Source organism: Anastrepha ludens, chromosome X (assembly GCF_028408465.1).
Source record: "Anastrepha ludens isolate Willacy chromosome X, idAnaLude1.1, whole genome shotgun sequence".
NCBI classification, from domain to species: Eukaryota; Metazoa; Arthropoda; class Insecta; order Diptera; family Tephritidae; genus Anastrepha; species Anastrepha ludens.
This window is the reverse complement of record NC_071503.1, coordinates 34,824,703-34,896,791: the sequence shown is the minus strand read 5'-3', so window position 1 is coordinate 34,896,791 and position 72,089 is coordinate 34,824,703. Positions and strand designations below refer to the sequence as shown.

Here is a 72,089-nt window from a genome sequence, read left to right as displayed (position 1 = left end):
AGAAATTCGAAAAGCGGTACTAATGAGCCACAACAGACACAAGCAACTCATAAGAAAACAAAAGCAAAAATTGAATAATCAAAATAATAACCAAAACTGAAATATTTTATTATGGTAAAATTACTTTAATGCATGTAAATAACTAAAACTAAAAAGTTAATTTTTGTAACACCAAAACCTAACTTTAGAATGTAAATATTATACTAATTTATGTACATAAAAACTGAAAAGTAAACTTTTCTTTTTCCTCATCATGTTGGTCTCCTTGTCGCGGGGATGAGGCTTAAGTGCTGGATTGACCCCCATATCATGGGGACCAACCCAACACGAACTAAGAGGGAAGCTCCATATGAGGATTGGCTAGCCATCCACCCGCTTCATGGCAAAATTGGTGGACATCCAATCACCATATGGAGATCACCGTACCGACGTACCTGTTAGTCCTTAACCCTCATCGACCCATCATCTCCTCTCCTCGCGCCCCCCCCTAACCCAAGGTGTCATGCGACCCGTGCCTATTGGGTGGTTTGCAGTCAGGGGGTTTTCTGTCCGACTGTATTTCTACGGAGCTACCTCGATACCGGATCACCTCGGGGTATAACCGTGACCTTGCCGTGGTATGGGGCGCTGCCACGGTCGACCATCATGTTTCCCCTTCCTTATTATAAGATCACCATGTCTGCCACGGTGGACGGTGATCGTAAGAAACAGATGGAGTCTTTCAATCAAAAAACCTCAATGGACAAGCAGTCCTTAAATGCAAAGGAAGCTATAGCTTCCACTCCCAAATCTGGATCAAACCAGATTTCTTTTAGTACGACGGAAGCTGGGATAAGTAAACCCAGTGGAAGTGTCAGTACATCCAAGCCCTTCACGGCTAGCCCATTTCGTACGGCGGAAGCTGGTGCTGAGGATAAACCTGGCAACAGCAGGAGCGGCGGTACTCACAATAAACCTACGGCCAAGAAGTCAATTTCCTCTACCACCAATACCGGGACTAGCCCTGGTAAAGGTGGTAAAGCTGAGTCTGAAACGACTGATTCCTCCGCAGTAGCAGAGCCTGCACGGCATGTCTACAAGGAGAGACGTGCTGCCTTCAGGCTACTGGAGCGCTTGAAAACGATTCCAGAGGGGGAGTGGTTTGTTAAACAGAAGCACTCATTTAGCTGGGCAACAAGGGTAACGGAGGAGTCCCCTCGGGGTTCTGAACCGAACCCAAAACGTCAGTTGTCGGACGACCCACCCAGCCACCCCAGCACGTTGAAGAAGCCCCGAAACAATAAGACTTCTTCAGCTACATACAGCGAAGCTGTCAAAGGCCAACAGCTATGAGCGTGGTTGATAAAAGCAACCCTGACGGCACTATTTCGCCTGACAATTGGAAGAAAGTGGAAGCCAGGCTCTCAAGCATTTTCTTCCAAATTCTAAAGGAGAATCCTGGTCCAGCTCCTTTCTGTCGCGATAGTGGATGGCATCAGAGCCACGTGAAGCTTATTGCCTGTGCCGATCAGAGATCCACTGATCTTTATAAAATAGCCATCTCAAGGATTGGCGAAGTATGGCCTGGGTCTAAACTCGAGGTAATTTCAAGGGATGACATCCCCAGTTTACCAAGAGCTAGGTCCTGGTTACCAGCGGAGCCATCAGACCCTCAACGGATCCTTGAAATGTTTCGGGTATGCAATCCGGAGCTTCCTACATCGTCTTGGAAGGTCACAAAGCTGGACGATCCCAAGGGCGAGTACCGAAGCGTTACTTTCGTAGTCTGCAAGAACTCGGTGGACGCACTGGCGTGATCTGACGGTGTAGTAAGCTACGGGTTTTCGTCCATAACTCTGAGGGTCTACAATAAGGACAAGGCGCCTAATTTAAAGGACCCGGTTGGAGCTGAGATAGGCCCCACGGCGGAATCTGGCTCCGGTCCTAACACTGCTACAGCGCTACGGAAGGCATCTGCTGACGGCAGTATCTCTTCCTTGTTAGATAGAGTACTTGATACTACTCTCACTGATGAGGAAAAGTTACTGGCGTCAGATTCAGATGAGCCCAACAAAACGGTGGTGGAGAGGAAGCCCAGTAACCATGATGTTACGAGTTCTTCAAATTAACCTTCACCACTCAAAGGTTGCGTCCGCCAACCTCATAATCCACCTCGCCAAAGGTGGACATCATATTGTCCTGATTCAAGAACCATGGGTATCACATGGACTTGTGTGCGGACTAAGGACTCAAAAATATAAACTGATGTATGCTCGCAGCAAAGGTAAGCCTAGACCGTGCGTACTAATAAGAAAAGGGATAAATGCTTTCATGCTCTCTAATTAAATTGACCATTAGCCTGGAGTCGGGAAATGAACGGATGTGGCTATCTTCCTGTTACCTCGCACATGACCATGAGGAGCTACCGAGATTAATATTCAAAGATCTGGTAGCGCAGGCGCAGAAGCTTTGCGCAAAGCTAATTATTGGTGCGGATGTAAATGCGCATCACGAGATATGGGGCAGTACTGATACTAACGCTAGAGGTGAGTGTCTCTTTGATTATCTGATTGGAACTAAACTACAGATTTGCAATAAAGGTAATAAACCTACTTTTGTCATTAGTAATAGACAGGAAGTGTTAGACGCTACTTTTGCTTTTGACTCCGTTATTAACAGAATCAGGAACTGGAAAGTTTTAGAAGAACATTCCTTCTCTGATCATAGATATATCTCGTTTGAGGTTAGTAAAAATCTACCGAAACCTAAGCCTGGTAGAAATATCAGGAAAACAGACTGGGAAAGGTATATAGATTGTATGTAAATAGTAAACTAAAATAAATAGCTGTACATAAATAGAACAAACTAAAACTTTGAAAAAATTAATAACTTTTTTAATACTTGAAATATATGTTATTAACTTAAAAACCTTCCTATTAAATTAGATGTTATATTGGGCAAAGAAATAACATTTAAATACTAATGCTCTCTTGAATTAACTTTCGATTTTAAATTAATGCAAAAACAAAAATGCATTTCTCATTAAATTATTATATATTACATTAATTTTCTTTAGAAACTAAAAATTAACTGAATAAATATTAAAATTATTTATTAAATAAATAATATGCAATCAAAAATCATTTGTATTAGTAATTTTGAAGGAGTATTGTATATAGGATCCGTAAGTATTACCTACAAAATTACCCAGTTGAAGAGATTCTGTTAACTATGTGTTAACAACGAAATTCACTTATTCATGAGATTCCGTTAGCTACATGTTAACAACGAAATTCACTAGTTCATGAAATTCTGTTCACTACATGTTAACCCTTTCGGTACATCTTTTTATTGCGCCATCCAAAAAATCAAAATTTTTGCCTGAGTATTTATTTTAGGACCAATAACAATACAAATAATTTTTTTTTTTTTTATTTGTTAAGTGATTTTTTTTTAATGTTGCCATATGGCAACAAATGTTGTGTATTCGTTTCAATCGCAAATAAACTTCTTCTGCAATCTAATGCAAGTTAACACCTTACGAAAAATTTGTTGCCATATGGCAACAAGCTTAGTTTTAAAAATTAGTACAGCTTTTAAAGCTGCTAGCAAAAAAATATTTATATGCCAATTGACAGATTGAACATTTTTCTATATACTTTATTCAAAAATTGTTGAAAACATTTGCCCAAAATGCCTCAAAAATCTAAAAATGCAAAATACAAATTTCAGAGTGAAGTGCTATATGCCAGAAGGCTTTCTTTAAAAATGTTGTATTACCGATATATAATGGGCGGTTATTATTTATTTTATTTCTGTTTAACCATTAAACTTCAATTTTAGAAAATATGTAACAAAAAAGTTTATATTTTTTACAAGAGAGTGTTGACGGCCTTTTAAAGTTTACTGTTGCCATATGGCAACAATATCGCGAAAGGGTTAACAACGAAATTCACTAGTTCATGAAATTCTGTTAACTACATGTTAACAACAACATTCATGAGTTCAGAAGGTTTTGTTCACTACATGTTACCTACATCATTCACAACTTGAATGTCAATTAGAGCAGCACAGCATTATATGAGAAATTTCAGTTAGTGCAAGCGAATAAAAGCATCACACGTATAGACTGGAAGTAGGTGGCAAGTGCACGGCGTAGAACATAAAATTACTATAAGGCTCACAACTTTACAAGTGAACGATACTCACAATTTAGCAGTGTAAGTAGCAGATAGTTGATTTGCAGGGTACATACGAAAGTTATAACGACGAGTGACTTTGTATACGTACACAACAAAAGGAAAACGCAAACGAATCAACGATCGAAGTAACGAAAGTAAAAACACAAGCAGAAGTTTCGTTTGTGTGTTTTCAACGTCTTCGATACAAATAACACGACGAGAACGCAAAAACAAAAAAATGCAAGAGTAGATTTTTTTTTGTTTTGTGTTTTTGGAACGGCTTAAGAGCAACGTACAACGTGCAATGGTGTTTATAGCTGCAATATTGAAGAACGTTCTGGAATTCTATTGAGAGGAATTATTGTGGGCATACGGGCTGAACAACGAGTAGACGTTGAAGAAAAACCAACGTGATTACAAGTGAATTTCTGCAGAACTTAAAGCAAGCCAGTTTTTCTTTTTTTTTTATGACAATTGCATGCAGAAAAGTTAATTACGTTATAATATGGGAAAAATTAAAAATTAAACACTTTAAGGGTTGATCAAATCAACAAATTGCTACAAAACCAAGGTGCGACGGTAATGGGCAATAAAGCAGCAAAAATTCTTAAATTGACAGAAATTTACGGATCTGATGAAGTTGATGCTGAAGAGTAGGAGGTAAGCAGCGTAGTTACAGCTATGCAGAAGCAAATGGAAGAAATGCGTGGTATTATTGCGGGGCTAGCTAAGTCTGTTAAAGATTTGGTGACAGAACAGATAAGGCAAACGTTAACACCGTCGAATGCCACAACGCTTCCAGCAGAAGTTAGTTGCCACGATAACCATTCAAGTGCCACAACAAAGGGTCACGCTGAAATACCAAGGAGTTCATCAGAACATGATATTAGTAGTACACCAATAGCAAGAGCGTTTTGAAGCATTTGTTGCATCGCATTCGTCGAATTCGCCCTGAATACCGCGAAGGAGGAAGCTGGCGCTTATTGCATGATAATGCACCACCTCATCGATCCACTCATGTGACTTATTTTTTGGTGAATGACTACAAAAAATGATTTAGAATCGTTCTGATAGCTGTTTGTGATGCCAAGTATACCTTCACTGCAGTAAGCATCGGTGACGGTCAGAGTGACGGAGGTAGTAAAATTTAAATAACATAAGTTATTTCACCTTATACATGTATTCTACAGGCACTTTTCAACTTTCACTATGCACAGAACTTGAAGCAAAATACTTTGCCATTACCACCCCCACGCCATTATGTACGGAATCATCAGAACCATTACCACATTATTTCGTTGGCGATGCTGCATTCCCATAGAGAACAAACTTAATGAGGCCATATTCCGGTTCTAAATTACCAACATACAGTCGAAAACATTTACAAATGCTGTCACTTATCAGTTAGTTCATTTATTATTACATAATTCAGGTACAAAATATACATATATCAAAAATCACAAAGGTCAGGTTACATAAGTATGTATACTTACATGTGTCACCGACAGTTTGCTTGTGAGAGGGCATTCGCTGGTTGACGTTAAAAAGGAGGAGAGTAGTCGTCGGTTCGTTGAATGTGCAGATTGGATATTCCTGACAGTCGTATGCTCATTTTAATTAATTATAAGTTTCGGTCTGAGTTTGTAAAAATTTATAATATATAAATTTTTAAACAGAATAAAGATAAATTGGCTATTCTTGGCATCTCAGAAGTGGGATGAACATATTTTACATCCATTCCTACATACGAATTGAATTTTCAATCAACGACAAGTTCACCAGTTTTTCCAATTTTACCACCACATTCACTCAATTTTTCCAATAATACCCACACAATCACATTTAATTCTGTTGTCATTTTTGATGGGTTATACATATATTTATCTCATAATTTTCGTGAATACTTATTAAACTTAACTATAGTGAGTGCGAAAGTGACAGGAAAAAACAAGTTGCAAATGTCATAATGACATCCTCGAAAATAGAAATAAAAAAAAGAATCGCGTTTAATTCGGTGAAAATCTGCAAGCGAAAAGGTAAGTTGAACAATTTTTATAAAATTTTCCAATTATCTACATATATATTTAAACTAATAAAACGTGTTTCACACCGCAATAAATAAAAAGCAAGAAAAGAAGAAAACAATAAGGCAAAAAGCGGGCATCTTTCTTTTGGTAAGTTTGCTCAACGTGAAAAAATTCTTTTTCGCTAATAAAATGTGCAAAAGCAGGACCAGTGCCGGTGGTCATAGCTTTTGCATCCATACGTACACTGCGGAGTGTGTTTTTGTCAGAAATATGGGTTGAAAAGCAGTTTGTTGCCCATACAGGATCAGTGCGGGGATCCTAACCTCAAATACATATGTGTTCTCATAGCTATGGGCAACGAATCTTTTCAATATGTCTAAAGAAAATTATTTAACTCCCTATTTTATTATTCCCTTAGTCCGCTGCGTAGTGTATATGAATTAAATTTGCAATATATGTATGTACATATATACTGCGAAGTAAAATTCTTATGCAAGTACATACATACTTTGCATTCCATACATTGTATGTAAATATGCACGGTTGGTGCATGAAATATGTATAAAACCTCTAATTTAATCTTTTCCATTTTGTATTAATAACATCTCTTTTATACTATATACAACAATATAAACGCCGAAAGTTGTACAATCAAAAAGGAGATTTACAAAAGGAGCTGAGAGAAATACGGAGCGATATCCGTGAATCATTGGGGGAAATAAAGACCACCTTAAGGGACCTAGAAAGTAAGGTGGAAAGGAATTTCAAGGACTTCGAAAAAAAGGTTATACAAGTATCTTATTGAAGTAATGAATTATAACTTTATAAGCTCTTTATTATTTAGATGCCAGAAAGAGCGGAATTTCAGCTAATGAGGGAGGTGAAAGTGGTGATGACAAGAGTTCACCAGAGTATTGCGCGCATCACGAGAGATGCTCTGAGTCCTGAGTATATCAGGATTCAGAGTATGCTCCCAATAACATCACAGGATGCGATTAATACTCAGGAGGAGCTCTTGAATACCAAGCCATACTCCGAAGCAATGGTAACTATTATTTCTACTATACAATATACACATGTGATCATGATTGCTTGAGTTAAATTGTAAAATTAAAATTGTAACATCTAAGAATTCTCCATATAGCGTTTTTAAAATTTGCCGAAATAAGAGATTTCACAAATTTTGAGATACCTATTTCCACTCAAACAACTATGATTTACATAAAATTACGTACAATAGGGTGTTCAAAAGTATGGCTATTTCTAAAAATTGGAAAATTTATTTTAACATAGAATATTTATTTCAGAAGAATACATATGGATGTATACAATATCAAATAAGCTGAAAAAATTTTGAATACAATAAATAACTTAATTTTATCTTTTGTAGCTAAATATTTTGCTGAAGCTGAGAGGTGCAAAAGGATGCATCAAAGGAGTAATGAAGCGCGTGTACTCAGATGCCTTGATGTTCCACTATAATTTTGAGGGGAAAGCCAATAAATCGGCGCTTTTGGGACTCAAAAGTCTGGAACTTATTTTCGGTATTTACATTTTTTCGTTTACACTTTTTTTTATATATATAACATGTTCTTTATGTATATCCAACAGATACATTTAATGGTACCCCGAAAAGCAAAGTCATCGCAGAAATTCGAAAAGCGGTACTAATGAGCCACAACAGACACAAGCAACTCATAAGAAAACAAAAGCAAAAATTGAATAATCAAAATAATAACCAAAACTGAAATATTTTATTATGGTAAAATTACTTTAATGCATGTAAATAACTAAAACTAAAAAGTTAATTTTTGTAACACCAAAACCTAATTTTAGAATGGAAATATTATACTTATTTATGTACATAAAAACTAAAAAGTAAACTTTTCTAATAACTAAACTAATTCATGTATATTAATAACTAAAACTAAAAAGTTAATTTTTGTAACACCAAAACCTAATTTTGGAATGTAAATATTATACTAATTTATGCACATAAAAACTAAAAAGTAAACTTTTCTAATAACTAAACTAATTCATGTATATTAATAACTAAAACTAAAAAGTTAATTTTTGTAACACCAAAACCTAATTTTGGAATGTAAATATTATACTAATTTATGTACATAAAAACTGAAAAGTAAACTTTTCTAATAACTAAACTAATTCATGTATATAAATAACTAAAACTAAAAAGTTAATTTTTGTAACACCAAAACCTAATTTTAGAATGTAAATATTATACTAATTTATGTACATAAAAACTAAAAAGTAAACTTTTCTAATAACTAAACTAATTCATGTATATAAATAACTAAAAGTAAAAAGTAAACTTTTCTAACACCAAACCTAATTTTGCAATGTAAATATTAAAATGAATAACTAAAACTTAACGTAATTGTATAATGTAAATAGTAAACTAAAATAAATAGCTGTACATCAGGCCCGTGCGCAGGGGGTTCAAACCCCTCCCCCTTTTAGGGAGATTTCAGCAAACATTTATATTTCAAATGGCCAAATTCCATTCCATCTGATACTCTTTACAGCCTTAGATGCGGATCGAATTTATTGGTGGGTGTATGTACTCAAATTGTCATTTACGTTCGGGCACTCACTTGTAAGTGCAAAACGGTTTAAATTTGCCTTATTACTTATAACTGAACCGCAATGCGGCATTTTTTCTCACTTTTGTAATGACTACATAGTAGATATACTTATTTAATACATATGTAAATACTCCTTTCTGTTTGTTGTTGTTCCCGCAATGCGTATTTAACCGATTCGTCGTGATACTGTGTCTACATAGACGACAGCGAGCGACAGTCAGCATCTGTCAAATTTTATTTACACGCGTTCTTATGGAACCGATTTTTTTGACGACAGCACAACTTCAAGCGGCAAAACTTTAAATTGACGTTGTCGCCGAATTAAATCTATTTCTAATTTTGCCGACGACAACTCACAAAGCAAGTGTTGCTACTTAAGTAGAACCTGGAAAGACCAAACGACTTCGTCTGGAGCTTTTCAACTTCTTTCAGCTATAAAAACCGCAAATTTCCAGATATCCATGCATATTTTGAGCTCGGTGCATTCTCTCACATTGTCCCTGAGTCGAGTACTTCAAGGAGAAAATCAAGATCTGGGAGAGGCTATCAAATTGGCTGATGCAGCGAAACAAATTATGATGGAAAGAAGAGAAAACGCTGAGAATGAGTTTAGACAAATTTTCAAAAGCGTGAGCGAAATTAGCGAACAATATGAAATTGAATTGCGAAAGCCAAGGATTGCGTCGAGACAGACCCAACGTTCCAACGTACAAACTGATTCAGCTGAAGATTATTTCCGCATAACAATCTACATACCGTATATTGATTCGTTTCTGGTACAATTGCAATCTCGATTCTTAAATCAACGCAATATTTTATCAAATTTCGCTTGCCTTTTTCCCAACAAAATGCAAATTTTCGAGGAAGAGTCCTGCGCTCAACTATTCCAACCATACTGTTAAATTTTGCACGACGATTCCCGTGAAATCTGAGTGAACGAAGTACAACTTTGGCGGAAGCTCATTGCCGTAAAAAAATAAAAAACTCACTTGAAGCACTCGATATTTGTAATGAAGATGCGTTTCCAAATGTTAACCAGATGCTTCGCATGATGGCAGTTTTTCCAGTGACAACAGCGACGAATGAACGATCCTTCTCAACTTTGCGACGACTGAAAACGTATTTGAGATCAACAATGTCTGAAGATCGCCTGAACGGCTTAGCCTCACTCAATTTACGTCGCGATGTCAAAATCGATCCGGAAATAATTTTGAAAGAGTTTTTTTCAGTACCTCGAAGAGTAGATTTATTACATACCTAAATGTAGCTAATTATTACTTTTGACAATAAAATTTCTGTACTCAAAAAAATTTTTTTTTCTTTTTTCATTGATTACGTAACTTGATACTGGAACGTATAGACTGGAAGTAGGCGGCAAGTGCCCGGCGTAGAACATAAAATTACTATAAAGCTCACAACTTTACAAGTGAACGATACTCACAATTTAGCAGTGTAAATAGCAGATAGTTGGTTTGCAGGGTACATACGAAAGTTATAACGACGAGTGACTTTGTATACGTACACAACAAAAGGAAAACGCAAACGAATCAACGATCGAGGTAACGAAAGTAAAAACACAAGCAGAAGTTTCGTTTGTGTGTTTTCAACGTCTTCGATACAAATAAAACGACAAAAAAATGCAAGAGTAGATTTTTTTTTGTTTTGTGTTTTTGCAACGGCTTGAGAGCAATGTACAACGTACAGTGGTGTTTATAGCTGCAATATTGAAGAACGTTCTGGAATTCTATTGAGAGGAATTATTGTGGGCATACGGGCTGAACAACGAGTAGACGTTCAAGAAAAACCAACGTGATTACAAGTGAATTTCTGCAGAACTTAAAGCAAGCCAGTTTTTCATTTTTTTTATGACAATTGCATGCAGAAAACTTAATTACGTTATAATATGGGAAAAATTAAAAATTAAACACTTTAAGGGTTGATCAAATCAACAAATTGCTACAAAACCAAGGTGCGACGATAATGGGCAATAAAGCAGCAAAAATTCTTAAATTGACAGAAATTTACGGATCTGATGAAGTTGATGCTGAAGAGTAGGAGGTAAGCAGCGTAGTTACAGCTATGCAGAAGCAAATGGAAGAAATGCGTGGTATTATTGCGGGGCTAGCTAAGTCTGTTAACGATTTGGTGACAGAACAGATAAGGCAAACGTTAACACCGTCGAACGCCACAACGATTCCAGCAGAAGTTAGTTGCCACGATAACCATTCAAGTGCCACAACAGAGGGTCACGCTGAAATACCAAGGAGTTCATCAGAACTTGATATTAATAGTACACCAATAGCAAGAGATCGTCCATTGTTAATCCCAATGACGCAACGTGAATGGAAAAGAAGCGCTATACACGACATTATCGCATTCTTACCTGATTTTGATCCATTAAAAGGGAGTTTAACATCGAAACAGTTTGTTGATAAAGGTATACAGCTACGAGAAGCATACGGATGGTCTGAGCAAGAAATTTTGTTAGCCGCTCAATCAAAGTTGAAAGGGGTGGCTAAAGAATGGCTCGATGCACAAAACGTATTTCAACGATGGTCAGCTTTTGTATCAGCATTTCAAACAGATTTTCCTTTCACAATATGTACGGCAGAAGTGCACATGGAATTATCACGAAGAAAGAGGCGAACAAGTGAAACTTTTAGTCAATATTATTACGCTATGTTAAATATTGGTAGGCGAGGTAAGGTTGATGAAGAATCAACAATATATATATTATTCGGGGGTTAAATGACAGTAATTTAACACGCACCCTTATGGCAATGAAATTATCAACGTGTAACGATTTATTGCGATCTCTTGATTGTTTAGCAGATGTATATTGTGCGTTCATAGGTACAGATAGTGGTAATAAAAATGTAAACGAGGTAACACGAAATGTTACTACAGAGAAGAAATCTACAAAATGTTTTAATTGCAACGAGTATGGACACATTGCAGCAAAATGTCCAAAGCCTCCAAGAAAGGAAAGATGCGCAAAATGTAACAAGGTGGGACACGATTCTAAGTCTTGCCGCAATGAAAAATCAACGGTTGCGAAGGTAATTAGTGAAAATTTATATCCACCGTTAATGTCAAGTGTTTTGCTGAATGGTGTCCAGTATTCGGCGTTTATCGATACTGGCAGCGACACATCTCAATACCAATACCAACCAATGCGGAAAAGAAAGCATGTGTTAGAAAGTTAGACGGATTTGGGGGTGCAAGCGTTGAAAGCAAAGAAGAAATTGAAGTAAATTCAGTTATAGAGGCAGCGCACTGAATACGAAATTGCAGATAGTACCCGATGAGTTTATGCCATACGATCTGTTGATTGTTTTGCAGAAGATTTAGGAAAGCTTGGACGTTGTAAAACAACAACTATGGAAATCCTTGTCAGCACCGAGAAACCAATTTCAGGTAGGCAGTACCAGGTGCCTTTTAGCCAAAGACCTCTACTTTCCACGATAATTGACGTCTTGCTTAAGCACAATATAATTCGTCAGAGCTCATCGCCTTACGCAGCTCCAGTTGTAATAGTGAAGAAGTCAAACGGGGAAGATAGAATGTGCGTTGACTTTAGGGCACTTAATGCGGTTACGATAAAAAAATAATTTCCAATGCCAATAGTAGAAGAGCAGTTGTCAAAGCTTGGGGGTAATACGTTTTTCACCACCCTTGATATGACTGCAGCATAATATCAAATTCCATTACATTAGGAGAGCAAGAAGTTCACAGCGTTTTTGACTCTTGAGGGGTTATACGAGTATAATGTAATGCCATTTGGACTTCGAAATGCGCCAATGGTATTTCAGGAGATGATTATTCAACTTGTACGGGGTTTGAGAAACCGAGACAAAATTATAAGCTACGTTGACGAGGTTATAATTGCAAAGAATGTTAGTGAAGGTATTGATGTCCTAGCCGAGTTTTTGGAGGCAGTACGAAATGCTGGTCTCACGCTAAAACCAAGTAAATGTACTTTTATATCAAGAAATGTTAAACTCTTAGGCCATGTCGTAAGCCAAGATGGTATTAAGCCTGGTGAGGAGAAAACAAAATCAATTAAAGCTTTTCCTCAACCCACTAATGTAAGTGAAGTCCGTCGGTTCCTTGGCTTAACAGGTTTTTCAGGAAGTTTATACCAGATTATGGTAGTACCGCTACGCCACCAACAACGTTACTAAAGAAGGCACAAACATTCCTGTGGCTAGACGAACATGCCACAGCTTTTGAAAAATTAAAACATGCACTTTGCACTCAGCCGGTGTTAGTTTTGTTTGACGTAACAAAGAGCCACGAAGTACACACCAACGCTAGTTCCGTAGGGATATCTGGAGTGTTGTTACAGCTAGAAGGCGAGAATTGGAAGCCGGTCCACTATTACAGCAAACAATGTAATGCAGCTGAGTATACGTATCCATCACATGAATTAGAAGTATTGGCGATCGTAGAGACACTTGAACGATTACCAGTTTATTTAGTCGGCACACCATTTGTTGTACGAACGGACTGCAATGCAATTGCAACAACTAAGTCCACTACAGCATTGAAGCCGCGCATTGCCAGGTGGTGGCTAAGACTACAAGAATTTGATTTTACATGTAAATATCGACCTGGGTCTAAGATGCAGCACGCAGACTCACTTAGTCGAGCGCCTGTTGAAATATCGAAAAGTACAAACACTGTTGCAGAAAAGGTATTGAAACTTAACCGAGGCACCACAACTGATGATTGGATCTACTCAATGCAACTCCAACATGAAAATTTAAAACGAATAAGCGATATAATTACAGGGAAAGAAACGGCAGATGAAGCAACCATTAAGCAAATGAAAACCGATTATACGATGCATAACAGTCGATTATTTAGAAAGGCTAAAGACGAAATGAAATTAGCAGTACCAAAGGCAGTAAGATGGCGAGTTGTTAAGTCATGTCCCGATGACTCTGAACATTTGTCTTTAGAAAAAACATTACAGTGACTATGCAAGCATTTTTGTTTTCCACGCATGAGGAGGTATGTCAAATCATACACTGCAGCTTGTGAAGAGTGTTGCTTAAATAAAATGAAGGGAGGTAAACCTCAAAGCCAGTTGCACGTAAGCGATGTGTTGCCGATCCCATTTAGGTACATCTTTATTGATCATGTGGGTCCATTCCAACGCAGCAAATCAGGGTTTTCGTAAATATTAGTAGTTGTATACGGATTCAGTTAGTACGTAATACTAAAGGCAGTCAGAACTACGAAAACTAAACCAGTCATAAAAGCATTAGAAGAAATCATGGCCATTTTTGGCCAACCATTTAAAATAACATCAGATCGAGGTACGGCGTTCACTTCAAAGCAATTCGAAGAATTCATTTCCAAGCATGGTATTCAACACAACAAAACTGCAGTACGAACACGGAGGGCTAACGGACAGGACGAACACAGTTATCAACGCTTTGAAATGTATGAGCGAAATGGCCAAAACATGGGATAAAAAGCTTCCAAACATCCAATGGACGATTAATTCCCAACGTAATGGGGTAACAAAATACACGCCTAATGAACTTGTGTTTTATTTCAATCCTAGAGATGTAACATACAACCGAATGATACAAGCTATAAACGATGATGATAAAGGTAATCCAGATATCGAGGTGAAACGTGATGAAGCAGCAAACAATATCATGGCAGCGAGAAATAAGTGGAAAGAGCGTTATAACAAAAGACATCAGACTCCAAAGAAATATGATGCTGGCGACTTAGTGGTCATTGATCATGTTCCAAATGCAACAGGTCTCCCCCATAAGGTGGATCCCGCATTTAAAGGACCATATATTGTTACAAAAGTACTTAACTACGACAGATACATTATCGAAGATCTACCAGACTCAACGCATACACAAAGACGTTATTGCAACATATGTAGTGTGGATCACATAGAACCGTGGTGTTCCTGACAGCCGTATACTCATTTTAATTAATTATAAGTTTCGATCTGGGTTTGTAAAAATTTATGAAATATAAATTTTAAAACAGAATAAAGACAAATTGGCTATTATTGACACATGCATATGTACAAAATATACATATTTCAAAATTAAGTCTTTCCTTACTACCTAGCAATACTTGTATAACAAACATATATGCACTTCAAAAATACTAAACTTTAAATCGTACAATCAATAAGGATACAAAAAAAAATATTTCAAACAAATTTAAAAGTAAACTTAATTCAGATTTGAAAAAAATAAAATTGTTCAACTACGAAAATGAGTCGTCCTTCTTGCTCCTGCTGCATCTCTAATACCACCTCCATCATTCGCTAGATTGTTTCTTAACTGCACTCATTTTGAAAATCATAGGTACAAGCATTTTACCAAATAGTTCACTGTTGGCTTGCTGGATTGATTCTCCTTTTTCAGACATCTTTTTTTTAAAGAATTTTATAGCTTCCAACATGCTTTTCTCAACCTCCTGTCGCGTTTTTTTCACTTGATCGCTGTGACTGGGGTGGAGCAAAAGACAGAGAATCAACCCCAGTTGGAGAATCAATCAATACTCGTCGGTGTGGATGAGAATGGATGAATAACGTTAAGTTTAAGTTCCCAGTGATTGAAGGCCATGGCGTTGGCAGAGTAGCATACATATATTAGCGGCGACGGTGAGGGCAGGGAATTCACAATCTCAGACCTTGACAAAGTCACTTCTGGACATATGTTTTGGGAACACCAAATTCTTTTAATTAATCATATCAGGTCAGGCCATAAGTTCGTGCGTATTTTACCCATAATTTCACTTTTGTGCGATTTTTGCATACAAAAAATTATTCGCGGAATATAAGAGAACTATTTATATTTTCTTTGATATATTGTGCATTCAACAAGTGATTTTAATCACGGACAGAAGCACGTGTTGTTAAAAAATAAAATGGAATCTTCGAACGCGTATAAGAGGCATATTTTGTATTTTTTTATAAAAGTGGTAAAAATGCAACAACTCCTGCTGCAGAAAGAAACACTGTTCACGGAGAGGATACCGTGAGTGTATGGACTGCGCAAAAGTGGTTTTCAAAATTCCGAAGTGGTAACTGCGACGTGGAGGATGCCCCGCGCGCTGGTCGTCCTGACGCCTTTAACTCCGATGCCTTGCTCGAACTCATGGAAGCTGAGCCGAATTTGACAGTCAATGTGATAGCTCAGAGGTTAAACTAATCGTATGGAACAGTTCACAGGCACCTGGGTCAGTTGGGAAAGGTTTCAAAGCTGCATTGACTTTCCGTCGCCAACCTTCAGCAGAGAGTGAATGTGTGTTCTCAGCTGCTGTAAAGGCTTGAAAATGAAAGAAATGAAAGATGAAACACCAGAACCGACCCCTAGAGATGGCCTTCAGCACAAGAAGATTCTCCTGTCTATTTGGTGGGATATGGCCGGTATTGTTTATTATGAACTTCTGGAACCAAACCATACGATAACAGCTGATTATTATTCATAACAGCTATCAAACCTGAATGAGGCACTTAAAAAAAATCGACCGTCTTTAGTGAATAGACGTAAAGTGTTGTTTCACCACGACAACGCAAGACCTCATACCGCAAACATTAAGCAAGCTGAACGAGCTCGGATGGGAGCTAATACCGCATCCACCATACTCTCCGGATATTGCACCTTGTGATTATCACCTTTTCCGTGGACTTCAATCCCATATGAGCAACAAGAACTACTCCTTAAAAGAAGCTAATATATAAAAAGGGATATCGAAGCGTATTTTGGCTCCAAGGACAACCAATTCTTTGAGCAGGGAATTAAAAATTTGCCTAAACGTTGGGAAGACATTGTAAATAATGAAGGAAAATATATTATTGATTAATAAATAATTTATATTAAATATCTTTTTTATTAATTTTAAAACCCCCTTTCAAAAACGCACGAACTTATGGACTGACCTGATATTGGTAATCATCACTTTATAAACATATTCCAGCTATAATTACGGCCATGGAATCACGTGCGGCTTTAAAAAATGCATGTTCTCAAGCGGACACCACGGCTTACGATATTCTGGTCGACTAACTGATGGGCTTCCGCCGTAGCCGAATGGGTTCGTGCGTGACTACCATTCGCAATTCACAGAGAGAACGTCGGTTCGAATCTCGGTGAAACACCAAAATTAAGAAAAACATTTTTCTAATAGCGGTCGCCCCTCGGCAGGCAATGGCAAACCTCCGAGTGTATTTCTGCCATGAAAAAGCTCCTCATAAAAATATCTGCCGTTCGGAGTCGGCTTAAAACTGTTTGTGGAACAACATCAAGATGCACACCACAAATAGGAGGAGGAGCTCGGCCAAACACCCAAAAAGGGTGTACGCGCCAATTATATATATATATATATACCTGATGGGCTTCTCTGCCATACTGGTCGCGGAGAGGATCGCATACATAGCTCACCTTTCAAATAATTGTAATACAGAACTAAAAATACTAATAAATATAGCTCCCACACACCACTTGTGCGCAGCTCCTTGCCAATTTGCTCCCATGGAACTTTTAATAGGGATTAACCTTATCATAGAGTTGCATGTTTGCTCCACCTAAGATACTAGCTTTTCGTCACTCATTTTACTTTCGTGTTTTAATAAAATATAGGTAAACGAATTTGCGAAAATAAAATTGTGTCTGTTTGTACCGACAAAATGTTGCCATTCATATTTTGTATACCATTTATAGATTTTTGCTTATTAGCATAATAAATCCGTTGTCAAGAACTCTCTGTCTGCAGTTATTTCTGCAATTAAATGGTTTGTGGCTTTTTTATTTCTTAAGCTATTGCAGGAAATTTGAGATCACGATGGATTTCAGCATTCGTGATGTAATATGGTGCGTTTGTAATCACTCTTAGGGTGTTTGATTGGAATCCTTGGAGTATTTCGATACAAGAATTGGCTGCAGTGCCCCAGAGCTGTATGACATAGGTCCATAATGGTTTAAGATGGTTGAGTAAAGAAAGAGCTTGCTTTTGAGAGAAACATGAGAATTACGATTAAGTAACCAGTATAGATTTCGGAGGTTGATTCCAAGTGCCTTACGTTTAGTGAAAATATGTGTTTTTCATGTAAGCATGCTCTCAAGGTGCATACCAATATATTTCGTAACATTATTTTGGGGTATGATTACATTACTAATGCTTCATCGCTAAATGATTCGATTAAGTGTAAAAGTTACATGAACTGATTTTGTCTCATTGGATTTTATTCTCCGATCTTTTAAAATTGAGTTAAAATATCAAGCCCTTTTGGGGCTTAAGCCTTCTGGGGGCTTGGATCAATTGCGAGAACAGCGGTGTCATCTGCAAAAGTTCCGACGATAGTTCCTCAGTAACTGGTAAATCGCGGGTGTAGAACAAGTATAGGATTAGGATAAAGTACACCAGCTAAACTTTCACAGAGCTCAGACTGCTCTTCGTTTTGCTTAACAAAGAAATGTCCGTCTTTGAGGTAGGTCTTTATAAAAGTATAATAATTAATGGGTAGAGTGAGTTTTATTTTGCAGAGTAAGCCGTCATGCCAAACGCGGTCGAAGGCTTGGGATATATCGAGAAAATACTTCTTCTGCTTCAAAGCTTTGTGGAAACTATTTACGAGTCTGTGTACCTTTTCGATGGTAGCGTGAGCCTTTCGGAAGCCGAATCAGTGATTTTGAATTTATTTTCGGTCTTGAGAAAAAGGGATTCCATAACTTTAGAGCCAGTGGACAATAAGCAGATGGGGCGATAAGATTCCACTTTCTCGGCACTTTTTCCGGGTTAAGGAATCATTTTTATTTGTGCAAGTTTCCATTGTGAATATGTATGATAGCATTGTATTTGTACGTGTCTTGCATTTGGTAGGTGGTGGAGTAGTATTTATTCCGAAACCAGGAAAATATGACTATTCCCTAGCAAAAAGTTTTAGACCAATCAGTTTGACATCGTTCATGTTGAAAAGTCTGGATAGAGTGGTGGAGAAACATATTCGAGTGGGGGTATTGCCGAGAAGTCCACTTAGTAGAAATCAACACGCTTACCAGAGTGGAAAATCATGTGAATCAGCCTTACACGATCTTGTTAGCAAAATTGAAGCTGGGCTGGAAGCTGATGAATACACAATGGGCGTGTTCGTGGACATTGAGGGGGCTTTTGATAATGCCACTTTCGGCTCGATATGGTATAATAATAAGGTAAATAAACTACTGCTACTACAAACAAATTTAAATACTGTTTAATAATTGCTTATAAAACATGTAAGCTAAGAGTCTCAAAATTACAAAAATACGTGCAAACTAAAAATCTCATAGAAAAAATTCCGCCTTAAATGTAATTGCTAAATTTCAACGGAGTGAAATGAACAAAAAGCCAATAAGGATATTACATTTGCAAACCTTAAAGTTAAAGCGAATGATGATAAAACTAAAAACACCTAATAAAATATCAGATAAACTAATCGAAATGAAAATAATAATGCTTGAGAATAATACGCAAAATCACATCCTACGTCAAAAATTTAATTAAATCAAATACATGTGTTTAACGAAATATTAAACATACTCCTTGTTGCAAAGTTTTATCTACGACAAACAAGTGAACGTACAACATTAAAAATGTTAATACAAGCAACAAAAAAATTAAAATTTAAAAGTATGTATATGCGTACATACTACAAGGTGGGCTAAATAAGGCCTACTAATGTTAAGCACAAATAACTTTTTCATTTTTGACATATTTAGTTTTCTCTTTTTGTAGGTTATAATTTAAATGTTGGAAATTGGAGCCCTACAGTACAACACAGCGCGTTAAAATTATCGAGTTTTTCTTTTCTTGTCAACAATCAATTGTTTTAACGCAGCGTAAATATCGGCAACATTTTAATTTGATGTCAGATGAAGCGCATTTCCATTTAAATGGTTATGTCAACAAACAAAATTGTAGATTGTGGGGCTCTGAAAATCCAAGGGCAACACACCAACATCAGTTGCACCCATCTAAATGTACTGTTTGGTGCAGTGTTATGGCCACTAGAGTTATCGGTCCATATTTCTTCGAAAATACGGCCAATGGCGGAACAGTATCCTAATTTGTGGTTTCAACAAGATAAGGCAACTACTCATACTGCTAGGCAAACTATGGAGTTGCTGCGTGAAATTTTTGGCGAACGTCTGATTTCCAAAAATTCAGATTGCTCTTGGCCACCTCGTTCGCCAGATTTGACTGCGCCCGATTTCTTTTTATGGAGATATTTAAAAGACAAAATGTATCTTAATAAACCAGAGACTATTAGACAGCTGAAGCAAAACATTCGAGACGAAATACTGAGCCTTCAACCAGAAACTCTATGTGGTGTAATGGAAAATGCGTTGAAAAGGGCCAATCTTCGTATCGAGAAAAATGGTGGACATTTGCCTGATGTAATATTTCATACATAATTTCCGTAAAATATATTCAATGTATAAAAACAATTAACCAAAATAAATGATTATTGCAAAAGTTATTTGTGTTTAACACTAGTAGGTCTTATTTGGCCCACCCTGTATATAAAAGATTAAAAAATATATATAATATATACATATGTATATACATATGTAAGTTAGCGCCCGCCACAGTTATTTTAACATATCGCACCCTAAATACAAAAGGGCCGCAACTCAAAATGTACTTCTGCTCAAATATGAACGAGACGTTATCAATAAAACGGTCCGCGGATGACATATGGCAAAAATAATTTTTTTGTTTTTTGGTAGGACTGTTACATGGCAAATTTCAGCGTGATATGTCACATGGTTTGTTTTCTGTGCTACTGTAAACAAGTCAAGCTCGAGTGTGGAAAATTTTGAGTTGTGCCCCTTTTGTATATAGGGTGCGATATGTAATGCTAGGACACTGTAAAACGCTGACGATATGTTTACTGCGAGCGAGCGTGTGAACGTCCAAGCTGCATTTCTTGGAAGCGGTATCCATTATCGTTGCATTGTGCTCAACATTAGCTCAATTTTATATTCAATAAAGTAAAACGGAGTTCGCTCCACAGTTTTTTTTAAATAAAAATATAAAAATTTAGTTTTAATTTTTTTATTTGGTATATATGTAGATATGTATATATATTTAACATTGCGCTCTAGTACTTCAAGTAAACTAACTAACAAAACAACAATTTTAATAAGCAAAAACAAACACAAAAATAAAAATACCGCTACCAATAATTTCCACCTGCAGAAGAAGTGGCACGATAGTTATGTGTACATATGTATGTACAATATATACATACACCCGCCTAGTAAATATGTATGTACATATATATTCATACATTATGATGTGTACAACATACAAGTAGACAAAACCTTGTGAAACGCTATGAAAAAGCTACATACAAAGTTGCACTTATATGCACCGGTAGTGAAGGAGTAGCGGTGATTTTACGTTTCCCGCAGAAAAACCAGCTAGATTAATCAACAAACATACCAGTGAATACTCAGAACATCTAGAATACATAAACAATGAAATAAAATATACACACATGCAAACTCTTGTGAAATGGGATTATTACTTTTTGAGTTATTGATTAAATTAAGTAAAATGAATAATGTATTCAAGTATAAATGGTATTAAACAAGCACACATACATACATACATATATGTGTGTTCAAAAAAAATACCAGTCTAACGGTTAGACGCGATAAAAGTGAAACCTTCCGTAAAACAAACTGAGAGAGAATGAGACGAAAGCAGCATTAGGAGCGGGATAATTATAGGTTCATTATAATATTGCTATATTTCATATTTTATTTTCTTCATTTTATTATTATTCATCCTCAATGTTTTCAATTTCAACAAATGATACGAGTGGCTTATGATTGCTAAAATATGATACAAATGCTTTGGTTTCGATGTTGTCAACATATCTTTGAAATACCGCGACAATTGTTGTTTTTGATCATGTTGTTGATTCAGTGCGATTGTTACACATTTTTAAATTGAATGTTGTATTGAGAAAGTCAATTAAAGGAACCGCTGTGTCCAATGCAAAACTTACGTTAAAATCGCCACTTAAAATCATTGGAACTTTATCGTAATCTTTTCTAAGTATCCGCGATACTTCTGGTGTATACTTTATTAAATTTTCGTGAATGAATTCCGTGATGCTATTTATTGATTGATTCGGTGAAATATAAATTGCCACAATTAAAACTGTTTTTCCATTGCTCAATCTGGTTTCGCATGCACATATTTCTCCCATTTTAGAGAGCTGAACAGACAGTGATTCTAGTTGCTGTGCATTCAGATCTATCTGTGGAGTTACAATACGAGCTCCGTCATTTTGATTGTGGTATATTGCAACACCGCCTGCAATTGCGGTAAATATTTAAAAATGAAAATATTTACGAATATAAAAATACGGACGCAATACAGTACACGCGGTTGCTATTATGAGCGTCGTAACGCGAATATTACACAGACGTACTAACATACACACAAACATTCGTAGGACGCTTGGTCTAAGCAAGTATTAGGTAGTGTAGTATAGGTATACATAATGCCTTCTCGCTCACCGTGGCTCCGTAATACGCAGTCGCGCACACATACGTACTAGCATACATACAAACATACATACGAATGACGCTTGAATTAAACACCAAAGCAAGTAATAGGCAGTGTAGTATACATACTACAATACTCACTATACTAGCGTGGCTCAGCAGTACGCAGCCACACACATATACGTATATCAACATATAACGCTTCGTAGTGTCGCTTTTTCGTTTCAGTGAGTCTCAAATCACTCCCAACGATTCTAAAGAAGCTTTCACTTCAAAAATTCAAACAAATACATACATATATGCCCATGTAGAGATGTAAGCTTTAACGAAAAAATTATGGAATTTCGTTATTTCTTTTTTTTAATTTCGATGTTAAAATAAGGTTCACATTGAAAACAAAAAAAGCTTGTTCAATCGCATAAGCAAATGGAAAGTATTATTCAAAAAAAATAAACGCTTTCTAGAAACACATTAACTTATTCCTTCCTTAAATCATAAGCAATCAAACAAAAAGCGGTCGAACATTCATAAACTCATTCTAAACTCAGAACTAAGGTCAAAGTTGAAAGTTCGAAACTCCCAATATTCAGAACACAAAATTCTAAAATGATGAACTAAGCTCAAAGCTGAAAAATCGAAACCCCAAAATTCAGAACCCAAAGTTTTAAACTCAGAACTTAAGAACTTACATCTCTAAGCCGAAAGTTCGAAAACCCCGAAATTCAAAACTCGATACTGAACATTCAAAAACTAAACTAAAACAAAATTTCGTTTTATTTATATTTCAAATCACACCCTATTGCAACGTAGATCGCCGCAGGCCCGCCGGCATATTGAGGACATGAGTCGAAACTTGGTGTAAACGTTGACTAAGTATGCACCATCCTAACTACAACCCTACCTGGCAGCCAAAAGCAGAGAACGTAAATTCATAGAAAAGGTTCAGTCCAGGCTCGTTTTTCATTTTGGGCTCTAAAAAAACACGGGTAAGAAATTCAAGAAATTACTTCACCACAAGTTAACAGTAAGAAATTAATTAATATAGCTGTCGGAGAAAAATGAGAGGGAGAGAGTGATAATCAAGTCTGAAAAAATGTAGTTTACATTTGCTTGCGTACAGAATAGATTTGTTCATTTGATATGTCCATATAATTTGTATGCATGTTTACAAATAAGATTTGTTCTTTTTGGTTTTTTGAAGTGAAACTTCTTAGGCGTCGATGGACGAGCGAGAATAGAGGGTAAAATTTCAAGGCCATGCAACGTTTTGGGCATTTTCGTTCCGCATCGAACAAAAGGAGGGAGAGAGCTGTCCTTACATTTATATTACTAACGGACCCTCACCCGCTTCGCTGGGTGAAAGAAAAATATAAATGAAAAGTGTTCTTTGTTTTTCTCTGGTTTCATCATTTAATTCATGCTCGGCCATTATTTTGTGACTTATTCTAATAACAATGTATGTTTTATTTATTTTAGTGACTTACCCTAATGATTGTAAACTAACAACTTATTCTAAAGCCTTCTCATACACGCTCGCTAGAACCTTATAGGCGATATTTAGAAGACTAATCCCGCGGTAATTGGCACAACTTGCAGGATCGCCCTTCTTATGGATTGGGCACAGCACACTTAAATTCCAATCGGCAGGCATGCTTTCATCCGACCATATTTTGCATAGAAGCTGATGCATGCACCTTACCAGCTCCTCGCCGCCATGTTTGAATAGCTCACCCGGCAGTCCGTCGGCGCCCGCGGCTTTGTTGTTCTTTAGCCGTGATATTGCTATTCTCACCTCGTCATGGTCGGGTAACGGAACTACAATTCCGTCGTCATCGATTGGGGTATCGGGATCTTCACATTCTCTATGACATGCGCACCTGTCACTGTTTAACAGGTTCGAGAAGTGTTCCCTCCATAATTTAAGATTGCTCTGTACGTCAGTCACCAGATCGCCGTCTTTGTTCTTACAGGAAAACGCCCCGGTTTTAAAACCTTCTGTAAGCCGCCGAACTTTCTGGTAGAATTTTCGGGCGTTGTTCCTATTGGCCAGCATCTCAAGCTCCTCGCACTCACGTATTTCGGCCTCTCGTTTCTTCTGTCGGATAATACGTCTCTCTTCCTTTTTCAGCTCTCTGTAGCGATCCCACATGGCTCGCGTTGCGCCCGATCGCATCGTGGCTCTATAGGCGGCATCTTTTCTTTTTGCGGCAGCATGACATTCCTCGTCGTACCAATTGTTTTTTCGGGCTCGCCGGAATCCGATTTCTTCTTCGGCGGCGGTACGTAGGGAACGAGAAATGTTGCTCCATTGCTCGCGCATGCCGGTGTGTTGGGTTGTGCTTTCGGAGAGCAGGAGTGAGAGTCGAGTGGCGAATCTTCTGGCTGTCTGTTGTGATTGCAGCTTTTCGATGTCGAACATTCTTTGCGTAGGTAGATGTACGTTTTTTGCTGCACAGAGGTGGGTGCGCAGTTTGGATGCAACAAGGTAATGATCCGAGTCGATGTTGGGCCCTCGGATCGTACGTACATCTAATACACTAGAAGCGTGTCTTCCATCTATCACAACATGATCGATCTGGTTTCGCGTTTTTCGATCAGGAGACAGCTTGGTGTATCTTTTTATGCTGGAATCTGGTGCTGCAGACTACCATGTTTCGGGCCCCGGCGAAGTCGATCAGCCTCTGTCCGTTACCGGATGTTTCGTTGTGCAGGCTGAATTTTCCGACTGTGGGACCAAAAATTCCCTCCTTGCCCACCCTGGCGTTGAAGTCGCCAAGCACGATTTTTATGTCGTGGCGGGGGCAGCGCTCATAGGAACGTTCCAAGCGCTCATAGAAGGAATCTTTGGTCGCATCGTCCTTCTCTTCCGTCGGGGCGTGGGCGCAAATTAGCGATATGTTAAAAAAACGGGCTTTGATGCGGATTATTGCGAGACGCTCGTCCACCGGAGTGAACGACAGTACTTGGCGACGAAGTCTCTCTCCCACAACAAATCCGACACCGAATTTGCGCTCCTTTACATGGCAGCTGTGGTAGACGTCACAAGGTCCTATGTTTTTCTTACCTTGCCCCGTCCATAGCATCTCTGGATGGCAGTGATGTCAGCCTTTACTCTCACGAGGACATCAACCAGCCGGGCAGAGGCACCTTCCACATTGAGGGACCGGACATTCCAGGTGCATGCCCTCAAATCATATTCCTTATTTCGTTTGCAGGGGTCGACATCAGTAAAGGCAGTTCTCATCCGAGGCTTTTTTAATATTTTCATTGGGGGTTGATTTTTAAGTGGCGGGTCCCAAACCCAGCGCACAACCAGCTATCCTGGAATGCTTCGCCTTCTCACGTTAGCTCACTCCCGAACGGGTGTTCTTCATCTACTTTCACATTTAATGGTAACTTTAATGCAGAATGTGCAGTGCGACCGCCGTCCAATAAAGTTGCCGCTATTCCACATGATGCCAAAGCCAATGCAATATTATTCTGTGATCGAATGGTGGCCAAAATTAACGACAACAAAAACGTTTTCCCAGTCCCACCTGGTGCATCTAAGAAGAATATTCCTCCTCTTTCATTTGCAACATTGTCTATAATTGTGTCATATGCCTGCCTTTGTTCTGTGTTTAATTTTGGTAGGTTTATTGTTACAAATGTGCTCAGATCATTTCGATCATATTCTTTTTCACGTCTTAATTCTGCATTGTATGCATCATGCATCGAACGATTTGGTGCGATCATACCTTACTCACTCAAAGTTTTATTTGCAATCATCAGGCAAAAGTCTTCGATTTTAATTAATGCCTCATTATATAATTCATCTGTATAATTCAAATTTGGATTTGCAGTAATGCGACGTACTTGATGTAGGATATCTTCTGTCATGTATTCTTGGTAAGTACTCCACAATCCTTTTGGGTTTGCTGGGAAACATGTAGCAATAATGATGGCAAATAGTGTTCTTATTTGGTGTGGAGAGCTTGTTGCACATGCATCCATAAGTGTTGCAGACCACTGATTATCATTTTCAAGCAAATTCAATTATTTGCATGCTTGCTGATAAGTACAACAAAGATGACCATTAACTCGTTTCAAACTTTCGAATGATCTTGGGCCGGGAATATCAACTAAGAGTAAACGTAAATAGAAACATTCCACTTTACTTGGATGCACAGTGTAAAGTCGTGCGATTGCATCACCCAAATGAACACCTGGATATCCATCTACAGGTATTCCTCGTTGCCTTCGTACCCAGGTCCTTGATGACGCATTCCAAGTATTATATTTAGGAACATTTGAACAAAGCAATGTTCTTGCAAATGAATCTGTTTCACATAAGTTGAAAAATGCAGTTAGTGTTGTTGCTGGAGGTCGCTCGGCCATTTGTTGAGCAGTATTTTCAGTGAAATAAACACTTTGTTCATTTTCTAAATGGACTGACAAATGAATAACAGCTGGATGGCGATCATGCATCGGAAATGATACAATAATATTCTCCAAACTGCTTCGTTGCTACTAATGTATCTTCTCATTTGGTAATTAGTAATTTCATCAATTCGATTTACAACTCCAAATACTGCCATGTCAATTCCTTTATTGATATATTTGCATATGTATTTGATGGATTTTACGGAGTTACAATATTCAACATTTATATGTGCGTTAAATGTTTTCGATAGTAATTTGGAATACGGAACTATCCAACGGTTATCGATCTCCACATCTTGATTATTTATTTTCACAGTGACTGTTTTTCCATTATCTTCTGGGGATCTTCTACGGTACAATGGATATCCATCATTTCCAGTCATTGTTTCAGCAATTAATTGCCTTGGGTAGTTTTTTGAACATTTACCATCAACCATACATGGAGAATTTTGATTTAACGTACCACACGGCCCATGGATCTTGTTTTTGGTTACAGTAGTATGTAATTCTAGATCTTCATTTATATCTGGAATTTCAGCACATATAATATGATATTTTATATGCGGTTAGTTTTTGTTTTAACCAAATCAAAATATGCGCATGAGGCAAGCCTCTTTTTTGCCATTCCACAGAATACATGAAACATTGTACATCTCCGTAAACTTTATGTTTTACAATGAAATCCATTAGAGACTGTAGCTTTCGTCTAAACACTCTTGCAGTAATGTCATGCCTATCAGTAGCTGATTGCCCAGTATATAAATGATTCTTAATATCATCCCATTTCGGATTGCATGTGAAAGTTATGATTAAGTCGGGTCGACCATAATTTCTGACATAACACATTGCATCTTGGGCGTATTCATGCATATGCCTTGGACTGCCAGTATACGATGAAGGTAATATTACCATTTGACCAATGTTATTAACGTTGGTATCGTTGTTAATTGCATCTCGTAAATGTATGTATTTGTCACAGCGTAATTTTCTTTGGTTGAATCTAATGTAATTCAATCGTTCTGTTTCTATTTTCGCATACATGTCAACAATATGCTGATGAAATAATTTACGACATTTTAAAATGTGATTCTCTTGATTTTCTCTTATCATGATTCTGTTTGTATAATAATTCATTGCGCTTACAGTTTTCTTTGTTTCTTGACCATTTGCTGGATTTATTTGTTTTATATCAATCGAATAACCATCTTCACCACGACAGAACATAAGAGGATATTGTAATGCATCATATTTTCGATGCGTTTCATTAACACATTGCAGTGTATCCTTTCTTCTTTGCAAAACAATATCTCTTGGTTGAAATTCATCTCCAGATATAACAATTGCAACCTCGTTGCTTGAAGTTGGTTGATTGTATCTTCCACGATGTTCACCGGCAGGCGTTTTATTGCATTAATTTTAATTTTATGATTATCAGATGACAATCTTTCGATTGTTGTTTTAAAACTTTGCAGCAAAACATTGTGTGTGTGTAATAAATATTGTAACTCTCTTATAATGACTCTGTTTATATTTCTGGAAAACGCACACCGTGCTTCAAGTTCATCATCGTTATCATTAATGAAAAAATTTGCAAAAATTTTGACTCTTGATGGGGTAGTGGTAGTAATGAACCTATTAAGCGATATCCTTGCCCTTGAATCTGAAAAAAGCCATAATTTGTGTCCATAAAATCTAATGATTCATTAGATGTGTCAGCCAATGTTGTTGAACGTTGAAGTTTATGTATTACCTTGAACGTTGGCATGAAGTTATCGGTTATAATCGGGTGATGTTCCCGATAATAATGTAGCTAATGGTTCGGGCGGATATTGTATGTCTGGTAAACGAACTTTTCCTGCAGCGCAACATATGCGTGGTGTTTCAGTTTTGAGTTTCAATGCTTGACAAAATCCGCAAATTTTATCCATACTTCCAATGACAACGTATTTGTGAGATGAATAATCAAGTTGTGGATTATATGGAAATGCTGCATCATTCAAATTTACAGAATGCATATTTATTGGCCGATTTTGAGAACGTGACCTAGTACGATCTCTTTCTTGGCTTAATCTATCAGCATGATTTTCCTCACTTTCATTTTGTCTGTGATTTTGCACATTTCTATTGTGACGTGTATTACGTCCGATGTTAGCATGTCTTCTACCTCTTGGCATTTCTTTTACCGAATCAAAGTGGTCTTCTTTATGTCACTCTGAGCTCTTGATTGCTACTTTTCTTGTTTTTAAACTGGAATTCAAATTAACATACTGTTAGCGCCATCTTTTAAAAATATAATGGAATTGTGAGCACGCGTTGAAATGAAAATTAAACAGAACAGAAATGGGAAATGATCAGCAAAAATAATATATATTTTTGAAATTTTTCTTGAAAATATCTACGGAAAGTGTGAAAACAATCTCTTTTCTTAAATATCTTAAGTAAAAACTTCTAAAATATTAATTATTTTTGCCGATTTCACTTGTTATCAATCATTTGCAAAATTAATATATATTTTGAAAATTTCTCGTGAAAATATCTTTGGAAAATGTGAAAACAATCTCTTCTCTTAAACATTTCTGACGCACTTTTTTTATCTCTTTGGTTGATGCCTGGAAGCTGCTTCACTTGAACACTTACCAACACACTTACCACTTGAACCAAATAAAACACTTTCTTGTTAGTTTTAACACTTACTTTCACTATGCACTATTTCTGATAACCTTTGGTAATCGTCTAAGAAAACGGCCTTGCTTAAGTATTTTTATAGCGACGACCTGTTCAAGTTCGTTGAGCTAATGGTTTTGCTTCGGTTATCCCGAAGTGTGGGTGTAAAGAAGAAGTATTTAAGCAAAGTGTTAAGTTAGTCACAGGAGCATTGTATTACGATTAATTATTGCAGGCGGTCAGCTACAGCTGTGCCTGCTAATTTGTATGTTTCTATTCTATGCGAATGCAGGCGTGCAGCCACTGCTGTATGAATATATGTATATGCATGTATGTTTGCATTCCATTAAAATGTATGTAATGAAATGAAAATTTAGGCATAAATACTGCTGCGTTAACTTGTACATATGTGAGTAAAATGTACGCTCCATGCAACCATTTACAACAACAACTACAAAAGGAGATTTTAACCAAACATAGTTACAAACCTTTTCCACATGTGTCTCTTCAATGTGGCAAAGTTTGGTTAAAATCGGTTGAGCCATTCTCCGTAAAGTTCATCACAACGCGGAAAACGGCTGAATTTTTATGTATATAGATGGCAATATAGTTAAACGTCCGATGTCATTAATATAATCATCATTCGCTATCGCATCTTGCAAATGAACATATTGTTCAGATCTTAATATTGCTTGGTTGAAACGAATAAAATAAAGACGTTCTGTTTCTATTTTGGCATACATATCAACGATGTACTGATGGTATAGTTTCCGACATCTCAAGATATAATTTTGTTCTTGTTTACGAACCATCTGTTACGCCAAATGGCGTTTATTTAAATAATTTTCGTCAATTATCAATTCAATTTAATAATAATTTAATTTTAATATAATTTAAGAACAAGTATTATCATCAAATTTGAATTCTATAACTGTTTCATTTAGCTTCAACCGTATATTTTAAGTTTGCTGTTTATTTTAGTGCATATAATGACACTATATATGTATAAGTACAGTAATAACATAACATAGCGTGAAATACATACATAATACATATTTACTTTAATTATATATATAGCCCGTTAGTTAAGTTTAGGCTAAGAAATCCTATAAAAACATGAATTCAAAAATAAAGAGGTCACTTGTAAAGTATCACCGAACGCGCTCGCAGTCTATTTTACTTCCGCGTGATAGAAAGTAGTCTACAGGCGATTGTTATGTTCGCGCATTTCCCAAGTAACATAATTTTCATTTTAAAAACGCTTAAGATTTTTCATGGCGCCCGAGCAGGAACTAAGTGCGTGAAAACATAATTATAAAATTAAACATAAATAATACGTTTGTGCAAAAAAATTAATTGGGGAACATAACCAATACGGAAATTATTTCCAAATACAAAACAATAAACATATAAAAAACAAAAAGTGCTAATTAATAGTGCAACAACAATTGCCTGCGCGTTATATATTTTTGCAAGTCCGTTTTCGCGTCGAGTGACAAAAGCAAACAAACAAACTAACAAACATAAAAACCACGCTCACTAAAAGGTTCAGTGACTAAATCAAAAATAACAAAACAAGTACATAGTGTACATACATACATAAACATATAAGGAGAGAAGCGGTATCAGCGGCAATACAGTGTCGTGTTTATGGAATGGGACATAGTGAAAAAAATTCTTAAATTATAATAATATTAAACCAATATACAACGCATAAAATTAAAAACAACAAATACATTAACATAAAACAATTAATTAATAAATGGTAACGGTGAAAAGGCGTGCCAAATTATCATTTGTGCTTAAGTAAAAAAACAAAAAATAAAAAAAAAACAAGAATAAACCAAAATACATAGTGCATAGTTGAAACAGTGCGGTATATACATATATGTATATATAAACGGTCACAGTGGTACATAAATGGTAAATGGCTAAAAATAAGGCAATTTTAAAACTCTAAAAAAAACAAAAACAAAAAACCGTTGAAAAAAAAGTAGCTGTGAGCCCTGAAAATTCAGTTCTGTTCTTAAAACAAAAAAAAAGGGGAATTTACGGCTGCTTATTTGCAGTTCGTCGCCCTCATCGCTATCACTGTCCGCTGCCACAGTTCTCGCAGTTACTGCCATACTCGCCGCTGCTCTCATCGCTGTAACCGTCGCTGCTACTCTAGTCACTGCTGCTGCCGTCATCGCTCGCTGTCGCTGTAATTCCTACCGCTGGTTCTGTCGCCGCCAGGAATGACCTGCACCTGCATTCTTTGCAAAAGGAAAGTCAAGGCTTGCAATAAGCCTATACAGGTAACAAGTGCAATAAATTGAAAGTTGTGGTTGTTGATGATAAACACTCTCAATTTTTTGCATCACCCTTTCACTTTCTTGCATGTACATATACATACATATATATGTACACACTCCCATATGTGTACATGTACGATATATACAATCATTTATACAAATATGCGTATATAAAACTCCGCGAAAGTGAAACAAGGGTACGTTGGGATTTGATAATAAAGGGTGTGACCTTAAACGCGAAATCGTCAATAAATTTAAAAAACAAAATTAAATAAATTTAATACTTTTTTTCGAACAATAAGTTCAATTAAATTAAAATTATTATAAAGTTAAATAAATTTATCGTAAATACGGATTATTTACAAGGAAACAATTCAAACAAAAATCGATTTTTCGCAAATTTGTAGAACAATTCTCGTAGTGTTGTGCTACTGCGCTTGCTCATCCATTCGTGGCCTGACCACAGGCTTGTCCAACAGCTATTTTTCGTTTTTCTGATTGAGATTTGTGCATTCTATTCAGCCATCTTTTCGTTTTCGTTTTTTCAGCCACAAACTCTCACAGATATTTTTTCATTTCTGTGGACATTGAGCAAATTTTTCGGGAGTTTAAATAATTTAGCTCAAAATGAGCAAGCCAAAGACAGCAGTAAGCAGCATCTCCAAGTAAGGAGATGATGGAATTGAAATCACTAAAGCGCCAGCGAACTGTTGCGAAAAATAGTAAAGTGCGCATAAAAACGGGTCTCCTCGATAAAACAATGTCGTTAGATCCAATTGAATTGGAGTGGCGACTGGACATTTTGAACTCTCATAGCGATAAGCTTATGAAGTGTCAGTCGAAAATTGAAGAAATCAACGAGGAAGACATAGCCCGTGGGGAGTTAGAGGACCTAATTGTGGAAACTAAGTCCGTTATAAAATCTATTCTGGCGAGAAATAAATCGTCAACAGCCGAAACATCTTTTGTTGCACCTCACAGCTCGCGACTACCGAAAATGTCGCTACCTAAATTTAAAGGGGAATATTCAGAATTTAAAAATTTTATGAGTCTGTTCGAGAGTTAAGTGCACAACGATCATACAATCCCAGACATTGAGAAATTTAATCACTTGGTTAACTGTCTGTCTAGTGAAGCTTTGGGAACGGTAAAGGCCTTCCAAATGTCGGACGAAAATTATTCGAAGGCGTTGGCTAGTCTCAAAAAAGTTTATGACAATAAATGCTTAATACACAATTTCCAAACTTTTTGAACTGCCAACTATCCCAAAGCCATCTGCGCTTTCATTGCGCACAATGATTGATACAGTGTCGGCTGTTTACGACTCGTTGCTGTCGTTAGGTGACGAGAAAAACATCACAAACGCTTTCATAATTCATTTGGTAATGTCAAAAGTTGACCCCGTTACTCGGTCAAAGTGGTAGGAACAGTTGGATTATGATAATCTGCCATTATGGCGTGAGTGTGAGGCAGCATTAAATAAACGCTACCAACATTTATCTGTCGATGAAGCCTCAACGTCGATGCTAAAGCCGTCAATCAGTCACAGCATACAGAAACCCCACCCTCATGCGGAAAGGACAAAAGCTGCCTTAGTGACTTCAAATATAAACCAGCCGGTGTGTCCACACTGTAAATCAAAGGATCATAGTATACCCGAGTGTTCTACTTTTAAAACTCTCTCTGCTCAGCAACGATTTGAGTTTGCTAAATCAGTCCCCTTATGCATAAATTTTTTGCGAAAGGGGCACTCAGTTCCAAAGTGCAAAGCGGATCGGTGTCATGTTTACAACCGTTCGCATCACACGTTGCTGCACCAGTACCCTGTATCCTTTGCAACTGCGCCACAACTTTCGACCTCGCATGCCATGCACACGACGAGTACGCCATATCGGGTTATGTTGGCCACAGCCGTAGTCAACGTAAAAGGTAGCTCCGGAGAGTACCTTCCTGCGCGAGCCTTGCTGGATTCTGGATCCCAGGTGAATTTCATGGCATAGGATTTGGCGCAGAAATTACGAATTCGTCGCGAAAGCACGACCTTAAATATTATCGGCATCGGAAACGCAACCAAAAAAGTAAGGACGAAATTAAATACGTTTGTAAAATCGCGGGTCAATAGTTATGAGTTTTCGGCACAGTTTTGGATAATGCGATCCATTTCAGCCAGCTATCCAGATCGTAACGTAAATATTAATGGCTGGAAAAATCCTAAAAACATTAGCTTAGCGGACCCAGAATTTCATAAGGCTCAAAAGGTAGATCTTTTGTTGGGTGCTGTAGGCCAGATCAAGGCCAACAAATAGAGTGTGAAAAATTTTTCGTAAAAACTACTAAAGTTTTGCCGTCAGGAAGGCTTCAAGTAAGACTGCCTTTCAAAGATGACCGTAAGTTACTCGGTAATTCCTATGAAACCGCGACTCGGCGGTTTCAGGCCCTAGAGGGAAAGACCTTGAAAGATCCAGAACTTCGTCAAATGTATCTGGACTTCATGAATGAATACATCGAGTTGGGTCACATGAGCCCAACAAATAATAAGATCCCGAGTGAGCCACACTACTTTATTCCGCATCAATGCGTACTTCGGCCTGAAAGTACGACGACTAAATTACGTGTTGTTTTCGACGCATCAAGTCGTACCTCTTCTCAAATTGCATTGAATGAAATCTTGATGGTTGGGCCGACCATTCAAGAAGAGCTGTATTCAACACTTCTTCGTTTTCGTTTGCACAAATATGCATTTACGGCGGACACTACTAAAATTTACCGCCAAATTCTCATGCACGAAGAAGACAAAAACTTTCAGCTTGTAGTGTGGAGACGGTATCCCTCTGAGCCACTTCAAATCTTTCGACTTAACACCGTAACATACGGCACTGCGCCTGCTCCATTTCTCGCTACACGGTGTTTACAAATGCTCAGCGATGCCAATACAAATATGTATCACACGGCTCAAAGGCCATAAAAAAAGATTTTTATGCAGACGACCCGCTTACAGGATCCGATAATTTCGAATCTCTAGATCTTATTAGAAGTGAGGTAGTTAAAATATTAAACTCGGGAGGATTCAATTTATCTAAGTGGTTTTCAAATCACCCATCATTTTTCGATTGTGAGAGTTCTGAGAAGGCCTTAAACTTCAATTACACAGACTCCACAAAAACACTTGGAATCCATTGGTTGCCGAAGAAAGATTTGTTTCGGTTTGTCTTAAATGACAACTTTTCCAGTTTACGAAGCGAAACATATTATCAGATTCGGCTCGTCTTTTCGATCCTCTTGGTTTACTTGCCCCACTAGTTACCAAAGCAAAAATCTTATTGCAAGAGCTTTGGCTGCAAAAACTAGATTGGGATGAGTCGATTCCATTGCGCCTCGACACCAGCTGGGAAAATTTCAAAGCCAATCTACTGCAGCTACCATCAATAGGCATTCCTCGGTTTGTACATACCGAGTCGAGTGCAAGCTGTCAAATTCATGGCTTTGCCGACGCCTCAATACGAGCGTATGGCTGCTGTATATACATACGTAGCCAATCGGCTGGTGGAACGAAATGTACGCTGCTTACTGCGCCAATGTTGAGTCGGCCAATTGAAAATATAAACTTCTGGACAGACTCCGAAATTGTTTTGCATTGGATCAAAACGCATCCATCCGTATTACAGACCTTTGTTGCAACACTCTATAAATCCATGATAAAGCTACTTGGCGTCATGTGCCAACTAAGCAAAATCCCGCGGATCAAGTGTCTCGGGGTTGTAACGTGGACGAATTGAATAATTCTATCTGGTTTAGCGGTCCACAGTTCCTCCTAGAAGACCCTGCGTTATGGCCAACAAACACCCACTTCCAGCTCTCTCCAGAAGACGAAGCATTAGAGAAGAAACGGAACGCAACAGTTTTAGTTGCTCAAGCAAATGAGTCGCATCCAATTATGGAACTCACCAAAAGAGTATATACTCATCAAAAACGGCTTCGTATTGTCGCTTACATATTAAGATGGATAAAACGCATTAGAAACCCATCTGCGGCATTCACACAAATACTGACGGCTGAGGATATTAAATTAAGTTTCCTCAAAGTCATTCAGGTGGTTCAACATGTTAAATATGGTGAAGAAATTATGAAACTGACCAAAGATACCACCCTACCCCCAAGGTTGCAAAAACTTAATCCGTTTTTGCACAACTACTCGGAATTGTCGCTGTCGTTTAATTTACTCCGAGTAGGAGGCCGCCTATTAAATGCGCCTCTCCCATATGATGCCAAGTTCCCACTGCCACTTACTTACGGTACCTATATTTTCGAATTCACCATGCTGGATCAAAGGCATTGGTAGCGCTTCTCCGAGGCCGCATTTGGCTGGTCAATGCTCGAGAAGCTTGTAGTCGTACCGTTCGAAACTGCACACACTGCTTTCATTATAAGCCGAAGCTGCAAACCCAAATAATGGGAAATTTGCCTGCCGATAGGCTTCGTGCACTACGATCCTTTCTAATATGTGGAGTAGATTTTTGTGGTCCCGTATATACTACATTAAAAATACGAGGTAGACCCCCAGTAAAAACATATATCGCAGTGTTCGTTTGTTTCACTTCAAAGGCAGTACATTTAGAACTAGTAACAGACTTGTCTTCAAATTGTTTTATTTTCGCCCTAAAAAGGTTCATTGGACGCCGAGGAATGCCGCGGAAAATACACAGCGACAACGCCACCAACTTCGTCGGCGCCGATCACAAGCTTCGCGAGCTGAGGGATGCTTTCGAGGCCCATCAAACAGAAGTGCAGAAATACGCAACGGGCGAAGGATTCACCTTCGCCTTTATACCACCCAGGGTTATGGGAGGCGGCAGTGAAGTCCGCCAAACACCTTCTCGTGCGCGCAATCGGCAACGCGCTGCTCACCGCCGAAGAACTGCAGACGCTGCTCGTTGAGGTCGAGGCCGTACTCAACTCGCGACCGCTGGTACCACTGAGTCAGCACCCGAACGATGGAGAGGCCCTAACACCAGCGCACCTACTAGTTGGGTGCCCCCTTCGAGCGCTGCCACCAGCCCAAGTATCGATGGACCCGATGCGTTGCTGCGACAGATCGCAACTTGTCTGTTGTCTCAAGCAACAGTTTTGGCGACTGTGGTCCAGGAACTACCTGTTGGGTCTTCAACAGAGGAGCAAGTGGTTGCATCCGAAGCGGAACCGCGAGCTGAACGACCTCGTCCTGGTTCAGGAAGACAACACACCACCGCAGCAATGGGTGCTCGGCCGCGTCGCCGCAATCGTAACAGGGCAAGAGGGCAAGGTCCGCGTAGCAGACGTGGCAACCAAAGCGGGCGTAATTAAACGCCCCGTTCACAAGCTCGCCGTACTGCCATCAGACGTTGAAGGACCATGAGCCTGTCAAGGTGGACGGTGTTACGCCAAATGGCGTTTATTTAGATAATTTTCGTCAATTATCAATTCAATTTATTAATAATTTAATTTTAATATAATTTAAGAACAAGTATTATCATCAAATATGAATTCTATAACTGTTTCATTTAGCTGCAACCGTAAATTTTAAGTTTGCTGTTTATTTTAGTGCATATAATGACACTATATATGTATAAGTACAGTAATAACATAACATAGCGTGAAATACATACATAATACATATTTACTTTAATTATATATATAGCCCGTTAGTTAAGTTTAGGCTAAGAAATCCTATAAAAACATGAATTCAAAAATAAAGAGGTCACTTGTAAAGTATCACCGAACGCGCTCGCAGTCTATTTTACTTCCGCGTGATAGAAAGTAGTCTACAGGCAATTGTTGTGTTCGCACATTTCCCAAGTAACATAATTTTCATCTTCAAAAATAAGGGGAAAATGTGACTTAAGAAATTTTTACAAATGATGAAATGTCAACACACTGAAAATATTATTTACCTGTTCGTGGACCATTTTAACTGGTTGTAGTAAATAAGAATGCAATCTCTTAACCTGAAGGCGAGTTCCCAATTGGTCTTTATCTGGAGTCCTTAGTTACCCAGCGAAAAGAAAAGTCCTCTTTTCATTAGCATTTATCAACAACTTACAATGGATACTCATGTAGTTCAAACACATCCTAGGGTTATCCAGGTCCACGTTTTGGTCTATATCTCGAAACCCTAGTTACGGAGGGGCATTAAAAATACTCTATACTATAGCAATCATCAACAGCTCTCATTTGCTACCCATGTTGTACAAACACATCCTTAAGTTATCGGGGTCCACATTTTGGCCTATATCTCGAGACCCTAGTCACGGAGTGGCATAAAAAATACTCTATACTATAGCAATCATCAGCAGCTTCCATTTGCACAAACACATCCTAGGGTTACCCGGATCCACATTTTGGCCTATATCTCGAGACTCTAGTCATGGAACGGTATGAAAAATACTCTATACTATAGCAATCATCAGCAGCTTCCATTTGCTACCCATATTGTACAAACACATCCTAGGGTTACCCGGGTCAAACCTTTTCCACATGTGTCTCTTCAATGTGGCAAAGTTTGGTTAAAATCGGTTCAGCCATTCTCCGTAAAGTTCATCGCAACGCGAAAAACGGCTGGATTTTTATATATAATACATAGATAGAAAAGAAGATATGAGGAGTATTTGTTGTACAGTACAATAGTTGTAGTAGTTCGGCGCCGCCGCGACTATTTCAGACTGTTCAGCACTAGGCAACTAAATGGCTTTATAACTTTAGAATGATGACCGCAACGGCTGCGCCTATTAATGCATTTCATTCTTATAGTCGCTAGGCATAAAATTTTAGCTTTGTACGACATACGTATTTAGAGAAATAAAGTGTGTCCGGTTATATGTACGTGCATATGTGTATGTTAATAAGCATTGTTTTGCTGGAAGTTCAGAGTACAAATATATACGCACATAGGCTAGGCCATCAAGTGTGCATACGCACATACAAACATGTACTATACATGCATATCCAAAAGATAATTGTTTTAGCATTTGTTAGACAGGAATTTGATTATTAGGATATTTACTCCTTAATTATTGCATGAAATATGATAAGCCGATGCTCGGGAGCTAAGTCATGGTTGCTTCAGTGCATACATATGAGTGCAACACTACATTTATTAAAGATGTAATTGAACTTAGTCGGCCGGCGTAGCTGAATGGGTTGGTGCGTGATTACCATTAGGAATTCACAGACAGAACGTTGGTTCGAGTCTCGGGGAAACATCAAAATTAAGAAAAAGATTTTTCTAATAGCGGTCCCCCTCGGCAGGCAATGGCAAACCTCCGAGTGTATTTCTGCCATGAAAAAGCTCCTCATAAAAATATCTGCTGTTCGGAGTCGGCTTGAAACTGTAGGTCCCTCCATTTGTGGAACAACATCAAGACGCACACCACAAATAGGAGGAGGAGCTCGGCCAAAAAGGGTGTACGCGCCAATTACATATGTATATGTAATTGAACTTAGTTGTCCCATATATGCAAATACGTTTCTTTGAAGTTTTCTTTTATTTATTTGAAATTTCAAAGTTTTATACTATCTAGAAAATGCATGCATTTATTATTGCCTGTAGTAAAATGCAAATTGAAAAAAATTTAGGTCATGGTTGCTACAGTGCGTATGCACATACTATGTAACACTATAAGAATTGAAGATGCAATTGAACTTTTGCACAAACACAACTAACTATGTATGCATGTATATATTGAGCAACACTTACTTGTATGCTCTATGAATTCTCGCCTAAAATTATTTTTGTAAATTTAGTCTATTTGTATTCTCTGCAAATGTTGTGAATTTATTTAGATATATATTCTTTCTCTCTCTCTCTCTCTCATTCTCTCTCGGGTCTCTCCCTCTTTCTTTGTCTGCCTTGAAAGTTTCACTTCTGTTATGGTTACTACGCTATCCGCACTTTTTTTATGGCAATTGCGCGAAATTGTAGGTATACATGTTTATATATGGGGCATTCTTTCTCAACGGGAGACCCCTATCCATCCAAAAATGTTTTTGACCTAGAGAGTTCTAGTAGGGCTTAAAATTTAGCTCTTTTTATTTACTTTTCAATGCAGAGTGGCCAAAAACGAAATTCAATATGGCTCATTAACTGTCTGGACCTTAGCTATCCATATTGGATCCGCCTTCTTAAATTTTTTGAAACTAACAAAAGATTCGTAATCATCGACTAAAAAACCCTTGAGTAACGAGTTTCATGCGAATTCTGAATTTTTTCAAAAATCCGTCCTCCATATTGGATCCGCCATTTTGAATTTTTAAATTTTTCATTTTGTATTTTAAAGTAGACTTTATTAGCTAAATTTTGAGACCTCGTACAACTCTTTCCGTGGAAATGAATTTTTTTGGCATAGGTTATTAGAATGAATTTAATGAATTTTGATTACATTTTTAGCCATATTAAATGAGCCATCTTGAATTTCGTTTTTGGCCACTCTGCATTGAAAAGTAGATAAAAAGTGCTAAATTTTAAGCCCTATTAGAACTCTCTAGGTCAAAAACATTTTTGGATGGATAGGGGTCTCCCGTTGAGAAAGAATGCCCCATATATATATATTAGGGTGTCCCAGGCTACAAGGGGGAATTTTTTTTTTCGGAATTTCAATACGCATACCCTTTATTTTTTTCCATTTGACTCTTAAAACTTATATATAAAATACAATATTATTGAGATCGGATGTCTTTAACCCGTGCCGACTTGATGTCAAACTTTAAGTTTAAAAGTTAGTATGAAAGCTATAGGCTCACAATAGAGAAAAGTTTAATTGAATTTTTAAATTAATTAAATAAATAAAAATAAAGAACATATTTCGTATTTATTTTCTTTTTATTATAAAAGGGACATCAATCATCAAATTTTCTTTTCAAAGTTTGCTTTTTACAGTCGGGATATACCTGTCTGTGTTCTTGTACGGAACGTAATAAAAATTGGTTTTGCTCCTCTTGAACAGTGATCAAACCATGGAAGTCTTGCATTAACTTAACCGCTCTTTCTGCCGTATCATTAACTGATTTCAGTCCTAGCAGCTTATTTTTAGCCTGTAGAAAGGAATCATCATTTGACCACGAAGAGGGGCACTTGTTCAGAAAACTGTCGTCAATCTGGAATCGATTAAACAGGAACTTGCTTTTGACAGAGACGAAGTCATCAATGTTTTTCTCTGAAATTAAAACAGATAGATCAGTTATCAATTATACCTATTAGCAAACTTAGTAAAAGAACAAAATCAGGGCTTAATTAACGTACCAAAAAGTGGGCCACAGAGTTCTTCTTTGGATGCAATGTAACGTTTATTGTGAGCTGTTGGGTTTTCTCTAGTTAAGTTAGCAATCATTCTTACTTTAGTTTCTAGTTTGACATCATCATCAAATAAAGCCAGAATAGATACTTCATCTGTCAAATACCACAAATGCTGCCAAAACTTCTGCAAAGCTGCTTTTGAAATGCTTTTGTCTATTGTTTCGTAATTTTTCATGGCCTTCAAAAAACACAAATCCTGATACCGTGTCTTTACTGCTAAAATACATTGGAGCCAGGGTTTTACGTAGGATGTCACGATGAACAGATATACGTCCAACAGAGCTGCCTTATCCTTGTTTGAAATTCTGAATTGAGAGCTACGTAACGATATTTTTAATGAATAAATGGCTCTCGCCATCCATCGAGCCTGGTGCATAGCACCTGGTGCCGAATCATAAATTTCTTCTCTGAATCTCCGCCAAGAAATATAATTGAAAGTTCAATTAATTCGCGATAGTCATCTCTAACGATTTCTTTGGTTAATTCAGTTTTGTAGAATTCTAGCAGTTTGTCAATTTTCGAAACATTAAAACAAGATAGCATTTCTGTACAGCTTTGTTTTTTCTCGAGATCGATATTTTTCCAGTTTTCTCTTAATTTCTTGAATAATGGGATGTCTGGGCTTGTAGTTACCTGACTGATTTTCGCTTCAAACACGCCTTTAAGTACTAATTCGTAAACGTGATGACGGCAAGCAAAAATAAGCACTTCTCTACCCAGTTTTTGTTCGAGAAGCACACATGCTCCATTTATGCGGCCTGTGTTAGAAGCAGTAGTATCACAACAGAGAATCTGCACTTTGTCTTCAAGGTTCCAGTTCGTAATAGCATCCCAAATTGCGGCTGCCTGTTCTCTTCCAGTCGAGCTATCCAATTTAGGAACAGCAATAATTTGTTCTTTATTATCGTATGTAATATACCGGTAGGTGTTCTTTACTTTTACGTCGTGAATCTAGAGCTGGCAACAGTTTTCCGTCCCAGTGGGCAGTTATCATGTCCGGGACCTTGTTTTGAAAATACATTTTTATAGCTTCATTTCCGTATGAACTCTATGGATGGAGGACTTGCTTATAGGGAATTCATCCGTATTGTGCCCCAGAGCCTCAATAGTAGCCTCAATTATAAAGACAGAATCCCTCACACTTAACTGACACCTGTGTAATGCGGCAACTAACTTGGGAGTTATGATATTTTTCCGCATAGAAGTTTTATCGCGCTGAGAGGAGGCTTCTCTTGCGCTGGGCCTATTTTCTTCTAATTCTATTATTTCGCAATCAGAAGAGGACTTTTCTAGTGGTGGTTCGCAAGATGATGTTGATGGGGCTAAGGATGAAAAATTTTTAGCACGTCGCTTTTCCTCCTCGATGATTCTAAGGCGCGTCCTTTCCTCTTTGTTTGTTAGTTTTTTGTCCACTCCGGCTAAGTGACCGGGCCGACCTGGTTCTCTTTGGCGCTGCAAGAAGATCTTATCTTCATTTATTGTAATCGATTGAAGAGCATCGGCATGTGCAATGTCAAACAAATTCTTTAAGTTTGAAAAAAACTCCCTTCGACGCTGTTCAAACACTTCTTGAGTTTTTTTTGCAATTCACTCCAAACTTGGTATAAGTTAACTAGTTTCTTAACACATTTATATATTGATCTGGTCGGTATACGTGCCTTTTCCCAATAAATAACACACTCGCGAATTGTGAGATTTGCACTTTCATTGACACTTAAGTTCACTTCACGAATATTAAAGAACAAAACTGCCAGTACTTGCCCGTTAGAGGGAAGTTTAGAACCGGTGATTTGATGTTTTACGCCCCCTATTAGAAATATCTCCTTTTTGGAACTTCGTTACTCCACTGACATGTTGACTACACGAAAAAAACGCGATTACTAATAAAATAAACAAGTAATTACATGCAATCAATCCGACAGTTCGCGCGCGCCGTACTATACAAGTACCGACAGGTTTCCGCTCAACTCGGCACGGGTTGCCGTGATTCTAAATAGACGAAACTTTATTTTTGGATGTTTTCAGACCATTCAAACAAAATAAGAGGGTATGCGTTAAAAAAAAACACTTTAATCTTTTTGGGACACTCTAATATATATATATATATATAATTGGCGCGTACACTCTTTTCGGGTGTTTGGCCGAGCTCCTCTTCCTATTTGTGGTGTGCGTCTTGATGTTGCAGATGCAGATATTTTTATGAGGAGCTTTTTCATGGCATAAATACACTCGGAGGTTTGTCATTGCCTGCCAATTGATTTGTTGAAGAGTAAGTTCGATGAACGCATTATTTCCAGAAATGGACCGGTCGAATGGCCGCCGAGCTCGTATGATTTGACGCCTCTAGACTATTTTCTTTGGGGTTATGTGAAGTCATTGGTCTACAGTAACAAGCCGGCGACGATTTGTGAGCTCAGAGCCAATATTGAACGCGAAATTGCTGGAATTTCGGCCGATTTATACAAAAGAGTGGTCGAAAATTGGGTTCAACGATTGGACTTCGTAAAACGTGCACGCGGTGGTCATGCAAAAGAAATCGAATTTCATACTTAAATGTATATGGGTAAGACTCCGTCAGAAAATATGAGATTTGCAAGTGGTCTTTCGATTTCTTTGAAACTTTGGGAAATATTAGTTCTAGGTAAGATACATTCGAGCCTAAAAGGATTTTGAAATATTTTCAAAATTGAGTCATCTACGCCATGTTGAAAATCGGGACCGTGTTTTTTTCAAAAATCAATATTTCTTGAACTGTTGGATGGATTTCAATGCAATTTACAGACAATATAGAAACAAATAAGTAGTTTAAATTAGTATTATGTTAAAAAAAAAATTTCGAAATTTTGACCAAAAAAAAGTCAAAAAAATTTGTTGCATCAATTTTTAGTTGATTTGGCCAGCTTTTTAGATTTTCTGTTATACACGTAACGATTCCTTATGATTTAACCTTTATTTTGAAAAAAAACATTTTATGGTGTCTATAATAGTTCTCGAGATATTGCGATTTTAGTGGAAGCGCGCACCGTGAAGTTCGCGGTTACGCAGCGCGGGAGTAGAAAAACGCGCACAGACCTGCAGCAGTCTGCTCCAGTCACTTCATACAGGAACACATAACGCAGCGCGCATTGAACACCTGTTACCTAAACCGTGCGTGTGCGCTTCCACTAAAATCGCAATATCTCGAGAACTATTATAGACACCATAAAATTTTTTTTTCAAAATAAAGGTTAAATCATAAGGAATCGTTACGTGTATAACAGAAAATCTAAAAAACTGGCCAAATCAACTAAAAATTGATTCAAAAAATTTTTTTGACTTTTTTTTGGTCAAAATTTCGAAATTTTTTTTTTAACATAATACTAATTTAAACTACTTATTTGTTTCTATATTGTCTGTAAATTGCATTGAAATCCATCCAACGGTTCAAGAAATATTGATTTTTGAAAAAAACACGGTCCCGATTTTCAACATGGCGTAGATGACTCAATTTTGAAAATTTTTCAAAATCCTTTTAGGCTCGAATGTATCTTACCTAGAACTAATATTTCCCAAAGTTTCAAAGAAATCGAAAGACCACTTGCAAATCTCATATTTTCTGACGGAGTCTTACCCATATGTTCAAACTCGATAATAAAAAAAAAAATTAGTTGAAAAAATCAAACCGTTTGTGTTTTATTCAAAAAAAAAGTTGAAGCGCTCTTACTGAAAAACGCTTTATTACCATACAACATATGTATGTATGTTAGGTATATGGTAAATATTAACATACATTTTTTCGTTCATATATAATAATAAATTAATAATAAAAATCTTAAAATAACTGGTATTATTAACAACTTGTTGTCACTAATTATAAATTCGGTAAGGATGATGATGATACATTGGTTTTATTTTAAGTTCTTCAAACATATCAAATGAATAATCTTCATAGAGAAATGATTCAGGCACACAGAAAGATGGCATATGCACATTTAAATATGTGAATTTACATGCATATGCGCATATATTTATGCTGTGTGTATGTATGTACACTTTGCTTACACACTTTTTCAGACATCCGCGTTATCAGTTACAAATTTTCATTGTTTAATAAGCCAAAGCCAAAAACCAACACTTGCAAATATTTATTTATCTAAAATTAACATTATTCAAAATTGTTTTTAAGTTATTTTAACCAAAATTAAAATTTTTGCAAGTTTTATTTTGTAAATGATTTCGAAGTGTACTGTTTGGCAAGACTGTGTGGTGAGAGAGCAATCAGCTGACACGGTTCTACGGGTTCCCAACAACATATGTATTCATATATGCACACATACTAATGTATATGTAAACGCATACATACATTTTTGTATATTTTCTCTGGAATATTTTATATGTAGATATGTATGCATATGAACTGTGTTATGAGCTAGGTGAAGATTTTTGAAGTGTACAAGTGTGCTGTTATTTTATTTTGCCTAACACCAAATCAGGCACCACTCAGTCGTAACCGAACTGTTAACCCGTACGGTCGCATTTTTTCCGCTTGTGTTACTTTGTATTGTTCGCACCCTAGCGTTTCGCGCCAACTAACAAAGCATTGTGTTTGATCGCTCGAAGTTTGCTATTTGTACCTGGCCGCGTTCTTTTGTTTATCGCACACGCTTCACACACATATCCACACTCACATACAACTAAATCAGTATCCACACAATGCCCCCCGGGGCCAACAAACTTGGAGATAATAGGGCGAACCTAGTCCAGAAAACGAAAAGGAAAAAACCCGATTATTCAACGCTGGATCTCTTCCCGGAACTACCGATAACAAAAAGAGATGACCCGAAGTACCTAATAATCAAGTCACTTCACGCCTACAAAACACTTGCATCCGGCTCCTTCTTTGTTGTATACAAAGGTGTACAAGGTACTAGCAAGGAGGTAAACAACATTTCGTCACTGCGCGATGGAAGTCTTCTACTCCTCGTAAGAAACCATAAAATCGCCTAAAAATTCTTAGCAACAAAATATCTTCCCGGCGCAGGCGAGGTTGAAGTTACTCTTCACGCTATACTAAACTCCGTCAAGGGCACGATTTACGCCCCCTTCATCTGCCACCTTCCGGATGATGAAATAATTGATGGCCTCAAAGACCAAGGGGTATCCGCTGTGCACAAATTAACACCGTTAAAAAAGGCTCCCGTGTAAGTACCGGTGCGGCTAACAATTGATAAGTGTACACTACCTAGCCGAATATAAGTCGCCTGGCGTGCCCTTGACGTCCGTCCCTACTACCTCAAGAACATGCGCTGCAAAAATTGTAATCCGTCAGGGCACACAGCAAACGCTGCAACAATACTCCAGCTTGCGTGGTTTGCAACCTTCCTCATAATCACCCCTCCCCTGAAGAATCCTCTCGAGTATACTGTGCCAACTGCGCAGGTGAACATCCCTCATCATCGAATACTTGTGCGCAGTTTATTGAAACAAAAGAAATACTAAAAATTAAAACTATACATAAATTTACAATGAGAGAAACCATCACCACTTACAAAAAACATCTTCCAAATATCCAATTATCTCTTCCCTTTCCATAGAAATACCTTTCACCAATAAAATTATAGTCACTTGCGCTTGTACTCTCCCCAATCAAATCATCACTTCAACCGGCATCTGTCATCTCTTCCCCCCTGACAATAGCTCCTTTTTACTGACCGGAGACTTTAACGCCTGGAGCCCCCTTTGGGGATCTCCCTCAACTAATCGATTGGCACCGCATCGATGACTTTCACGGTAGCGATCACTTTCCCATGCTTATTAAAATATCCTCCCCATCCTTAAGCCCAGAATATTCTTCAAAACAAACTTAGCGGACTGGACCAAATATCAAAACTACTGCCTTCTTCACTACGAATCCTTCCCCTTTTCATCCAACGTCAACCAGGAAACCTCCAGAAAACAAAAAATCATTTTTACCGCAGCAAACCAATCTATCCCTCCATCCTCCGTCGAACTACTCAAACCCGTGTGGAGTTGCCTGATCTCCCATCGGGCGCGTCCAAGGTGGTGGATAGGGAGCCCTGGAATCGTACGAGTGGCCTTCCCTGATGAGGTGGGTTCAACACTCGTGTGATGACTCAAAGTTGGCATAGAATCAGGGTGCCATTCGCGAACCAAACTGGCTAGGAAGGAGTCCCGAACAAAAACCATCCTTGGTAATGGACAACACGCAGGATATTACTCCAGGTGCCAATCCACCCGCTTCGGCGGCAGAGGCATGGATTCTGGAGGCCCCAACCATTACCCAAGTCTCTCAGCTCTACGAGCGAGAGCGCATCCTGGAGGAGATGGGGGTTGCTATCGGAATCTCCCCTCTTTCAGAGTCTGAGAAACGTTTCCCTTTTTCGGAGGGCCTGAGTTGTGAGGTCTCTTCGATGGTTGCACGACCTACCAAAGAAGCTGGGAAATCGAAGAGCGTGGCAAGGAGGGAGAGAAGAAAGCGGTGGGCAAGGCTCATGCGAGAGAAATCCCCATGCGGCTCGGGCAGCGGAAATGACGCCCACGGAAGATACCGAATCCTCGCTGGGCACGGGTGCTTCCGAGTTGTCTCGCTCTCGAGGTAAGCGGAGAAGGACGGTGGCTGAAAGAAGTACACCTCTCTGCCCTGCAGTTGCCGCCAATGGCCGAGCCACAACCCCCCAAGGTACGAGCGCGGTCTTGGCGCCAGTCAATGTGGCGGGAAAAGGTTCTACTGAGCCACGTCCCTATCGGCGCCTCGACAAAATGTCCAGCACAGCTGTCTGCCCCGCAAAATCTTCGTCAGTGGACGATGGGGCGCTGTACCTTCGCACAAGCACATCCAAGGGTGCGGCCAAGCCATCCTATAGCGAGAAGGCTGCTGGCCCACGACCTGCGGGTGTGATTGGTAAACTGGGGCCTGACCATCAGCTGACGGATGCAGAAATCAAATACTGCAAAAGTCAACTGATGCGTCAGGTTATTGCCTCCGGTCCTGAAGCCTACGCGAAGGGCCTGCGGGTGTGATTGGTAAACTGGGGCCTGACCATCAGCTGACGGATGCAGAAATCAAATACTGCAAAAGTCAACTGATGCGTCAGGTTGTTGCCTCCGGTCCTGAAGCCAACGCGAAGGGCTATGAGACAAAGGACGGCACCCTTAAGTGCGCGTTTACGGCCAACTTCGAGTGGATCAGGACCGTGGTCAATAACGTGCCCCCCATGGGGACCACTCGCTTCGCAGTCTACAGCGAGGAGAGTGTACCCGTCAGGAAGGCCATTTGCTGGGTTCCGGATCCAGACCTGTGTACGGCGGATGTCTTATCCTGTAAACGTGCCCAGAATCCGGGCATCAACACGAGGCTTTGGCGAGTCCTCTCGTACACCAAGAGGAAAAACCGGGAAGGAAAGGAAGGGACTGATTTTGTGATGCGAGGACGATGAATGAGGCTAGTGTTGATGTCCTGGGCTCACGGTACGGGAACCGTCTTTCACGTCTTTCCCAAATGATTGACTCGGACGGTTCCTGTAGCTACCGTCCCTTGACGGTGACGCAGATTAACTTGCTGCATTCCGAAGCCGCTACTGCACCACTAAGTAGAAGGCTTACCCAGCTGCCTCCATTACCCCACATAACAACAGTGCACTTTGACGGGTTTTGAGAAATTCTGTTGCCAAGACCTGGTAGCGGCTGAGGTGTGTTACATAGGTAGACGCGGATGGTCGAAGTTTGTGATTGCGTCTGCTTATTTTCCTTACGATACTCTGGAAGGGCCACCACCCGGGAAGGCCACTAGTCTCGTGGGGTTCTGTGAGCGGCGCAATCTGGGCCTCATCCTATGTTGCGATGCTAATGCTAAGCATACAATCTGGGGCAGCAGCAAGTGCAATGGACGGGGCTCTCGACTATTTGAATTTATCGCGTCCTCTTGCCTAGACATACATAACAAGGGCTCACAGCCAACGTTTGTAACAGCTAGAAGGCTAGAGGTGATTGATCTCACCCTATCAAACTCAAAACTTGGGTGGCCAATCAAGAACTGGAGAGTCCTTGCCGAAGATTCGTGCTCGGACCACAGGTGTATTGAGTTTCAGAGTGGCGAGGAGGCACAAATGCCATTTCCCTCTAGAAACCCCAGAGAAACAGACTGCCAGAAGTTAAAGGAAGCGCTGCGGGACCTTGACGCTACGCCACCAAGACACTCAACGCTGCCCTAACTGAGCATGTCCAAGCCTCATATAGGGAAATCTGCAGCGGTATTGAATCTCTGAGTGACACGGCGAAATTGGTTAGGATCCTGAAAAGAGACCCAACTGTAAAGTTGGGGTCACTTAGGAAATCTGATGGCTCCTTCACGGAGTGGCAAAGTGAGACACTCAGCTTGCTGATGGAATCTCACTTTCCTGGTAATCAGATAAGCGTCAGCCGGCAACAGCCCTTATTGATAGAGGCAGTTGTTAGAGCTGTTACACCTTCTCGGCATTACTGGTTCGTTGGGAGTTCTGTGGTGAATGAGGCCGTCATTCGATTTGCCATCAAATCTTTTGGCGGCTACAAGTCGCCCGGACCAGATGGCATACATCCTGCCATGATGAAGGAAGGCGCAGAGTCCATGACAGCAGCCCTGAAGAAAATCTTCTCGGCATGCCTGGCACTGGCCTACATACCATGTTCTTGGAGGATGGTGAGGGTCGCTTTCATCCCAAAGGTTGGAAGAGACGACTACACCAGCCCTACAGCATGACCTCTTTCATGCTGAAAAGACTCGAACGACTGGTGAAATTGCGTATACGTCAGAAGTCGCTGAAGGCTCACCCTCTGTCTCCAATTCAGCATGCCTATCAGAGTGGAAAATCCTGTCATTCGGCACTGCAAAACCTTGTTTGCTAGCGACAGTAGGGACTACACTATGGGCATCTTCTTACACATAGAGGGGGCGTTTGATAATGCCACTTTTGACAGTATGTGTAGCTCTGCTAGTAGGCACGGCGTAGACCGGGTGCTAGTAAATTGGATTCGTTCGATGCTGGCCCAAAGAATCGTTTCGGTGCGAGCAAAGGTGTCCCCCGGGGTTAGTAGAGGCTGCCCCCCAGGCGGTGTGCTCTCTCCATTGCTCTGGTGCATGGTAATCGATCCTCTGCTCACCACCTTAAACGATTCGGGAGTCTACACACAAGCAAATGCGGACGACGTTGCTTCTTTGGTAACAGGCCCTTCGCTTATGAACATCTGCAGGAAAGTGCAGAAAACTCTGGATCGGATTAACACTTGGTGCTTTGCGAATGGGTTATCGGCAAATCCCGCCAAGACTGGTATTGTCCTCTTTACCAGAAGGAGGAAGCTTGATGGACTCGTTCTGCCTAAGCTAAAAGGAGTCACAATCCAGCTATCCAAGGAAATTAAATATCTTGGAGTAATCCTCGATAGTAAGCTCCTATGGAAATCACACGTTGAAACAAAGGCATCAAAAGCACTGACAGCTTTCTGGCAGTGCAAAGGTGTCTTTGGGAAAGCGTGGGGTCTCTTTCTTAGCAAGGTCCTATGGATCTACACGTCTATGATAAGATCCATTATCACCTATGCATCAGTGGTCTGGATGAGTAGACTCTCTCTAGTGGGAGTCAAGAGGACCTTAACGAGAGTACAACGCACTGTGGTCATCTGTTGCACTGGAGCTTTTCCGACTACTTCTGGCCCAGCATTAGATGCTCTGATTGGTTTACCACCTCTTGATGCTTTCATCCAAGGAGAGGCCTTGAAGGCCATCCGCAGGCTGAAACACAATGGGAACTGGTACGGCCCCTGTCCGGCATAGGGACACTGAGAAAGCATGGATGTCGATCCAACGATTCTCCGCATGCCCCTTGACTCCATGCCATCAAGAGTCGTACTTGAAAAGCGATAGAGTGTAGTGCTACCAGAGGCTCAGTTGTTGTCAAACTCAGAAAATGAGCCCGGCAAACACTGTTTTCGCATTTTTACGGATGGTTTTAGGACCGAGCATGGCTCCGGCTCTGGGATCTACTTGGAATCCAGCGGGACAAAACTGCACTTTGCTCTTGGAATGCATGCATCTGTGTTTCAAGCGGAGATGTATGCAGTTCAAGAAGCCATGAACTTTGTTGTGCAAAAGCGATGAAGAGGCAGATCTATACAGAACTGAAAAAAATTGGGCTAATATAAAAAGGCTATCTGGTTTGCCCTCTTTTTCACCCATTTCGTCATGAAATACCCCTAGAGGCAATCTACTACATCCTCAAGACATAGCCCTAGAATTCGCCAAAATTTCAGTAACTCCTCCTCTCATACCAATTTCACCTCAGAATTTTCTGCTAACAAACTATCCTTACTATCCAATACTCACTCTCCCACTCATCAGTTATCTCCCTCAGCCAAACGGCTTGACTCTGAACTTTCCTTACTCCAATTAAAAGTGGCTCTATCCTCAGTCAAAGGTAAAATTCCTGGTATAGACAAAATATCCTACCCCATTACAAAATATCTTACAACTCTCTTCTCCCGTCCTCTCCCGCCTCATCGTCCATTACAACTATATCTTCCGTACTGTCATCTTCTCCCAACTTTGGAAAACAAAGGAAAGGCTGCTTGCAAAATCGCTAGCTACCGCCCCATCTCTCTAATACCTCTCCTGGGATCTTCATTCCAACAATCTAATCCATCCAAATCAGGTAACCTTCAAAAAGGGCCAAAGCACTATCGATGCACTCTTACATCTAGACAAATTCATATCTGACGCCTTATCCCACAAAAAGCATGTTTCGTTACTTTCACTCGACTTTGAAAATGCCTTCGATCGTATTGGTACTAAGGCAACTCATCAAATGAAAGGTTGGGCCTCGCATCTACAACTTTGTTAAATCCTTTGTTTCCAAACGAAAATAAAAGTTCTTATTTCTAATATTTCCTCCCACACTCTTGATAACGGCACTCCTCAGGGCTCACCCCTATCGGTAATTCTCTTCACCATAGCTTTTGATGGAAAATGCTCTATCCTGTCTTCCTTCCCCAATATCCGGCATCAAACATATGCTGATGACATTATCCTTTCTGACTTTAATTCGACAGTTTCTACTTTCGAGAAAACTCTCTCCAGTTTATCCTCATGGTCCTCTTCTCCCGGCGCTTCCATTTCCAAGTTACTATTGTACATATTTGTAAAAAACATAATTGTAGTTTCCCACTACTCACATTCAACAATACAAATATTCCATGCTCACATACTCTCTAGTTTCTTGGGATTGTATTAGACAGCAAGTACTCATTTAAATACCATTGTCAGTACCTCAGAGATGCACTTTGAGCTAAGGGATTGAGGTACCCGTGCCGAGAGCTGCATGACTGGTAGTGCTTAAATAACCAGTCGTTAACGGTCCCCTCCGATGCCCAGGCAAGGTCTCTTGTATCAAGTGCCTAAAGCGGTATGACGGCTCTACCGCGGCGGACCATTTCCTTCCGTGCATACTCGTGAGACCAAAATTTGAATTATGGAACATAAAACAAAAACCACTACGGAAACAACAAAAACTGAGAGTGTGCTGGCTTCTAGCCAGGACACAATGGTCGGACCCAGCAAGTCGAGTGCTCACCATAGCACCCCACTGCTAAAGCCCAGCTGTCTACAGCCAATAAACCAACAAACGCAATCCTCTTCTACGCAACCTCTGATAGGGATGCCAAACACAAAAATAAAAAATCATCTGGGTCGCTGCTCAAAGCGCGCTACATGAGAGTCAAATTCATTCTGGCTAAAATAGCTAAGAATGAATTAGCCGGTAGACCACATGATCGCGACGCAGAGGACATGGTCTGATATGAGGCCGTAGTTTCAGAGTACGAAACCATGGATGCTAGGAAAACTTCCGACCTTCAATGACATAAAAATCCTCAGAAGCAACCAGCGGCTAAGTGTAATCGATCACAAGATGTGAACGGGCGAGCTGCCAAGAAATTTTAAAATTTCTCGACTCAGGCAACAGGCCCTACAACAAGAGCGGTGGTTGCGCCTGCGAGGGTTGCTTATAGCGAGGTGGCCAGGGATCACCTTCAAGTTGCCCTCGTAGACGCAAAATTCCATAGTGGTAGGGAGGTGCTGGCCAAGTGGGGTGCCATTGAGGGACGGCTGTCAGAAATGATCGTCGAATACCTCATGGCAGACCGAGGACAGGCACCTCTTTTCGACTCGGGAGACATCTGCCGTGGCTGTAGGGTTATAAAGTGTCCCGATGAGTTCTCCAGGGGTTTTCTGGAGAAGTGAGTTGCTGTAGTCAGCAATGCCTGGGAGGGGCTCTCACTTAAGCTCATCCCAGCTTCGGATATCCCAAAAAGACCCAGAGCCCGCATTTAGCTCCCGAAGGTCAATCTGGAGGGTCCGAAGATCCTCCAAGGCCTCAAGCCTTGATTGAGGTTCCCATGGAAAACTGGATCACGTTGGAGGAACCTCAGAAAAACAGCTCGACGGAACTACTGGTTGATCTTTTTCGAAATCAATTTCGCACGGGAAACCATATCTCCCCACAGGAACCGTTAAAGAACTGACTGGCCTCTGTTCAATAGGGTTTTCAATAATAAATTGAACAGGCGAACTTTATCCTACTCATCCACTGATCAACTGGACAAACAGGTGGAACACTTGCAGCGATCCTATCAGGCGGCCTTCAAAGTGGCTTGTCCAGTATCTTTTAGCAAGAAAGACCTTCTTCCTTGGTGGAGCAAGACGCTGACCGCCTTGAAAAAGAAGGTTAGGAGGGCTTTTAACGTATACTACCAAACTAAAAACTTTATAAATTACCGAGTACCCTTTAATGAATACGAAAAAGCCATTAAATATGCGAAACGCAACTCCTGGAAGGAGTACTGCGAGTCCATTGAATCCGAGAAGGAATCTGCCAGGCTAAGCAAGATCCTTTCGAGAGACCACTCCTGCAGAACTCTTTTGAAAAGAGAGAACGGGGAGTGGGCTGAATCTGCAGAATAATCTTTGACTATCCTGGTGAATAATCACTTTCCGGAAAATTCAAGTACCCCACGTGACATTGTCGACACGAGTCGACAGGTAGGGCTACTCGATGTTTCCCTGGAATTTATTCTGTCAGTTTACAGAATCACATGGGCAATAAATAGTTTTTCTCCTTTTAAATCTCTTGGTTCTGACGATATCTTGCCTGTGATGTTTCAGAAAACAAGTACTTCGGTGGTTCCTGTCCTGCAAGAAAACTACAAGTCAGGGAGAAGGGGTCACGACTCGGCCAAGGACTTTAGGCCTATAAGTTTTACCTCATTTATTCTAAAAGTGTTTGAAAGATTGATTGATTATCATATCCGAGAGCACATCGAATCCAAATTATCTCCAGGGCAACACGCTTACCTGAAAGGGAAATCTACGGAATCAGCCTTACACGAGGTCGTAGGGACTGTGGAAAAATCTCTGGAAGGCAAAAAATTCACTTTGGCGGCCTTCATAGATATAGAAGGTGCTTTTATTAACATCAGGGCGGAGTCAATTATCACTGCGTTAGATAGACTAGAGGTGGAAAGACCTATCTGTCTCTGGATCTCGTCCCTGCTCGATTGCAGGGAAATTAATGCGGTTGCAAGCGGGGCTAAACTCACTAGATTTGCTCACAGGGGGATGCCGCAGGGAGGTGACCTTTCACCCCTACTTTGGCTAGTTGTAATAGACGAAGCTCTGATAATGCTAAATAAGGGTGGGCATACGCCGATGATTTGGGCCTGATGATATCGGGACCGTTTCTCTCAGTCATGGCTGAGATTTTCGCTGTACTCAGTCGCTGGGCTGCGACTTGTGGCCTCCGAGTTAACTCTGACAAAACGGAGCTGGTGCTATTTACCGGAAAATATAAACCTCCAGCCTTTCCACTTCCCAAATTAAACAACCACGTTCTCCCGCTCTCATCGGAAGTTAGGTATCTTGGAGTGACAAACTCCATTGGAAGCTACACATTGAAAATCGGGTAAAGAAGGCCAGTATAGCCTTCTACCTCTGCAAATATATGTTCGCTCAGAAATGGGGACTCAAGCCACAGGTCGTGCTGTGGATGTACAACGCAGTAGTTTTGCCAATTTTAACGTACGGAAGCCTGGTTTGGTGGGAAGCTCTTCGGAAAGGCTATAATATCACAACACTTTGAAGGGTGCAAAGGACTGCATGCATTGGCATCACCGGAGTATGTAAAACTTGCCCCAGTGCTGCCCTGAATGTCCTTTTGCACTTACTTCCCATCGACTTTTCCGTCATTTCTATCCCAGTTCAAAGTGCAATCAGGTTAAAGGAGATTGGTCTCTGGAGACAATCTCTCAAGGGACATGGAAGCATTTTTGGGCAGTTAACTCCGTATTTCTTCGAACTTCGAACATATCTCTCTTTCCGCAAACTAGAGTCCAAATAGGCAGAATTGGATCGAGCGGAAAATCTGCACCAAAGCTTGCGGTATAACTGACGGTTCCAAGATGGAATTGGGAGTCGGAGCAGGGGTTTTCTCTAAATCAGCCAATTTATCTATCTCCTTTAAGCTGCGGAACACTGCCAATGTTTTTCAAGCAGAAGTCTTTGCGATCTTGCAGGCATGCAAAATTCTTAAGGAACGCGGGAGCGAGTGAGATATTACCATTTTCTCCGATAGTCAAGCCGCGATTAAGGCTCTGACGACGCCATTGTGCAGATCAAAATTAGTAAACTCCTGTAAAGAGGAGATCAAACCTCTTGGGTGTGCAGGTAACATTTCTCTGATCTGGGTTCCAGGACATAGGAAAATAGAGGGAAATGAAATTTCTAATGAGCTTGCCAAGAAGGGGACTGGATTGGCCTCAGAGACCTCCTACCCGGTCATCGGCATCCACTTAACACTTGTTAAAGGGGAACTGCACAAATTATTTCTCAGGAAAGCGCTATTTCTTCATGTGCTATACGAAGAACTCAGAAAGTTCTTTGGACTCCTCGCCATTCAATTTTCAAACCCGTAGCTATGTTTACCGGTCACTCGACGATCGGCACACATGCGGAAAAGCTAGGGTTACCATTTCACCCCCACTGCAGACGCTGTGGGGACCTTACAGAGAAGGAGACCGTTGAGCATTTTCTCTGTAAATGTCCGGGTTTGGCAGCTAGAAGACTAAGGTCACTGGGAGCTCTTTTCTTCGACAGCCTGGGGCAGTGCGCCAACCTAAGTCCAATCAATCTTCTCTATTATATCAACAGCTCTGGTTGGCTGTAGATATCTGCCTGTTGGAGGTCTCATAATGGTATCAAAACGGCGCTTTAGTGCTACTTGAGGAGTGCCAGGTGCACTTCAACCATTTCACCTACCTACCTACCTCAGAGATAGACTCATACCGAACTCAAACATTGTTAAATACCTGCCATTCAAGCGTTCGTTCATTGGCCCAGCTTTACTGTTCAACGTTGTAAGAGCTCTTATCCTTTCTGTGATCAACTACGCTCTTGAAATCTACGGTCATCATGCAAAAAATAATCTTAAAATGCTTGCGGCATCATATCACACTGCTATTCGCAGAGCGCTTCGGGCATTTCCACGTCACCCATTAAAAACATTTTGGCGGAATCTGGGCTACCGTTCTTGAAAAACAACATGGAGGACAGTATCTGCGAATTTTCCCCTAAGCTCCCCCTCGGCACCAACTTGACGCTGCGCAATGCTTTCTACTCAGCTACCTCTCGTAACCGTATTCCAAAATTACAATCGTCTATCTATAAACGCGTCATATTCGCCAAAGAAAATAACTTACCACTAAAAACTTACCACAAAAAAAAATTAACCAATTTCATACGGCCCCCTACTGTTCCATCTTTACAGCGGAAGCTACTGCAATATTGCACGCTATCCAACACGCGACTAAAAATACAGGAAAATACATCATTTGTACAGATAGCCAATCCTGCTTTCACGCCATCAATCAATGCAATAACCCCAATAGCATCATCAGCTGCATTAGAGACAATCTCATCTCCTACCCAAATAAGACAAAGATAATGTGGGTACCAAGCCACACCGGCATCGACGGTAATACCTACGCAGACAAAATTGCAAAAGGCACGACTTTCATTCCGACCGTAACATCCAGCCTCTTCATCAAGAGCGACATATATCGCCTAGTCAACCAAAACAGACACACCAAGCTGGCTCTCTACTGGATAGATTACAACCATCATTATTCCAGAATCAACCCAACTCGGACCAAACCTCACTACCCTTCATCCATACCAACAAACATGCTCACACCTTTTATACGGCTCCGAATCGCACACACCATACTCACACATGCTCATCTCTTAGAAAGGGGCCGGACCAACCAATGTCCCTTCTGCAATGCCCCAACAAGCGTTCTCCATCTAATTGCTTTCTGCCCAGGACTCGATGCCAAAAGGCAGTAGAATTTCGTTGGAACCGACCGATCCGCACTTCTTATGAACCCATCTGAAAAAAACATAAGATCAATGTATGGATTCCTAAAAGAAGCCGACCTACTCCGAAGGGCTTAAAACCGTTCATACTCCCCGGGCAGCTGATAGCCTCTGATGCTAGTGCTGCAAGACAACCCCAGTTTATATAATAGTTATTGAGTAAAGCCATGTCAAGTGATCCTCGAAAATTTCACTAAGTCAGGGATTTTAGGGAAAGATGTCTCGTTGTGTAGTCAAAGTCATGTTAACGCTATTCTATAAATATTTCGAGCAAATTCCAATTTTAGCAATTGTTATTAACACTCAAAGTTTTAAGCAAGATTAAATTGAAAAATTAATTACTCCAAAACTATAATAGATAATGACGTGAAATTTTGCATACCATTCAAGTATTGTCTGTACTATTTTTCAATTGTTAATAACATTTTTTATTGTGACAAATAGATAAATAAATAATAACTTTTTGTAATCAGTTGCATTTTTTCATGTTTTCTTCACGCTGTTAAACAATCGGACTTACGCATAATTGTGCGAAAAACGCTTACCTTCAATAATCTGAAAATAGAATTTTGTACTTTTACTCCATTTCCGAGATATTGACTGTTTTGTAACTTAATGCGCTCGACGGTGGCATTACTGCCATCGGCTGATCGGTCGCGCGGCGGCTTGAGGGACCGCGCAAACTGAAGGAGCGTGCACGTTTGAACATGCTCGCACAGGATTTATTGCCTATTGACTGAATTCGCCACTGCTTTGTGTCAGTTCGATTTAAGTGGTGACTGGTGACAAAGCATATTTGCATATTTCAATATTATTATTAATATGGTTCGACCGAGCGAATGCTGTAATCCGTTTATGAAAAAAGGCCATAATTGTGTCCGACGCAATTTATTTTTGGTGACATCTAAGTGGAATGATAAATTTGAAAAATATATTGGTCAATATGTTTGTAAAATATGTCGCAAAGAATTATATCAGGGTGCGAAAACCACTGTTATCGCACTAGGTGAACATTGTCAGAATACGAGGTGAGCTGTAATATTTATTCAATATTCTTCGAGTAATAATTTAATTATTATCGCTTACATTATCACATTGGAAATTAATATGTCATATACTGTAAAATAATACGTCTGCTGTTGCAAACAAGATTTGAATTTCGATTGAAAATTATTTCTTTTCAGAGTGAATAGATGTTTGCTTGTGTAATGGGCATTTCGTTAGATATTTACATACTTTCCAAATTTTTTTTCTTTTATTGCTATTTTTAACCTCAAATAAAAACACTTCAATTTTTAATGTGAAAGTTAATAAAACATTTAAAATTGCTGACTCCGCTAGAGTAAATCGCCACGTTTCTTTTTTCAGTCCTACTCAAAGTGCAGAAAATGAGACGTCGGATAGCTCTATAGATTCTTTTGACGCTTCGGAGGATGAAAATTTCGAAATAAAGAACATTGATCATTCTTTGAAATTCGATAAAGTGAACAAAATTCTGCAAGACCTAGGCGAGTCACCAATTAAAAAAAAAGGTATTCTGATTTATGCGATAAGGAACTCAAAGAAATTGTTGCAATTGTTGTTCATTAATTCCGGAAAAGGAACAGCAAATGCAGAATTAAAAAATCAGAAAAAAACAGAAGATCTATACTCAGCTTTTGTGAAAAATATTAAAGACGCTTTGCTTGAAAAGAACAGTATCAACCATAAAACAATCGATTTCGATTTTTGCTCTCAACTTGAGCATGATGCTCATGAAAAAAAAATATCAAAACCACATCAAAGGAGCTGTAGCGATAAAAAATACGCGGCAATATCACCAGTTTCAACCTACAATTGGAAAAAAAGTTCAAAGTCGAATTTTTTCAAAAGCCGATTCTTTGTTTGAAAATACTATCAGCAAATAAAAGTAAGAAAAGTAAATACAACTGTCATATTATGGTAAAATGTACTATAGTTGGAACCTTTGGGCCTTCTAATACAATATAATTATTTTAATGAAATTAGTTGTACGCTGCTTCAGTTTGCGCGGCCCCTCAAGCCGCCGCGCGACCGATCAGCCGATGGCAGCAATGCCACCGTCGAGCGCATTAAGTTACAAAACAGTCAATATCTCGGAAATGGAGAAAAAGTACAAAATTCTATTTTCAGATTATTGAAGGTAAGCGTTTTTCGCACAATTATGCGTAAGTCCGATTGTTTAACAGCGTGAAGAAAACATGAAAAAATGCAACTGATTACAAAAAGTTATTATTTATTTATCTATTTGTCACAATAAAAAATGTTAATATATTAACAATTGAAAAATAGTACAGACAATACTTGATTGGTATGCAAAATTTCACGTCATTATCTATTATAGTTTTGAAGTAACTAATTTTTCAATTTAATCTTGCTTAAAACTTTGATTGTTAATAACAATTGCTAAAATTGGAATTTGCTCGAAATATTTATAGAATAGCGTTAACATGACTTTGACTACACAACGAGACATCTTTCCCTAAAATCCCTGACTTAGTGAAATTTTCGAGGATCACTTGACATGGCTTTACTCTATTAACATTGTATAAGCTTAATTAAAATAATAAAAAAAATCATGGCACTTTAGACTTCAATGTAAACGCTATATTTAGTTCTGTTGACTTCGCTCCGCTATGTTAACTCTCTAATGTTAACTTTTCCAAGGCCGTGGTGAAATAATAAAAATTTCTTAGCCGCGTTTTGTTAGCATTTGACATTTAACCTGCTCATTCGTTCCTAAGCCTTCTCTATAAATTTACGTTCTCTGCCAAAAGGACAACGGGACTTTCTCTTGCGCACTGATCGTGACCAGTCAAAAAAACTAATAAAATGAAATTATTTAAATAAATAACAATAAATGATTTGAAATAAAATCATACGAATGCAATTTCCTTTAGGAGCTTCATTAGTGGGGTAATGTTGTTGACTTTGTGAACAAATATTGGTGGGGGTTTTTTTGAGTTTTTTCACGGGCTTAGGGTTTTCCTCTGCTTGAGTTTCTAGAGAAAAAAATCCATTCTGGGTGAGCTCAGAGATATTCAGCCAATATTCATCCAATTTAGCTTGTTTTTGAGTGGCTTTGGGCTTACCTGGACTCGCGGATGTCTCTTTTTCGATTCTACAGTCTGCCAATTGTTACCTAGTACATATTTACAGGCCGAAGGTTGTGGGGAGGCGTCGTCCTCTTGATAAGGCAGCTGTAGCTGTTGTTGTAGCAGATTCAGCTGCAACATTTACCTTTGAGTTATTTGGAGCGATTTGCAAATTCGGGATGGAGTCATGGATGACTGAAACATTGGGTGCCCCAGGTAGTAGGAAGAACTTCAGGGTTCAACATCTGTTTCTTTTCCTGTCTATTTTGTTGTTGTTGTGCTTTTGTTGCATTTGCTGCATATTTGGTTGTCAAGGAGTGGATTTGAGAGATTTGGTTTTTTTTTTGTGTTGCAATTGGTGCAGTTGTTGTTGTTGTTTTTGGTTCCCACCGCCCGCTTTTGGCGGGGAATGTCCAATAACATATTTTTTTTAAGACTATTTTATTTATTAATATTATTTTTTAACTTAAAAACAGCATAAAATACAAAACAGTGTCCACTCATTTCATTGTATTGCAAAAAAGACAAAAACATACAGAGAACTCACGCAGCTTAAATGATGCAGTTAAAAGTATCGCTATTTCCGCCGCAAGTTTCAACAAACGAAAATGTTTTTTTAGTATGCGAGAGTTCATAAGGTGAGTAAGACATAAAACAAAATTATATTTTATGTACGATTTTTTTAATATTTCAATTGAACGCTTATTGCATGAAAATGGTGTGGTAAATAAGGGCGGATAGGCTCCAAATAAAACTTTCACAGAGAAAGTTTTTTAGTGGTTAGTGCGCCAATTTAAGAAAAATCGAGCTACAAGCGTTTTAAAGTTACCTTAAATCGCCAAAAAGAATTTAGATAAGCCTTGTCATTCAGAAACTGTTCCAAAAATACTGAAAGAAGCAAATTTAAATAGTAGAATAGCCTGTTACAAACCATTCGTAAGTGCAACGAATAAAATTGACAAATTGCAGTGTGCGTGGGACCATCTAAATAGAATCCCAGCATTTCGAAGAACCGTACTTTTGCAGACGAGCTAAAAATATACCTATTTGGACCATATATAAGTATGGCGCGAGGCCAATACGGAGCTGAAACCCCAAAATTTGCGAGCTTCTTTTAAACCCGACCGTGATAATTTTATTGTTTGGAAATGCAATGGAGTTGCAAACCTTTATCGAAGAAACAACGAACAAATATATTTATTTAAAGTTTATGCCAGAAAATTTGGTGCAAAGCGCTAAAAAAATACAAACTGAAGATGACTTTCGCTTTTAGCAAGATAACGACCCTAAGCACAAGTCACAAATAATACAAACATGGTTAACGTATAAATGCCCCCACATTGTTGATACTCCTGCCCAATAACCGGATTTGAACGTCATCGAAAATTTGTGGTCGGTTTTGAAGACAAATGTAAGAAAATATGACATCCATAACAAATCTGATATTAACAAAGCGATTACTTGAAAAGTTGAACCAAATTAGTCCAGAATACACAAAAAAGTTGGTTGACTCCATGCCACATAGACTTCAAGCCATAATTGCTAATAAAGGATACCCAACAAAGTACTAAATACCTTAAAATGTTAAAAATTATAAAAAAAAGTGCGTGTAGCGTAGTACACATAACAGAAGTGAGACTTTCAAGGCAGACAAAGAAAGAGGGACAGACCCGAGAGAGAATGAGATAGAGTGTTCATAGTATGTGCATACGCACTGCAGCAACCATGAACTAAATTTTTTTCAATTTACATTTTACTACAGATAGTATAAGACTTTGAAATTTAAAATAAATGAAAGAAAACTTCAAAGAAAGGGATTTGCATATATGGCAGAACTAAGTTAATTGCATCTTTATTAAATATATTGTATATAGAAGCAACCATGACCTACCTCACGAGCATCGCCTTATCATATTTCATGCAATTAGTACGGAGTAAATATCCTAATGATCAAATTCCTGCCTAACAAATGCTAAAACAATTATCTTTTGCATATGCGTGGACATATTTGTATGTGCGCATGCACACTTGATGCCCAGCCTACGTATGTTACGTATGTATATATTTTTATTTTGAACTTCGAGCAAAACAATGATTATTAATATACACATATGCACGTACATATAACCGTACACACAGGGCACCCACTTTATTCCTCTAAATGCGTATGTCGTCCAAAGCTGAAATTCGATGCCTAGCGCAGATCGCAGATATCCAAATTAGAATGTCATACAGGGTAGGCCATATAGCGTTTGCTTTTTGAACCACCTATTTTTTTGAGAATGGTAACACAAATGACATGTCAAATGTCTTCATAATTTTCCTAAAGGTTTGACATTTACGAAATGAGACGCTATACGCTTGAACAAAATTGGGAAATATTGAAAACCTATTTCCAAAGTGGTGAGTCTTCTTCTTCTTTCCTGATTTTCACATAGGCGGCTACGTCAATAAGCAAAATTGTCGGATTTGGGGCTCAGAAAATCCACACGTTATGGTAGAGAAGCAAATGCATCCACAATGAGTCACTGTTTGGTGCGGTTTTTGGTCTGGCGGCATCATCGGGCCATTTTTTTCGAAAATAAGCGAGGAGCCGCGGTTACAGTAAATGGCGAGCGTTACCGTGACATGCTCAACGAGTTGTTTCCAAAAATTGAAGAGGATGACATGGACGGCATTTGGCTTCAACAGCTTTGGCTTGAAAACCGAAAAATCAGCCGAAATTCCGATATCAATTGGCCGCCTCGGAGCTGTGATTTAAGCCCGTTGAACTATTTTTTGTGGGGAGCGGTTAAGGACAAATGCTATGCGAACCATTCAGAGACGATTGATGCTTTAAAACACGAAATCGAAGTTGCCATTTATGAAATTGGAGCCCAAACAATCGAAAATGTGCTTAAAAATTGGGTTAATCGAATGGCCTACTGTAAAGCCAGTCGTGGCAGTCATTTGAACAATATTATTTTTTATTCGTAAATGACAATGTTCAATCTTCAAAAAAAAAAAGTTTGAAAAAATATTGATTAGTTTTTTTTTATAGGCGATTCAAAAAGCAAATTTTACATATTCACCATTTGAGCGGTTCACCCATTGAATTGCATTCAGACCAAGGAAGAAACTACATGCCCGCAGTATTTAAAGAGATATGTTGCTTGATGGGGATTAAGAAAACACGTGCAACACCCTTGCACCCGGAATTTGGTGGAATGGTCGAACGATGCAACCGCACTCTGGAGGCGCGCTTCCGAAAGGTAGTTGGAAAGTGCCAGGAAAATTGGGACAAACACATCCTAATGTTCCTGTTGGCCTATTGCTCATATTTTTTGTTTGTGTCTTTTTTGAATCCATTAATTCATTGCAATATGCTTTCTAACCTTCAGCAATATTTGTACTTAAAACAAAGACATTTTATTAGACATGTATGGAAGGCAACCAGTGGTGCAACCATTCCTAAAATTTTTGGTTATTAGCATAATAAGCCCATTGTTGGCTTCCTCTCAGTCTGTTAAATGGGATATGGGATTGAGGATTATTTCTGTGATTAAAGGGTTTGTTTGTGATTTAACTCTTTTATTGTGAGATGCGGCAACCTGTTTTATTTCTTCAACATTTGCGATGTAAATGGTGTGTTTATAATCATTATTGGGGTTTTTGACTGGAATCTTTTTAGTATTTTGAAGTTAGAGTTAGTTGCAGTGCCCCAGACTTGTATGCCATAAGTCCACATTAGTTTTAAGATAGCAGAGTAGGGAAAGAGCTTGCTTTTGAAAGAAACATGAGAGTTTGAATTAAGTAACCAATATAGGTTTCGGAGTTTAATTCTAAGTGCTTTGCGTTTAGTGAAAATATGTGTTTTCCATGCTGTCTAGGTGCATGCTAAGATATTTTGTAACATTATTTGGGGAATGATTACATTATTGCGTTTAACGGGTGGGCAAGTGTTTCTTTTGAGTGTAAAGGTAATTTTCAGCCATTGAGCTATTTTATTAAGTCCTTTCTGGAGTCTGAGGGAAGCCACTTTGGGGTGGGAGTCTGTAGCGTTATGGATTCTATTTACGAGTTTGTGTACTTGCTCGATGGTGCCGGGTGTTATTCTAGAGTTGATGGTAGGTAGGTAGGTGAAATTGTTGAGGTTCCGGTCTGGCACTCCTCAAGTAGCACTAAAGCGACGTTTTGATACCATTATGAGACCTCCAAAAGAAGATATCCACAGCCTAGACTTCTGCTTGAAAAAAATTAGCAGTTTTCGGCAGTTTAATTATAATTTTCGGTCTTCAATTGCTGAATGAGTTCCAGGGTGTCTTTGACTTTTCATGTAGTGTAAAGACTCGGCATAGGTGCCCAGCAAATGCATGACCTTTTTCAAGACCTACATATTATTTTCCATTTTGATCGCTAACTCTAAACTAAGATTGGTCTTTGGAAATTGTAACTATTGAAATGGTCAACCGCAATTGTAATGTCTTCATTATAATTAAATGGGTACTCCAGGTTAATTGTTGAAGCAATTAATGTTTGTAAATACTGCCAATCAGCTTTATGACTGTGAAGTGTACAGAGGGTAGGAGATTTAGCTATGTCTTTATTTAATTTGATCATTACTGGAGAGTTATCAGAGGATAGTTCATAGCATTAGTTGCAAGTTATTTCACTTTCTGATATACACAACGCAAAGGTCAATGAGATAGGGAATTTCGTTTGTGTGACTAGGCGAATATATTTGAGAGCCTGAGGCTAAATTTTGTGACCAAGAGTTACCGACATTTTGGGGTAGACACTCGGGATCTCCACTGTGTTTTTTTTTTTTTGGCGTTATAGTCTCCTCCACCTAGAAATCTATATCCAAGAGTTTTAAGGAATTTTTCGTTTACATTCGCTTTGATAGAATGCTTGGGTGGGCTGTATACAGATGAGAGTGTGAGGGGACCGTGTAAATTCTCAACAACTATGCTTGTGATTTGTATAGCTTCCATACAATATGAGTTAATGCTGCAGTGTTCAATTTCGCTTTTTATTAAAATAGCGGAGCCAGCGTGCGCTTTTTTATCGGGGTGCATTGTGTGATAATCCTTGTAATTTGGTATTCGAACATAGCTTTTGTCGGTGAAATGGGTTTCAGGCATAAGAAAAATATCTATGTCATGGGATTTTAGTAAAGCTTTTATTATGTAGTATTAGTAATATGTGTTTTGAGAGTCCATTGCCATTCCACAAGAGAATATTTATGGGCTTGAAGGTTGAGTTTTAAAATCGCGAGAGTAACGAGCAGATTCATCACTGATGAGACCTCTTCTCTGATTTCACTTCAGGACTAAGATGTTGTTTCTTTGGACTGAGAGAATGATTGGGCATTTGTATTTTATAGAATATTTTTAACAAGTTGTGAATAGGAAGGTAAATCTGAGTTGTGTTTGAGTGATTGAGTGGCAGAGATGAGCTTGGATTCGGCCAGTGGTTGGGTGACAGCAGTGGAAAATTCTTCATATCTTTTTATTGGTGGATATTTCAGTTTTTGCAAATTTTTATATATAATAAAGCCCTTGTAGTTGGCAGAGTGATTTCCTTCGCACAAAGCGCACTTAACGGTGTCACTATTCATCTTGCGTGAACAGTTTACTGATAAATGAGCTCAAGCGAATTTTATGCAGACTGTTGTTTTTTTTGTGGCAATAAGATTTAGTGTGCCCATATTGCTGGCAGCCGCCGTAGCCGAATGGGTTGGTGCGTGATTACCATTCGGAATTCACAGAGAGGTCGTTGGTTTGAATCTCGGTGAAAGCAAAATTAATAAAAACATTTTTCTAAAAGCGGTCGCCCCTCGGCAGGCAATGGCAAACCTCCGAGTGTATTTCTGCCATGAAAAAGCTCCTCATAAAAATATCCGCCGTTCGGAGTCGGCTTGAAACTGTAGGTCCCTCCATTTGTGGAACAACATCAAGACGCACACCACAAATAGGAGGAGGAGCTCGGCCTAACACCTAACAGAAGTGTACGCGCCAATTATTTATTTTTTATTTCTGGCAGTTAGCGCATTGAGGGATATCACGTGAACTTTAGGGCATACGAGGGCTTTTGCTTTTATGAGTTTCATCAGTGGGGCGGTATTGTTAACGAATATTGGTGGAGGTTTTGACATTTTTTCCTGGGATTTTCATCTACCTTCTCGGTTTCTACGGCGAAAATCAATTTTACCTACCTAGCCAAAGTTGGTTAAGTTTGGCTTGTTTTTTGAATATTTTGAGCCCCCCTGGGCTATCACAAGCTATTGCGCGGCAGTACATGTACTATGGCCATTCATCTGCAAGGAGCATCTTTGGAAGCTATTTAAGATTTCCGGGTAGTTTAGCGGTCGAAGAGATTCAGCGAAGGTAGTGGTGCTTTCTTATAATCCCCAAAGAAAGAAAGGGGCTTTTCAAAAACTGCAAGCTCATTAAAAGGATGAATGGTGTGGAATATCGTATAAAGCAATGTAAAACTGGGCAGGTATCATCCGTAGCTGTGTTGTGAAACCGCGAAGACTTTTTCACCTTGCCTAACTCGCCGGCGGGGAAGTTCTTAGCAGAGCTGATTAAAGTGAATTATGTATAAGTATGATACATTGGCCCTACACAGTTTTTGGTTTCTGTGTGAAATAAAATTGCCGACAGTATTTGGCAAGGCATTTTAATGTGCATTAATTTGTTCCTTTGGCAAACGGAATTTTATACAATCTCCATTTTATAACAGGGAATAATATACATATGTATGCATTTTCTAGATTGTATAAGACTTTGAAATTTAAAATAAATAAAAAGAAGTTCAAAGAAACCTATTTGAATATATGGGACAACTAAGTTCAAATGTGTCTTTAAAAATATGGTGTTGCGCACATTTGTATGTACTGAAGCAACCATGACCTGCCTCACGAGTCATCGCCTTACATTATTTATATATAATAATTAGAGAGTAAATACCCGAATGATTGAATTCTTGCCTAAAGCTACGGCGACACGCTCTTGCATTTGCTGGCCAGCAGCTTTTATGTGTGAGTGTCGGGCGACACACGTACTTGTTTCGTATACCACATACTTGTTGTCGCCTTTTGCATGACGAAAATCAAAAATTTTAGATTTTTTCACGGGCAAGCATCATGCACCCGACACGCACACGTATAAGCTGCTGGACAGCAAATGCATGAGCGTGGCGCCGTAGCTTAAAGCTGTCCACAAACGGGAAACAAATCCAAACAATCGGTTGAAACTAATTTTGCCGGTTGGAACTACTTTAGCTACGACCATAACAGCGATATCGTCAGCAAACCCAATACTTTTTGACCCTGGGGGTAAATTGAGACGTAAAACTTCGTCATACATAACATTCCACAGCAAGGGGCCTAGGACTGATCCTTGTGGAACTCCGCCAGTTATTTTATATCCCCTAACACCCGCATCGGTATTACAGCAAAGGGTTCTGTCAGTGAAATAACTGACGATAATCCTGCGTATATACGTTGGAACCTGGAAGCAACCAAGCACCATCAGGATCTGGTTCCAGTTCGCGGTATTGAAGGCATTATTTACGTCTAGCGTTGCCATTAGGCAGTACTCCTTTCTACCATATAACCACCGAGTTCTTTCGATTGCCTTCTGCGCAATGGTTTTAACTGCAGCTACAGTATCTGTGGTAGAGCGAGCCTTACGGAATCCGAATTGCGAGGATGATAGACCACCTGCATCTATTGATGACACCTCAGACGATTCGCGATTCTAGAGGTGGTAGGTTGCAGGATCTTCCGCAGGCTTATATCCTTTTGGAATCAGCACCAGTTTCTGTAACTTCCACTGAGTTGAAAATGTGCCTTCTATTAGGCATGTATTGTAGAGATCTATAAAAATGTCGGTATGACTTCGAATTGCCACTTTTAGTGCCTCGTTGAGCACTTCGTCTGGGCCAGGAACTGTATTGTTTTTGATTCGCTTAGTGATCATCAGGAGCTCGTCTTTGTTTGTCAACTGCATGTTTTGGTCGCCTTCGCAACACCTTTCCAAATCGTGGGCTCGGAGAGCATCTTGTAGGGGGGGCAATTTAGAGGGAGCCTGTAGCCGAGTCCCCAAGGGTTACTATTGACTTCGTCACATAGTTGAAGGAAACACTGTCGTTTACTGCTTTTAATTGCCTTTTTCAGGGCCTTCTTTTTTTGCTTATACTGAAGCTGGTTCTTTTGGAAACTGTGCGAGTTACATATTCAATTCCAAAGACAAGCTTATATTTATAGACAGACGAAATTGATGAATTTGTAACTAAAATAATAAACAATAAATAAAAGTAATTTGAAACGCATTTCCTGTTTTGCAACAATTTAACTTACTTAACAAAATATAAGAAAGGAAATGCTGAACAAGACATTACCAATAATTTTGTAAAATTAAAATAAATATTAAATACCAAATAAGCAATTACATATGTACAATTACATGTACATTAGTTTAAGTCTGAATGTAATGATTGAACAAGTAATAAATCAGTTGTTGAGAAGCCCTTCAAGGCAAAAGTCATTCTTTTTTTAAAATTCTCCTGCTTGAGAAAATTATAAAATTGGCGCAGTCGGTAGGATCCTTTAAGAAATAAAAGGATCCAGTGAAACGAAAATACGGGCAGTGAAAAAAAAAACTAAAAATTTTATAACACCCAAAACTAATCCTGCCAATCCGTAGCCAACTCAGGAGTTGACCGGACCCTCCAGGGTATAACTTAACATACGTAACGTATAACTTAACAGAAAAGTACAGTGAACATTTATTCAGTACAAAGAAAATTGAACACCACAAAAGATAAAGTGTAGTGAACATTTATTCAGTACAAAGAAAATTGAACACCACAAAAGATAAAGTACAGTGAATACACAGGAAAAGAAAATCCGTGTACTAACCACTAAGCGATAAGCAATTGAAAAGGTGCAGCAAACACTCAAGAGAAAATCTGAGTGAAAGCCACAAAGGAAAGTAAAAAATTTCTTGTAAACAGCCACAAGAAAAACACTAAAATTCAGCAAGCCAGGCAGAGAGAATTTGACAAGAGAAGAATGGAGCAGGCCCAGCAAGAAATGGCCCCTGTAGATCTGGTAGAGCAGCTTGCAAGAAGGGAGCAGCAACTCGAGCAATTAAGATTGGTCTACATAGATTTACAACAAAGACAGCAACAGGATCAAAACAGACTAGAAAGAATATTGAAAAACATCAACCACCTTCCAGCATTCACAGGACAAGGAGATATAACCATTAACTCATTTTTTAGTAGCGTAAAATACTTAATATCAACGCTCGAAGATGAAGGACAAAAAAAAGAAGCAGTGAGAACTATATATAAGGTTGTCAAAAAAGTCTTGCGGTATTTTGATTGAATTTTCAATTGTTCATAAAATTGGTTGTAATAATGCGATTTAAGTCAAATATGCGCCGTTTTGTTCGATGACGAGTTCCCAACGAGATGCCAACTTCATAATGCCCCTCTTATAGAAGCTCGCTTCCCTATTGTCAAAAAACTCGGAGAGCCAATTTTCACAGGACTCTCTTGAGGACAACTTCCGACTACCAAGCTCGTTCGCCATGGACAGAAATAGGTAGTAATCACTTGGTGCGAGATGCAAAAGAACCTCCCATCCGAGCTCCCGGAGCTTCTGGCGCGTCACCAAAGATGTGTGTGGCCTGGCGTTGTCCTGATGGAAGACAATTCGGCCTCTGTTGATGGCCTCTTCTGCATGAGTGCTGCATTCAAGCGGTCCAGTTGTTGGCAGTACAGGTCCGAACTGAGCGTTTGGCCATAGGGGAGCAGCTCATAGTGGATGATTCCCTGCCAATCCCACCAAACACACAGAAGAACCTTCCTGGCCGTCAATCCAGGCTTGGCCACCGTCTGGGCAGCTTCACCGCTTTTCGACCACGACCGTTTGCGCTTCACGTTGTCGTAAGTGACCCACTTTTCATCGCCAGTCACCATCCGCTTCAAAAACGGGTCGATTTTGTTGCGATTCAGAAGCGATTCGCATGCATCCATTCGGGCAAAAATGTTTTTTTGCGTCAAGTCGTGTGGCACCCATACATCGAGCTTCGTTTTGATTCCAAGCTTCTTCAAATGGTTCATAAAGGTTTGATGACTCATGCCCAGCTCTTGGCCGATGCTGCTACTATGCCGGTCTCTTTCGATCAATCCAGCGATTTTATCGCAATTTTTGACGACAGTCCTTCCGGACCGTGGCGCATCTTCGATCACCTCTGCACCAGAACGAAAACGTTGAAACCATCGTTGTGCGGTGGAAATGGAAACTGTATCGGGTCCATAAACTGCACAAATTTTATTGGCAGCATGAGATGCATTTTTGCCTTTATCGTAGTAGTACTGTAAAATATGCCGTATTTTCTCTTTATTTTGCTCCATGCTTGCGACGCTATAACTCACGAACGACTAAAAGCAAACAACAATTATAAAACCATCCAAGGGGAAGCTAAAAATGCAATTATTAACATCCCCGAACCGGACAATTGGAAACTCATTAGAGATACACTAAAATTGAGGTACAAACCAGACACAGAGCCTCATGAAATTTACAAGCGAGTTGCCAATTTACGAGTCAATACGGTAAGTGAGGTTATTACTGTAATTCAGAATATTAAGTATAAAACTGACGAGTTAATAGTATATTATAGTGGTGAACTTGGCATAGACTTGACAAACATAGACAGCTTGTTAGTGAATACTATAAAAGAGATGACCCAAGGGACATTACTAGACAAAATTTACGAACAAAAACAATTAAAAGATATTTTGTTTATAATGACCCCATGGAAGTCGACAATATTGAAAGACGTTATAGCAATCCTCGAGTGGCAGGACACCCTAATCATAAGTTTGGCCAAGATCGCTTAAACTTGGGTAGGCAAAGCCCAGAAGGACCTGAAATTAATAATACCATTTTTTTTACGAGGCAGCCACTGAATGCCTGCCAAAGATAAAATTAAAGATCGTAAATAAAGAATACGTAGCACTAATAGATACAGGTGCCAGTCTTAGTTTAATTAATAAGGAAATAAATGATTTTGATATATATAAATTAAAATATCCCATAACATTTAGTACATTAACAAATAAAGATACAATAAATTATGAAATACACACAAAAAGCCCGGAGCAATTTAATTTACCTAACAATGCCAGGATTCGTTGGAAGATCACCCCATTAAAAGGGAGAACTTATGATTTCATTATAGGTATCGATATATTAAACTTTTTAAATGCCCAAATAAATATAGAAAAAAGACATATAACACTAAATGGAAAAATATCTTATTTTATTAATAACCCATATAAATTTAATCAAATTTACATGCTTGAAACTGGTGATCCTAAATTCGAAAGGCTTCAATTAAATCATTTAAATATGAAGAAAGTAGTGAAATTATAAAATTACTAAACCGGTATAACAAATTATTGTTTAGATTA

The 72,089-nt window shown here is 39.0% G+C and overlaps 1 protein-coding gene across 1 annotated transcript; it reads left to right on the top strand.

Moving 5' to 3' along the window:
- Positions 1-36,479: 36,479 nt before the first annotated feature.
- Positions 36,480-37,115, top strand: LOC128869925 (uncharacterized). Its single transcript, XM_054112523.1, has one exon. The coding sequence runs from the start codon at positions 36,480-36,482 to the stop codon at positions 37,113-37,115; it is 636 nt and encodes a 211-aa protein (XP_053968498.1).
- The last annotated feature ends 34,974 nt before the right edge of the window (positions 37,116-72,089 follow it).

Excerpts from the sequence above, each read along its gene's own strand:
- LOC128869925 (XM_054112523.1), top strand. The coding sequence starts at position 36,480 with ATGCTTTCGAGGCCCATCAAACAGAAGTGCAGAAATACGCAACGGGCG.